At 51.9% G+C, this 70,715-nt stretch overlaps 1 protein-coding gene, 1 long non-coding RNA gene and 1 pseudogene across 3 annotated transcripts; 1 reads left to right on the top strand and 2 right to left on the bottom strand.

The window, feature by feature from the left end:
- Positions 1 to 1,959: 1,959 nt before the first annotated feature.
- On the bottom strand, positions 1,960 to 17,448 carry LOC106732076 (zinc finger protein RFP-like; annotated as a pseudogene).
- Positions 17,449 to 32,470: 15,022 nt separating this feature from the next.
- On the top strand, positions 32,471 to 56,830 carry LOC102459072 (uncharacterized). The gene is given in 9 exon segments (XM_075913344.1): positions 32,471 to 32,837; positions 34,711 to 34,798; positions 35,896 to 36,022; positions 36,586 to 36,702; positions 37,050 to 37,738; positions 44,840 to 44,968; positions 49,646 to 49,772; positions 50,757 to 50,876; positions 51,243 to 56,830. Coding segments are annotated over 8 exon segments (2,736 nt in total). The 5' UTR covers positions 32,471 to 32,837; positions 34,711 to 34,774; the 3' UTR covers positions 52,646 to 56,830.
- Positions 56,831 to 62,490: 5,660 nt separating this feature from the next.
- LOC142823272 (uncharacterized) lies at positions 62,491 to 69,626 on the bottom strand. Of its 2 annotated transcripts, none has more exons than XR_012898543.1 (3): positions 67,682 to 69,626; positions 64,522 to 64,677; positions 62,491 to 63,805 (listed from the first exon to the last, which is right to left on the bottom strand). It is a non-coding gene; the product is annotated as an uncharacterized LOC142823272 (long non-coding RNA). The 2 variants fall into 2 exon arrangements; XR_012898544.1 differs by having other exon boundaries at positions 62,491 to 63,791; positions 67,682 to 69,548.
- Positions 69,627 to 70,715: the final 1,089 nt, after the last annotated feature.

Here is a 70,715-nt window from a genome sequence, read left to right as displayed (position 1 = left end):
GGTGGAGCCAGGCCCCTGGGTCCAGCTCTCCCTGCAGCCCATGGACCCATGCAAGTGGCACCGAGGCTGGTGTCAGGGGTGGGACTTCTGCTCGGGATCGCCTCCCTGGCTGGGATGGTTGAGTTGGGGTTGATCCTGCTTTGGGCCAGGGACTGGACTCGATGACTCCTGAGGTCTCTGCCAGCCCTGGGATTCTATGATCCCCTGGGAGACTAATAGAAGGGGGAAAGGAGTCCAGGAGAGAGGGCAGTATTTTAAAAAGTCTTAGTGAGGGCACAGGAACAGACCCTCCCGATGTGCAGAAAGATTAGCAAAGACAGTAGGCAACCTGCTTGGCTTAACAGAGAAATCTCCTTGAGCTTCTTAAACACAAAGAGGAAGCTTCCAAGAAGTGGAAATTTGGACAGATGACTGGAGGGGGGGGGGGGGGGAGGATAAAAACATGGTCCCCGCATCAGGGGTGTATTTAGGAAAACCAAAGTGCAATTGGAGTTGCAGCAATTTGTCTGTTAGGGACAACAAGAAGAGTTTCTAGCAACAACAAGAGAGGCAAAGTGTGTGACCCTGTGACAGGGCGCCTGCCCTGCACTGGCCCTTTAAGACCAGGACTCAGGCCCGGAGCCGGGGCTAGAAAGAAAGAGGCCAGCTGGAGCTATTTGGGGCTGGGGAGAGCCCAGCTGGCAGCAACTATCTAGGGCAGCACAATTGGCTTGGGGAAACCAGCTGAACCCATTAGGGGAGTGAGAGCCCAGCTGGCAGGTATATATAGAGAAGCACAGGTTGCTTAAGGAAGGCCAGTGGAGGGCTGATTGCAGAGTGAGCAGGATCTCCTTGGAGGGAGACAGCCGAAGGAGAGGGACTGGAGCAGGGAGCTCTTACCCAGCGGTTGCCAGGGACTCCAGGAGGGTCTGGGTGGAGGCGAGTTGGTGCCACCCGGAGACTGCCGGCCGAGGGGATGCTGGCCTGGAGATTGCAGCCAGCTGGACAAGTCCAGGGGAAGGAAGCCCGGGGATCCAGGTAGGAAGTGGCCCAGGGCAGGAGTGGGAGCTGGCCCGAGAACCTCGGTGCGTTTCGGCTGGATGGCCCCGCCGAGGGAGCGACCCGTTACCTGGTTGCTCACAGGGCCCTGGGCTTGGACCCGGTGGAGTAGGGTGGGCCCGGGTCCCCCTACCTGGGGTGCGCCCCGTTACAACAGTTAGAAACTGCTTTGTGGACTCGGCCTTGCTTAAAGGGCCAGTTATATACTACTGTGTGCCTATGATGAGCAACCCATACAGACTGTAACTTACCCTGAGAGAGTCTATATGAGGACAGTCAAGGGGCACTGAGGCACACTGGGGGCGTCCACCCCTTACAGAAGGGAGAAGGCAACATAATGACAGGTGGAGTGGAAAAAGAGTAGGCAACTAGTCTACAGAAAAGGACCAGGGAAGTGATTTATTTTTCCCCGTTATTGGGCAACTAGTGAGCCCACATCTTTAGTATTGCATCCAGCTTTGGGGAAGGGGCGCATTGCAGAAAGGATTGGAAAGAATGCAGCGGAGAACAACAAAAATGACCTTGGCCCTGGGGCACGCGACCTATGAGGAGAGCCTGAGAGATTTGGGCTTAGTCAGTCTGCAGAAGAGTGAGGGGGGATTTGAGAGCCTCCTTCCACCGCCTGGAGGGGAAGTTCTAAAGAGGATGGAGAGAGGCTGTTCCCAGTGGCAGCAGATGGGAGAACGAGGAGCAATGGTCTCAAGCTGCATTCGGGGAGGTCTAGCAGAGGGCTCACGGCCAGCTTTAGGTTTTTTGCCACCCCAAGCAAAAAAATTTTTGGCCATCTCCCCCCCCCCCCCCCCTTTTTTTGTTGGCTTTTACACGTGTGCACTTTGCAATTTTGTTTTGACTATTTAAAATTTAAAAAAAATGAAAACAGAAAATTTGTAGTCAGTGAAATAAAACAAATTTCTACCGGTGCACTCATTTAATTTTAACAAAATCACCATTACAAACAACTTGGGTTCAACTATACACTGGAATGAAAAATGTTTACGTCTTCTGGTGTGCCCAGTTTCTCAAATTAAAATAATTTATATTAACTGAATTTTTTGGTTTTTATTCTTGCGTAGCCTTTTAATAATTCAGTAAAATCTAAACTTTCTGCAATGGTCCTTTCAACTGAAATTTATGCGAGTATTGACAAACGATTGAGAGATAGTGGACCGCAAATAATTTTTTAGTAATTTCAGTTTTGAGAAACTGCGCTCCCTAGAAGCCACTGATACTGCTAACGTTAAAAGAATGCATAATGCTATAGCAGTGTTTGGAGTGAAAAAATCCTTTCTTGCTATAAATTCGAATACTTTTAAAGAAGAAATTTTAGGACTTATTTGCTCAGATAAAGCTATGTATTCATCATACAATTCTACTCCATCAATGTCAGCAGCGTTATCAGTACTGAGCACTACATGTAGGTCCTGGAAGTGCTTTATGAGGTCTTCTTTAGAAAACTGATTTTTAATATTTCCAATATCGTATAAACTTTCACAAAGACCATGCAACTGACAAAATCTTTCATCAATGGAAGTTATAGCTACATCCAAAATACAATAGAAACATTCCACTTTAAACCTTTCTTTTGGATCAAGAATAGGATCATCATAAGTCTCATAACACACTTACTTCCTGCACTGGGGCCATCCCCCCCTTGAACCCGCCCCAGCCCCCCATGGGCAGGGCTGACATGAAAAAGGCGACGGAGCCGGGCAGCAGCAGAAGGCAGAGGGGGGCCAGCAGTCTCCGGGCGTGCACGGTGCCAGCGCTGCACAGCGGGTAGTGGTGTCTCCCGCGGCTCTTTAAAATCGGCGGGGCGGAGCCGGGCACTGCTGACAGTGGCTGCTTACTTGGAAATGCCGCTCCTGCAAATGGGCTGCCCCAAGCATGTGCTTGATTTGCTGGTGCCTCGAGCCAGCCCTGACTGCGATGGGTTCCCTAGGAGGAGGTGGAATTTCAAGACCAGGCTTGGCAAGGTCCTGGTTGGCTGGCCCTGCTGTGAGCCGGGGGTTGACTGGATGACCTGTTGAGCTCTCTTCCAACTCTAATCTTCTAAGACATTCCACCCTGATCTTCAGGGGCAGAGGTTGAGGCAGGATCCCAACCCCAGCCAGAACCAGGGTCGGATTCTCTCCCCAGGCAGGAGGGAGCCCGGCGGGAAAGTGAAGAACGGGGCCTTGGCACCAGCATCGATAAATGTCACCTGCCCCCGGTCACAGTCCAGAGAGACCCGGATCCTGCGGGGGTCCCGGCTTAGGAGCAGGGGGGTCACAGGGGAGGTGAGAGCCTGGAACTGATTGAAGTACTGCACAGCCCAGATCCCCCCCTCAGGACTAAGGCTGATCCGTCCCTTCCTGCTGACAGACTCTCTGGCCACCCCCACAGCCCAGAGCCCCCCATTCCCCACCTCCACCTCCCAGCAGTGTCTCCCCGAGGTGAATCCCTCACGGCCCAGCACACAGACGTAAGTATCAAAACTGCCTGGGCTGAGGCTGCTGTGGGTCTGCCCAGCTCACACGTTTCCGATCCTCAGACAGGAGGAGCAGGGGATGGGCCGTGTCTGGATCTAGAGTCACATTCGCTGGGGAGAGAGAATCAGAGTGTGAGGGGCAGAGCTCAGCCCTGGAGGCACCTGGGGCCATTTCTCACCCTCCCCAGCAGCCCTGCAACAAGAAAGGAGGCCCCCTGAACTCCGCACTGGCACAGCTCTCACCCAACCCCGCCTCCAAGCTACTGCTCGCGAAGTCCCTGCCCTCCGGGCCCCATGGAGCCCTACCTATGTGGGTCTGGTTCTGTTCGCTGCACAGGAGGCATTTTCTTGGGGTAAGGGGAAGAGTCCAACTTTCCCAGCCTGCCACTTCTAGGGGAGACGCATGAGTGCAGTGGGTGCGGGAGGGAAGACCTGGTCCGGAACATGGGTTGAGCCAGGTCCCTGGGTCCAGCTCTCCCAGGAGCGCAGGGGCCCACACAACTGGGGCACAGCACCGAGGCTAGCATCAGGGGTGTTTGTGGGACTTCTGCTCGGGATCGCCTCCGTACTTCATGGTTGGGGCTGAGGGTGTTGGTGGCCGGGATGCGTTTGGTTGGCCATGTCAGGTACAATGTTATGAAAATGTGTCCAGGGGAATTTCTCATAATGAAAGATCATCTTCACCTGTAATCTCATCCTGGCCGTATGCTCCTGGGGGTTCCCATCCTTTTATTTCCAGCTCATATGGTAGACTGTCTGGCAGGGAAAGAGAAAAGAGATGAGATTTCCTGCTCTCAGACTGATAACAGCATCTGAGCTGAGCTAACTTGGTTTGAATTGTGACAGGAAACTAGCAGAGATACAAAGGCTATGTTCCGAAAAAGCGGACATGTTTTCGGCATCTCTGTATTCCTCTTGGTGAGAGGAATAAGGGATGTTCCAAAAGAGGAGTTTTTTCCGAAATTTGACCTCAATGTAGACGGACCAAATTTTGGAAAAGCCTCTTTCAGAAAAAAAGCAGAAAAGTCTTTTTCCAGCTCTTCTGAGCAGTGTAGACATAAGACACGTTTAGGGCTGTTTAGTAAATCCATGGCTCTGAAACCATCGTTTTCCTCTTTCATTCAAGCCTCTCCCAGCAAAGGAGCCAAGAGGTCTCCAACCCCCTCGGACATACAACCTGTCAGAAATATTTACTTTTCCCTCAGCATCCCATTCACCTAGTCCTGGGTCAGTCCCCACATCCAGGATGTGTCTATACTGCACCATTATTTCGAGATGACTAGTGTTATTTCAAAATAACAATGCGAGCATCTACACAGCCATTCGAAAATAATTTCAAAATAACGGACGGTTTATTCCGAAATCTGTAAACCTCATTCTACAAAGAATAACACCTATTCTGAAATAGCTATTTCAAAATAAGGTGTGTGTGGATGCTCCACTGCTGCTATGTCGAAATAGCCCCTCATCAGGGCCATTCTACATTATTTCTCCCCAGTGCCTCCTGGGGCCCTAAATCGAGATAGCACATCTACATTAGGGAAGCCTGCCTCCAACTAATTTTGTGGCTTCCCTTCAGTGTAGACGTGTTATTTCGAAATAACTATTCTGGAATCTATACAATTCAGGGTCTAAAATGAGGTCTATAAAATCATGACTGGTACGGAAAAAGTGAATAAGGAAACATTATTTACTTATTCCCACAATATAAGAACTAGGGGTCACCAAATGAAATGAATAGACAGCAGGTTTAAAACAAACAAAAGGAAGTTTTTCTTCATTGAGCGCACTGTCAACCTCTGGAACTCCTTGCCAGAGGATGCAGTGAAGGCTAGAACTTTAACAGGATTAAAAAAAGAGCTAAATATATTCATGGAGGTTAGATCCATCAATGGCTATTAGCCAGGATGGGTAGGAATGGTATCCCTAGCCTCTGTTTGTCTGGAAGTGGGTGACATGGGGGGGATCATGTGAGGGATTCCCTGTTGTGATCCTTCCCTCTGGGGCATCTGGCATTGGCCGCTGTGGGCAGACAGGATACTGAGCTAGATGGACCTTTGGCCTAACCCAGTATGGGCCATTCTTATGAAATAGCCGGGCAGTGTAGACGCACCCCTACATGCTGCAAAGGCATTAGCATGCGCAGAACTATACACTCTTCCATCCCCTTTGGCATTAAAGGGGTGAGAGGTGTTTACCAGGCGAAGGCTCCTAATTGTGCCCCACATCTCTTTACGCAGCATCTCCTCGGAGCCCTTGTCCTCACAGACTGACATGCAACGAGCAAAATCACGTTCCAAGTCTGGCGATTCGAGCTGGCGTACTATTGGCTGAACGGCTCAGATCCCCTGAGCTGGCAAAGGGACACGGGGCAGTGTGTGACCCCCTCCCCCCCACATTCAGTGGCTGCCGAGCCCTAAGCAGACCTTGGCACAGGCAGGCGAAGGCCTAAGATCCAGCCATAGCAGGGCCTCTGTTCCTGCGTCACCCCTCCCCCACCTCTTCTCCATGCCCAGCGCTTGCTTCTTGCACCCGCAGCCGGCGGAGGACACTTCTCTGCCCCCATCACTGCCAGTTGGGAGAGAAAATGGGGGTCCCAAATTAGGCCATTTTGTTGAATTTGGGCCTTACTGTTCCTCAGAGATTAAAACTGGGCTGGTGCCAGCCGATATTAAAGCGACGGGGGAGGAACAAAAGGGGCAGCTGCCCTGAGGGTGGGTGATATCAAATAATAATTTTGAAAAGACCCTTCAAATCCTCGCCGAAGCCTGACCCCAACCCTGCCCCTTCTGAGGCCCAGAGCTGCCCCCCACAGCCCTGGGTGCCCCAGTTAAGTCCTCACATTCACTTCCACGCAGGCCTTTCCCAAACTGCGAATCCATGTGAGACGTATGGAGACCTGGGCCCCATCACAGCAGCTCATTTACACTGCTTTCCACCTCCCATTCAATAGACACGCCGTCTCATTGGATGCCATCGGCCACTGCCCGTCTCCTCCCAGGCCTAGAGGCCCAGCCCGGTTTCCCCTCCGAGCTCCTATTGCAGCACCTTTGAACTTCCGCAGAGTCTCCCTTAGAGCAGCAGTTTTCTGGGGAAAATCGAAGATCCTCTTCTCCATCGCAGGAGAAATCTCCGGCAGCGGCTGGGACCACCCCTTCTCATAGCTGCAGAGAGAGAGTGCCGGTTTAGATTATTTCTATGAGGCTACGTCTACACTGGAGGCTTCTTGAGCAAGAGCGCGTCCACACTGCAAAAGTGCCCGGAAAAAGCAGCCAGACTGCATGGACACAGTCGCAAGAAAGCTCTGCTTGCCATTAATAGTATGGCCACCAGTGCACCTGTGCTTCTTTTGATAGGCTGTTTTTGCACACACAAAAAAACCCCCGTTTGCCATCCATACCTACTTTTTGTGTAAAAAGAGTTATTCCTTGTAGAAAGAGGAATACCTACTGTTGGGATTTTGTGGTTCCCAGAGAGTCAGGTGCTGGGCAGAATCAAGGGTCTTCAATTCAATTCAACAAGACTTTATTCAATGTGCACAAAGGGAGAGCCCCCTGGTACTAAAATCAGCCAGAGCCCCTCGAGCAAGGAGCCCCTCCCCTTGCTGTTTTATAGCACATGGCAGTTACATAACAGGTTACATAACAAGTTATATATAATACATTTCTAAACCAATCATATTCAATCTTTCCATATATGGCTTTGTTTGTCACATGCTTGTACTTCTCCACTCCACATGTGTAGTTCTCCCCCTCTCCTCTTGGCCTTTTTTAGACTGTTCCTAGGGTGGTGAGCCACAGCATGCTTCTTTATGCATATCTACTTTCCAAACCACGTTTTGTTTAAAATGAACACATGCATACCCTTCCCCTACACTGCAAAACCCCTTGGCTGTGTCTAGACTGCACCCCTTTTCCGTAAAAGGGATGCAAATTAGATACAGCGCAATTGCAAATGAAGCGGGGATTTAAATCTCCCCCGCTTCATTTGCATAAACATGGCTGCCACTTTTTTCCGGCTCGGGGCTTTGCCGGCAAAAAGCGCCAGTCTAGACGGGGATCTTTCGGAAAATAAAGCCTTTTCCGAAAGATCCCTTATTCCTTTTTTTAAGAGACCCGAGCCGGAAAAAAGCGGCAGCTATGTTTATGCAAATGAAGCGGGAGAAATTAAATCCCCGCTTCATTTGCAATTGCCCTGTGTCTAATTTGCATCCCTTTTACGGAAAAGGGGTACGATCTAGACACAGCCCTTCTGTTCTGTTGATTCACTGTACATTTTCTTGCGCAAAAACACCCTTAAGGTGAGGACGCTGCATGAGTTTTGGCGCAAAAACAGCTGGTTTTGTGCCAAAACTCTGCAGTGTTGTGGGTGGAAGTCGCTGCTCTCATGGGCCTGGAGAGAGAATTCCTCTGTTTCTCCCAGCCTCCGGGCGGGTGCCACACGGGCCAAGACCAGGCAACCTTACCTCTGAAGGTCTCAGTCATAATTTTCAGCTGGCCTGCAGAGACCTGCTCTGGGGATAAAGGGGGAACTCAGTCTCCACAGCCAGTCCACATCTTGACCTCTGTGCTCCGAAGGATGGGAAGTTCCCAGGGCTGTAGAAATCTGCCCACTAGGAACTAGACTGAGACACCAGCTCCCCGCTCATCCCACACAGGTCTCCAAACAGCCCTCGGGCGGGAAAGTCTCTTGAGCTCTGCTGGCCCGAGCTGGAACCACAATGTTCCAGCAGTGACAGGCCCATGTCCCACGCCCACAGTCCTGAGGCAGCCTGTCCCCAGGGAGGTGGCAGCTCCAGGAAACCCTGGAGCTCGGTCTCTCCCGATGAATGGAGAATTCTGGAGTCTTCTCTATCAGGGTGAGAAGCCTTGGGAGTAAGCTAATCAGAGGGACCCTGCCCCCTTCGTTGTGCTGTGTAGCCCTGGGGGAGAGTGCAGCTAATGTGGTTTCCACGCTCTTTCCTGCCTGTGACGTGCGGAGGGAGGGAAGTGCGAAGGCCCACGTACCTGCTGAAGAGGCATCTCACATCCTAGAGGGGAGGAAAGAGAAGGAGAATCTCAGGACACGCGAGGTGCCAGGTTTATGCACAAACTAAGTAAGATGCAGCTGGGGGCTTCAAATGAGGGACCTCGAAATAATTACTAATAAATGACTATGGGGCGTCTTAAACTTGACATAGCTTAGGGCAGGGCTACTCAACACGCGGTTCATTTGCGGCCCACAGTGTGGTTTGGGTTTACGTGGGGCTCAACAGATGGGATCCTTTGAGAATGGCTGCTTTGGGAACATGCTCCACAACAGTGAGGCATCTTCCAGGCAGGGTGAGCATTGAAAGATGCAAGCAGACGGGGCTGGCTGGACTAGACAGGTACAGGGTGTCGGCGTTTCCAGCCCCCAGGGAGGAGGTGCTGGGAGTGCCGGGGCATTGTGGGAACATAAGAACGGCCGTACTGGGTCAGACCAAAGGTCCATCTAGCCCAGTAGCCTGTCTGCCGACAGTGGCCAGCACCAGGTGCCCCAGAGAGGGTGGACCGAAGACAATGATCAAGCGATTTGCCTCCTTCCATCCCTCTCCAGCTTCTGACAAACAGAGGCCAAGGACACCATTTTATCCCCTGGCTAATGGCCTTTTATGGACCTAACCTCCATGAAATTATCTAGCTTCTCTTTAAACTCTATTATAGTCCTAGCCTTCACAGCCTCCTCTGGCAAGGAGTTCCACAGGTTGACTACACGCTGTGTGAAGAAGAACTTTCTTTTATTAGTTTTAAACCTGCTACCCATTAATTTCATTTGGTGTCCTCTAGTTCTTCTATTTAGGGAACTAATGAAGAACTTTTCTTTATCGGCCCTCTCCACACCACTCATGATTTTATAGACCTCTATCCTATCCCCCCTCAGTCTCCTCTTTTCTAAACTGAAAAGTCCCAGTCTCTTTAACCTCTCCTCATATGGGACCTGTTCCAAACCCCTCATCATTTTAGTTGCCCTTTTCTGAACCCTTTCCAAGGACAAAATATCTTTTTTGAGGTGAGGAGACCACATCTGTACACAGTATTCCAGATGTGGGTGTACCATAGTTTTATACAGGGGCAGTAAGATATTCTGGGTCTTATTTTCTATCCCTTTCTTAATAATTCCTAGTATCCTATTTGCCTTTTTGACCGCCGCTGCACACTGCGTGGAAGTTTTCAGAGAACTGTCCACGATATGGCTTAGTATTCATGCCTGTCAGTGTGAAAGAAGCTGTTTGCATATATTTGCATATATATGGGCATGTCTATGCAATCACAGTTAAGTTGCAGCCCTCGGCATGTGCTGTGAGTATCACTGTGGCCCCCCGGGGCTTCCAAAGCTGAGTAGCCCTGACTTAGGGCCTCGGCATGTCTTAATCTGGCCCTGGACACACTGGGGATCCCAGGGAAGGGATTGTGCAACTCTTGGGAAAACTTGGCTCTCACCGGGCCCCAGGACCAAGGACTAGTTCAGCTAAGGGGGCTGTTCCACCTCTCCTAGCTATAGGTCTCCTAATTCTTCATAGAATTGCCTTGCACATTTCAGAAATTCACACACTGAGCTTTCCTGACTGCTAGACCCCCGAGCTGAACTGTCCCCGGGGTGGGGGCTGGGCTGTTTCTAAATCAGTCTCACCTGCAGGAATTCACTGGCTGGCTTGTGGCATGTCCCCTCCAGCTCCCCGATCTGCTCGCTGAGGCGGGAAATCTCCTCCGAGAGTCTGGTGACAGTTTCGTTTTGTATCTCCTGGTCCAGCTTCTGCAGCTGGGCCAGCAAGAGTCGCTCTTGTTCCTCCAGGAACTGCCGCAGCTGCTGAAACTCGGCCACAACCTTCTGCCGCTCAGCTTGTGTCTGTTTCTGTGTGAAAACAGGGAAAGGGCTGGTTGGGGGTGTAGCAGGGAGGGATCTTCGCACAGTTTAAGACATCTAACATTTGCCCCTTATCTGGGGTTATGAGAAAGAGAATTTTCTCGCACATCCCCACTTGATCCCTTAGGGTATGTCTATACTTGCTCCCTATCTCGAGATAGGTATGCAAATGTAGCCAACTGAAATTGCTAATGAAGCAGGGATTTAAATATCCTGCACTTCATTAACATAATCTTGCCCATGCACTATTCTGATCACCAGCTGATTTGAACCAGGAAGTGCGCTCCACTTAGTTAGTTCAAATCAATCTGCTAGGTTCAAACGAACGTTACTCAGGAAACGGACTAAAATGGTGGCCCAATGGGCTTGGGGCTAGGCTTCCCACAAAGCTGTCCTTTCAAAGGCCAAAAGATCGGCCTCCGCATCATCGTCTCCTGCATAGGCATGCGCAACACATTTCATTAGGGTGTGCACCCAGGGAATTTTTTTTTAAAGGCGAACATTTATTGAATACTCAATCATAAAGGACATTATTTCTATTCATCAAACAAACTAAAGAAACTAAAACTTAACTAAACTTTAATTTAAAAAAAATTAACAATGGAACTTTACTTAAAAAATATAAACTTAAAAAATGAGACACAAAAAACCAAATGTTTGCTGTAGTGATAACCAGGCGTATACAAAGATACAGTCAATTTTCATGATCTTTATCTTTAACCAGATAATGAGCTAACCCAAAGTGACCAAAACAGATTAAGGTTTCTTCATCTTCCTGTCCTAGAGAATGAGATGTCGCTCACCAGGTGTTATGGTCTTAAATTCCTCAATCACACCATTGTAAACTGACGAAGCCAATTCTTGTCCAGTGTACAAAATCATGAGTGAGTCGAGGTGCTCTTGGGACATTGTACTTCTTAGTTTGTTTTTTACATGTGCTAGTTTCAAAAAGCCTCTTTCACATGAACAGCTTGTAACAGGTAAGACTGCAAAGCATTGAATAGATTTGTAAAAGGCCTAGAACATGGAAGATCGATCCAATTCCTTTAGCCAATCAAGCCACTCTCTGTTGGTGGTGTTTGTAGTGCTACCTTTAGGAACAGATCCGTCATAACCCTGAAGCAATCTGACTTCAGCTTCCAACTCATCTAAGGATTCTTTAAATTTGTTGGCAGTGATTCTCATATTGTCCCTGCCAATGTCTAAGCTCAGCAGTTTTCCCATTGCAGTCACCATTTTACAAGGCTCCTGTTCAAATCGCTGGTCAATGCCGGTAATCATTGAGTCTAGGAGCGGGTAAAATGAAGTTATTCTCTCCTGCTCCTCTTTTGTATCAAAGTGATGCTGGGACTCAAACGCGTCATCAATACGAGTGGACATTTTTCTCTTCTTAACTGGGAGAATCGATATATCATTCTCTACGCACATTTTCACACTGTCATTGAAAATAGATTGAAAATATTCTGGGCCACTTCTCATCACAGCCAAAGAGTTACGCAAGCTTTTCACCCCTGTCATTGCAGTAAGTTGAGATCTGGAGCTTGAAGAGCCTTACTCACTTTTACCACCATCTGGAGAATAGGATGCATCATGTGAAGGGCAGAGATGAACTTGAATGAATTTAGTTCATGGATAAGGCCCCTGGCTTTTATTTTAGCGTCAGCAAGGCGAGTTGTTTCCATAATATCTTGTAAAGCTTGTAAAATGATGGAGTAGTTTTGTTTTACAGCAGCCACTGCTTCTGCTTTGTATGCCCATCTTGTGTTTGACAGTGACTTCAAAGTCTGCAACTGGGATCCTGCTTCTTGTGAAATCTTCTCCATTACTGCATGTTGCACAGGACTCCCTTCCACAAAGGCATAAAGAGTCTGAATAACACCAAAAAAATCAAAGACAGTTCTGTTTTGTTTACTTGAAGTGCATGCATCTACTAGGACGGGGTTCAAACAATGCGCATAGCAGTGTACATAGAGTATTTCACTGTTTCTTTCTTTACATTTCATTTGAACTCCCGCAGTACATCCAGACATAGTAGATGCGCCATCAAAACAGACAGACATCACTGATGACCAGTTAATTTTAAGAATGCCAAGGATGACATTTAACTGGTCAAAAATAGACTGAGCATCAACTGTTAATAGTCTCTGAACAGACAGACGCAAAATGTTCAACTGGACTATGTTTTTCATTGTCAAAATACTGCACCACAATGGATATCTGTTCATGGTGTCCACAGTCAGTAGTGTCGTCGGCAATTATAGAGACCATTTTTCCATTTAGTGAAGACACAATCTTGTGTTGCACAATCTTGTGCAAGGCCACAATTCAATCATTTTGGATGCGATTACTCAGCCAGGTAGCGTTTCAAGGAGATTGTTGCACATGCTTTACCATTACGGGATCATATTTTTGGAGCATATTGACAAGATTTAGAAATAAACCTGTCTCAAAACTGTCAGCTTTTTCACTGTGACCCCTGAATGGTCTCCACCTTTCGCCAAACACAGAACAATGTCAATCAGTCGCTCCATTACACTTTGGTTATGGCACCGTTCTTCTTGTTTAGACAGATAAGCCTGCTTGTCCTCATCCAACAATACATCAATAGGTTTCCCTTCATTAAAACTTGACCATGAAGAACAGCTCAACACATGAAATTTTGACAGTTGGTGGTTTTTAAAACATTTGTTAGCCAGTTTCTGAATCCCTTATCAATAAATGCTGGATCCGTGTGATCTTTGTTTGCTGCATCATTAGAGCAGAAGAAACAGCAGTAAAAGCAAAATGCTGCGTCCTTCGATGGGCTATATTCTAACCACCTATACTTTTCATACCAATTGGACTAAAAACGTCTTTGTTTATTCCCTATTTTATTTCTAGGAAACATGCTCGATCTAAGCTGATAAGGACCTCTAGATAAACGAGACAGTTCTAATCTATTTTTAGGAATATCACAGACCGGGTCATCAGATGGAATGTTTGATGGCTTTGAATAGGAACTATGCTGACCTGACGTAAGAGACAAAGTCTGTTTCTGTTGGTTATTACTCAGTTTATTGCACACACTGGAACTGGTGGCAGCATTATCTTCATGTAAGTTCTTAACCGATGAGTGCAAGGTATTTGCAGTACTATCGGCACATTCATTATAATTCAGTTTGTCTGCTCCTTTTCTTAACAAGGAACCGATCCATATTTTAAAATTAAAAAGGGGTATCATGTGATTGAATTAAAACGTAAAGTCATGGGCTTGTTATGCGAGTTCAGTAGAGTACACGCGACAAAGATTACAAACACTGTGGACACTGCTCTGGGCACACCTGAGGCAGTAGCTTATAAAGGTCAAAGAATTTTCTAGAATAGTAGTCGGAGGGGGAGGGGAGGACCGATGGTAATGTGGCGCCGCAGTAGTGGGGATGCGTGCTGCGAGGTAACGCAGGCTTTCTATACATTTCTACAACATCTGTATTATACAATTCGGCCCTTATTGCATAATACAGCAATCTGTACTTTAAAACGAAAACAGCGTATCAAGCAATTAAATTAAAATGCAAAGCTACTTTTTTTTGGTGATTATAGGGTTACCAGGTAGTCCTAAAAAAAATACTGGACACACTTCATGAGTGGGGCTGGCCAGGAGGAAGGGGGGGGACGTGAAGCAGAGTGGTGGTGTGGGGTCTGGGGCTGGCTGGGGGAGATCAGGGGGGGTGGCCGATGAGAAGCATAACTGGTCAGTGGGGGCCAGAGGTCGGGCGGAGTGAGGCTGGCTGAGGGAGATCTGGGGGAAGAAGGGATGGTCAGCAGGAGCGGGGCTGGCCAGGACAGCTCAGGAGGAGGAGAGAACTGGCCGCCGGAAGCAGTGCTGGTGGAGGGTGTAGCGGGTCTGGCCGGGGAAGATCCGGAGGAGAAGTGGGGGAGAAACAACCAGCTGGCCAGGGGAGAGAGGGAGGAGTGTATCAGCCAGTGAGGAGTGGGACTGACCCGGGCAGTGCCAATCCCAGGGCGCTCCCACCCCCCTGCACGGTCCAGGCGAAGCGCGAGTCAGTCCGGCTGCAGCTCCATCACGCACTTGACCAGCGCGCAGGAGCACGAACCGGGCTGCCCCTTCTCCTCACATGCAACCAGGGCTCCCAGCACTGATCGCGCCCGGCCTCCCAGTCACGCCCTCCGCCAGGCTTCTGGGCACCCAGTCAGAAAACCAGAAAATACCATTGCACATGTCCAGGATTTTCTGGATTTTTTTTACCGGACAGAGCCACAAAAAAAACGGACATCTGGCAACCCTAAGACATTAGGGTGTGCCTGGGCACACCCGGCACACCCCGTACGCATACCAGTGATCGCCTGTAAATATCAATTGGCCCATAATGGTCGGGTCCCATCTTGACTACACATCTGGATGACCAGGGCTTGCAGCTGGTTCACCACCTCCTGCAGGGTGGCTCGGTCTTGGGCTGCCTGGCTCATCAGCAGCTGGTTTGTTTCCTGTTGGAGCTGCACCGACTCCTGCTGGGCAGCCACTTGCACCCGGGTAGCCTCCTGCTGGGCAGCCGAGGCCTGCACCAGCACCTTCACCACAACCTCCATGTGTCCTTCTTAAGAGGGGTGAAGTTGGCCAGATTTAGGATCGCTGTAAGGACTCACAGCAACACCCCACTCCTGACAACATGTGTGGCAAGGGCCCCCTTTTACCCAGGCTGCCGCTGAGGCCAGCCTCTAGCTCCCAAGCCCGTGCTCTGGCAGGCAGCAAGATCTCCAACCCCAGTCGTGGCAGACGGAGATTTTTCCAGAGGTCCCAAATTAGCCTGGGCAGAAATCCATCTCCACCCAGACGCACAGCACGTCCGTGACAAAAGCCGACACTCCCCAAGGCTCCAAAGGAAGCTGCCTACAGACAGGCCTCACCCCCCACGTCAATGCAGGTGAATAACCACAGGCACCTACCAGATACTCCTGCCTGCTCTCCTCTCTGCTCAGCTTCAATCCCAACAGCTTCTCTCTCTCGTCCCTCAAAATCTTCAGATGGGCCTGAATTTTTTCCTGCATTAACAGAAACGATTTGGGTGGTTTCCGTTTTTGGGGGGGGGGGAAGAGTGAGGGAGAGGAGCATCTTTGCCAATCGAAAAGACAAAAGCAAACCTCACTGATGACCGGAGGAGCGTCGTGATGCCAGATACGAGGGAAGTGGACGCCTACGAATGGAGACTGGGAGTGGGTTGCATTCAGCCTCTGAAATTACTTGACCCCGTGACGCCGCTGATTTACGGCAGCATGAAGCTGGGGTCACACCCTTGGATTTTTCTTTCTCCGTGTGAAATAATCCCTCTCTGAAAAGGTTTAACTCCCAAACTGATTGAAATCCCAGAAGCCGTCCCAGGTTAGAAATCTGGGCTGGGATTCTCCGTGGGGCTCAACTTCCTCTGAATGTCAGCCCTGAAGCCCGGGGGACAGGACTGGCCTGAGCACTAGGACACACCCCCTTAAACATGCCAATGTTGGTTAAAAATCAAGCGCAGACCCGCATTTGGGTTTCAGCCCCCTCATGAAGCATCCTGGGAATTCAGAACCTGCCGCTCCTGGCTGAGCCTTTCTCAAGGAGACTTTCCCTTCTGACCAACTTTGTCACTGCAGCTAGGGCCACAACAGCACGGCCTCAGGGGCTGATCTAGGACACAGAGGCTTGGGTGCTCTTTCCTGCCCTGCCATGTCCCTCAAGGTCAGTGGTTCCCAAACTTTTCGGCATCTTGCCCCCCTTTTTGATTTTTGAGAAACCCTCACGCCCTCCATCCCAAAAAAATAGCAGCAAAACCGTGGGATTGCTGGGAGGTGTGTGTGGCTGGGTAGCCTCCCCCCCCCCCAGAATTTCTTCACATGCCTCCCCCAGTTTGGGAACCCATGCTCAAGGCAATCTCAGCCAATTAACTTCCTCTCTCTGGGCCTCAGTTTCCCTTCTCACCCTGCATTTTACTTGGCTGATGAGCCTTGCTCAGGGCTGGAACTGTCCCTCACACTATTTTGGGTAGGGTCCAGCCGAATCTAGGTCAGATCTCATCTGGGCATGGTAGCGGCTACTGAGATGCCGTGAACAACAGGCCGTGATACAATCAGCAATGCCCTCACCAGCTTTGGACCCCCGCGTTCTCCAGCTGGATGGTGACTGAGACACAGACTGGCCTGCTGGCGCTGTGATTTAATGTGTCATAGCACCTGCTCCGCAGAGTCCCCCCGTTTCGCCAGAGGGAACTGGGTTTCAAAAGGACTCAGCCTCTCGGGGAAAAGTTTCTCGTGTTAGAAAGCTTTCCAAGTCTCCATGGTCAGCCCTTCCTGCCACCCAGCCATGCCATGTTTCGCTGATCTTGCCACATCCGTAGCATTTACCTTGTGAGTCATTTTCCAGACCGCTCAGGCTTTTCAGAGCCGAACCAGGCAGGCCCGCCTGGCACAGGCAGCTTGCCCTGTCGTTAACTTCCAAAGCACCTGGAAGCAGTCCCCTACCTTGTACTCCTGAGCAGCTTCCTCTATGGGCACCGCCGTGTGCGCCCGGTGAGCCTGGGAGAGATGGCAGACCACACAGATGGGGCTTCGGTCCTCTTCGCAGAATAGTTTGAGAGGCTCCTGGTGTGCCCCGCACATCCCCTTCCCCCCTGCTGCCCGTGCTGCCTGCAGACTCAGCCGCTTGGCTATTTCTATGACATTTGCCAGCTGCTTGTTGGGCCGGAAGTTTCTCTGCTGCACAGGGTCTCTGCACTGCGGGCAGGAGGCGAGTGGATCGGGTGCCTCCCAGCACCGGCTGAGGCAGGCCTGGCAGAAATTGTGCCCGCACTCCAGAGTGACAGGTTCTCTGAAGTACTCCAGACAGATGGGACAGGTCGCTTCATTCTGGAGACTTTCTGCAGAGGTCCCTGAACCCATGGCTGCCTCCAGGCAGTGTCCCTGGATTGGTGTCACTTCCCTGAGCTCGGAAAAAAGCCCCACCTCTAGCAGCACCTGGGTGTTTCCCTTCCTGGGACTTTGGCTCATGCCGTTTGTTTGTTTGTTCACATCACAGCCCTGGGCTTCTGTGAAAACCGTACCACGAGGCTGAGCTCTGGCCCTGCAACCAGCCCCCAGTGCTACGTGGAGAGGCACTAGGGCAGGGGTCTCCCACCTTTTTAAGCATGAGATCACTTTTTGAATGTAAGGGCAATCCAGGATCCACTTCAAACCAAAACATGCTTGCCCCTGCTCACTCCATCCCCCATCCTCACTCACTTTTATCAGGCTGGGGGCAGAGGGCTGAGGTGCCGGGGAGGGGAATATAGACTTTGATCTTGAGCTAAAGGATCTGGAGTGTGGGAGGGGTTCTGAACTGCGCTAGCTGAGCAGCAAAGGAGTTCAGGGTGCAGGGGGACTCGGGGCTAGGGCAGGAGTTTGGGGTGCAGGAGGGGTTCAGGTCTGGGGCCAGGGTTTGGAATGCTGGCTCCAGCTGGGCACTGCTTCCCACCGGTGGCTTCTGGGTGGTGATGCAGGGGACTAAGGCAGGTTCACCCCTACTCCCTAAAGCAGCCAGAAAACTCCCTCCATCTCTGCCCCCTACCTGTGGAGATGGGGTACAAGGTGGGGGGAGGGGCACCCTGACATCAGCACCCCTCTTCCTCTTCTTCCCGTGCCCTGCACAGCAAACAGGAGCTCCCAGGGGTGAGTGTCAGCTCCAAGGCAGAGGGCAGGAGCAGCACAGAAGTGCTGAGAGGGGCAGATGAAGTGCCGGCACTTGACAGCTTCCAGGCCAAGCCTGTCAGGATCCCCTGTCAAAGGTGCCATGGTCTCCTCCATAGATCCCTATCTACTGGTCGGTGACCACTGCTCTAGGGCTTCCTAGATGCATCAGGATCTGCCGGGGGCCCATGAGCTTGCAGGAGCAGGAATCTAAGGTTTGGGGTGTTAAGAGAAGTACCAGCAGTTGAAATAGTCCAGGTTGACTCAGCAAGTTTGCCGAGACAGCCCCCGTGTGATTTTATTGCAGGTTTATAGCTTGTTGAACATCTAGTCGAGGGCTACTCAACACACGACCTATGGGCCACGTGCGGTCCGCGGCCCATTTGTTTGTGGCCCACAGGTGGGAGCTAAAACCAAAAAGTAGTCAATATAAAGGTCGTCTGTTGAGGCGCGTTTCAGTGGTTAAATACCTGGACTGTCATTGCTCCGTAAAAGTGCTGTCCTATGGGTGGAAATTGGGTAAATGTTGCATGTTATTAATATCAACAGAACTGACTTAAATGGGGCCTGTCTGTTGTGTAGTTTTGCCTTAATCTTTGTATTCATGCCCGACAGTGTGAAAGAAGCTATTTGCCTGCATATTTGCATGTCTATGCAACCACACTTAAGTTGCAGCCCTCGGCATGTGCTGTGAGTGTCATTGTGGCCTCCGGGGCTACCCAAGTTGAGTCACCCGGCTCTAGCCACTCACCTGGGACCAGCTGGGCTACTGGGCTCTCTGGATTAAGGTCAGAGGCAGTTCCTGCTGATAAGTCATAAAAACGTCAGGAACTCTCTAATCAGGAGCAAACCCTGGCACAGAAGGGCGACATTGTGATAAATATGCTAAACTTTATGACTTTGCAGTCTAAAGTTTACAGTCCGGCCCCATCCCTCAAAATGCCTGACCAACCCATTTTAAGTTTTCCATTTTGTAAAACTCCACATAGAGAGGGGACAGTAAAGGAACGTCTCCACGGCAGCGCTATTCCGGGGATACATCACCTAATAAACCATCTTGTTAGTCTTTAAAGTGCTACATAGTCCTGTTTTTTTTCTCGAGGAAAAGTTTCTCGTGTTAGAAAGCTTTCCAAGTCTCCATGGTCAGCCCTTCCTGCCACCCAGCCATGCCATGTTTCGCTGCTCTTGCCACATCCGTAGCATTTACCTTGTGTGTCATTTTCCAGACCGCTCAGGCTTTTCAGAGCTGAACCAGGCAGGCCCGCCTGGCACAGGCAGCTTGCCCTGTCGTTAACTTCCAAAGCACCTGGAAGCAGTCCCCTACCTTGTACTCCTGAGCAGCTTCCTCTATGGGCACCGCCGTGTGCGCCCGGTGAGCCTGGGAGAGATGGCAGACCACACAGATGGGGCTTCGGTCCTCTTCGCAGAATAGTTTGAGAGGCTCCTGGTGTGCCCCGCACATCCCCTTCCCCCCTGCTGCTCGCGCTGCCTGCAGACTCAGCCGCTTGGCTATTTCTATGACATTTGCCAGCTGCTTGTTGGGCCGGAGGTTTCTCTGCTGCACAGGGTCTCTGCACTGCGGGCAGGAGGCGAGTGGATCGGGTGTCCCGAAATCGCTGATCTGCCTCTTTGAAATAAACCCACTATTTCGAAACGTAACGGGCTCGCTCTTCCGACGTCCCTGTAAATCTCATTCCATGAGGATTAAGGGACGTCTTGGAATCGCGGTTTATTTCAAAATGTGGCGCTGTGTAGACACAGGCAGTGGCGCGGCATGGCAGGGGGCTCCTTGCAATTGGGGCCAGAGCACACTGGCTGCAGACCCCACCCCCGAGGCTACAGAATAGTCGGCTAATTGATAAGAATTCATGAGGTTACTTGACTATTCAAGTACCTGATAGTCAACATCCCTACCTGAATCCCAAGGCCCCACCCCCAAGTTCTGTGACCCAGGGGACTTGTGGGGGGCAGCCGGGTGCTGGCAGAGGAGGCTGGGTCCCCCCCCCCACACACACACACTCCCCAGCAGTGGCGAGTAGAAGCAGAGCAACCCAGCCCCAGCCCCTGACCATGTCACTCTGCTTCCTGCTGGCGAGGGTGGGGGGAGGGGGGCAGTCTCATCCCCTTCCCTGTGCAATGTGGCCAGGAGCCAGGGGAGTGGAGCAGGCTGGGGGATGGGTTGCTCTGTTCCCCCCTCCCCCTCACTGCGCATAAGTGCTGGGGCTGGGGCCCTCGTGCTCATGCCAGCCCCCCGACTAGTCCCCCTGGCTGCCCCAAAGACTCCGCCCTCATCAGCTGCTGGCCCGTTGCCCCTCTCGCCCATGGCATTTGGGGGGGCGTGTGCCCCCACTTCTCCCCCCACCACGCATTGCCCCAATGGCTGCATCCACAAACACAGCAAGCTAGCTGGAAAACCATCCTAAACTGGCCCGCGGGAGAGACCGTGAGGGGGGCAGGTGCTACCCCTCCCCCATGGAGTTAGGCACCGGCTTTGCCGCCGAGGGTTGCCAGACGGTTTCAACAAAAATACCGGTCACACTTGACATTCCACCCCGAGCTACATTATGTCTTCTTTAGAAAATACCGGACATTTCTCCTGTCTCCATTCGCTTCCCGGACAGAAAGTGCAAATACTGGACTGTCTGGTTCCAAACCGGACCCCTGGCCACCCTATTTGCTGCACACACCCTGGGTGGAGGAAGCGGTCGTCAGTGCCGTGTCCATACACGGACACACTGGTAAAAATGTGGAGGCCCAAAAGCACAGGGCTTCCCATTTCTTATCATGGGGCATGATCGCATCGGGGGGCAGCACTCACAAGTGGCTCCCTCCCCCATCCCCAGCATCCCTGCCATGCTGCAGAGTCTCAGTGAAGGCCCAGCAACTCTGCCTGCTGCCTCAGGGCTCCCCCTCCCCGCCCGTACTAACCCTGCCTGAACTGGGAGCCGTAGCGGGTGGCACCAGAGCTGTCTGGCATTACCTCTGGCAGGGATCATAGAATCAGAGAATCAACTTCCCGACGGGAGGATCCACAGAGGACGGAGAGAGGCTGTTCTCAATAGTGACGGGTGGCAGAACAAGGAGTAATGGTCTCAAGTTACAGGTCCAGGTTGGATGTTAGGAAAAACTATTTCCCTAGGAGGGTGGGGAAGCACTGGGCTGGGTTCCCTAGGGAGGGGGTGGAATCTCCATCCCTAGAGGTGTTTAAGTCTCGGCTTGACAAAGCCCTGGCCGGGTTGATTTAGTTGGGATTGGTCCTGCCTACAGCAGGGGGCTGGACTTGACGACCTTCTGAGGTCTCTTCCAGCTCTATAGTTCTATGATTCTAATCACAGAATCCCAGGGCTAGAAGAGACCTCAGGAGTCATCGAGTCCAGACCCCTATCCGAAGCAGGACCAATCCACAAAGCAGGACAGGGCAGGGAGCCACAGGTTGGTGGCAAGCCCCCCAGTCATCATCCATCCCTGGATGGTGCATCCCTTTCCAAACAGCGTGTAGTTTTCCCCGTGAGAAACCTTCCTGCCATGTTGCAGAGAAGTCCGTTTGCAGTTTTCCACTCGAGAAGGATCTTTTTGGGTTGCTCACAAGCCCACTTATTTTGTTCACTCAGGGTATGTCTACACTGCAAAGTTAATGCAAAATAATAGCTGTTATTTCAAATTAACTTCAATAGCGTCTACACAGCCAAACCACCAGGGCTCGCCGAACCGTTGCAGCGCTGTCCAGCGATCTGCACATGCGCAGATCATTCTGTGCATGCGCAGATCACCTGAACCCGGCTCTTCCAGGTTGCAATCTACTCGTCACGGGCAAGTAGATTGCATTATTTGTTGAGCCCTGCAAACCACTATTTTGAAATACATTCGAAATAGTGGAGCATTTATTTCGAATTTGGTAAACCTCATTCTACGAGGAATAACACCAAATTCGAAATAGCTAATTTGAAATAAGCGCTGTGTAGACACTTATTTCGAATTAGGGGGCCTCCAGCCCTTCCCAGTTTCCCTCGGTGGCCTCTCTGGGCACAACCAGGAAAACTCTTCTCCTCTTCCCCAGCCCCAGGGCCCTTAAAGGGGTAGAGTCTGGCCACTGGGCACGTGCAAGAGCCAGGCCTGCCAGCAGCTGCAAACCCTCACCCAGTGGCCGCACAATGCCAGCCAGTGGCAGCCAGCCATCTCCCGCCCAGTCCCCCAGCACCCAGGGGCCAGCCAGGGCCCATAGACGGCGCACGCCCTCGTGGACTAGTGCGGAGATCATGGACCTCCATGAGGTTTAGGGGGAGGCCCCCAGTGTCCACAATCTCCACACTAGGCGGAGGAATGCATAGTGGCCACCATGGCCAGAAAAGGCCACAGGCGCACCCAGGAGCAGTGCGCCTCAAAATTAAAGAGTTGTGGCAGACGTACGCCAGGGCCATCAGGGGCGCTTTAAGCACGGAGCTCAGTTAGCCTGAAGCAGCAGCCCCACGCACTAAGTCCTAACCTGATGCCCTGCCGGCACTGGTTCCAGCCAGCTTTAACTTCAGTTCAGGGTCCACTCAATGTGGACGTGCTATTTCGAATTAGAAGAACGCTATTTTGAATTAGTTTGTGTGTCCAGATGCGTCATTTTGAATTAGCTTAATTTGAATTAACTATTTCGAATTAAGTTAATTCAAAATAGCGCTGTAGTGTAGACATACCTCAGTTGCAAAAGCAATTTTAAAGGTTGCTCGGATTGTCCCTGTTTCTCCCATCGGTCCAGCGCATGGAAGATGTGTTGGAGAAAGCAATGGCGCCCCACACCCAGCCAGATTGCACAGAGGCTCCCGGAATCACTCATAAGACCATAAAGAACCAGGCTGGGTCAGACCAAAGACCCAGCCAGCCCAGTGGCCTGCCTGCCCACAGCGGCCAATGCAGGTGCCCCAGAGGGAATGAACCAAGCAATCTCTCCCCTGCCGCCCATTCCCAGCCTCTGACACAAACAGAGGCTCAGGGGTGTCCTCCCTGCCCACTCCAGCTAATCACATAGGCTGTGTCCAGACTCCATGCCTCCGTCGACGGAGGCATGTAGATTAGCCAGATCGGAAGAGGGAAATGAAGCCGCGATTAAAATAATCGCGGCTTCATTTAAATTTAAATGGCTGCCCCGATCTGCCGATCAGCTGTTTGTCGGCAGATCGGGAGAGTCTGGACGCGATGCCCCGACAAAGAAGCCTTTCTTCATCGACACAGGTAAACCTGGTTTCACGAGGCTTACCTGTGTCGATGAAGAAAGGCTTCTTTGTCGGGGCATCGCGTCCAGACTCTCCCGATCTGCCGACAAACAGCTGATCGGCAGATCGGGGCAGCCATTTAAATTTAAATGAAGCCGCGATTATTTTAATCGCGGCTTCATTTCCCTCTTCCGATCTGGCTAATCTACATGCCTCCGTCGACGGAGGCATGGAGTCTGGACACAGCCATATAGACAGATCCCAGCCAGATCCCCCCCGATTCCCAACACTGCATCTCAGAAATATACTGTCTCCTTCGTTAATTTGTTCACCACAGTATCCATAGAAAAAGGTTGTCCACCAGCCTCTGTGATACTGGAGTAGATTTGCCACATCCTGCTCGCAAACTCATGGGTAAAAATAAACTGTAAATGAAGTTTATTGACTGCCGAGATAGAATATCTGTGAGTGCGAGTGTTAGGCAAAAAGTCAGTTAGTTACCAAAGGAAAAAGAAAGCGCAGACCCGCAGTCGAACCTCTCCTTGCTCTTAGACTGGCCAACGACGTTTTTCTCCCTCCCCGGATGCTGCAGTCCAGAGTACATGGATTTCACCCTTGGGATCTGGGCCAGTCCCCTTGGCTGGAGTCTTCAGACTTAGGGTTGCAGGATGGTTTCAACAAAAATACCGGACACACTTGACATTCCATCCCAATCTACGTTACATCGTATTCAGAAAATACCGGACATTTCTATTGTCTCATTGATATTTTCTCAATTTGTTTCCCGAACGAAAAGCTCAAATACTGGACTGTCTGGTTCAAAACCAGGTAACCCTATACTGTCTGTGTTGCTTGCAGCACCTTGGGGCCGGAGTCAGGCCTGGCTGGGGCCCCTGTGTTTGGCATTTAGACCCAGTCCATGTGCTTGGGACAGCTCAAACCCCAGCATCACTGGGTTTCCAAGCCAGGCTGAGAAATTCCCCTGGTGCGGCCTTGTGCAGGAAAGTCCATTGCATTGTAGCGCCCTGGCTGGGCATTGGCTGTTAGCAGCTGTTTGACACCCTGCCTGGGTATTGGCGCTTGTCCCTGGGAAGCTAATTCCTCTGATTCCCCAACTTCCAGCACGTTTTAGTGACAGTCCTGCACCACAATCCCATCACTTCACTTGCACGGATGATGCACACAGCTGGAGCGAGAACTGACCCAGCACGGCAGCGGGAGCTGGAGTGGCTAGGTAGCCTGCTCCACAAAGCCGCACTCCCTCTGTCCTCCCAGGGTTCTCCACTTTCCACCGCCATGGCAAAGTGGGGCGCAGGGGGGCTGGGAGAGAGCGGCCGAGCCAAGCAGGATGCCAGGTCATTCTGGCTCCCGCTGCCGTCGTGAATAATAGTGAACAGTGACAAGCAGGCATCAGAGCCCATGGGTAGAAAGAGACGGGCTCCCCCACCTGCATCACCCCCTGCATCATCTCCGGCTTGAGAACCCAGAGATTCCCCAGAGCCGTCGGAGCCAGACGGGCTGCATGCTAGAATGTCAGCAGCAAGCAGGCGCTCCGGAGTCCTGCAGGGTCGCAGAGACTGGGATGCCGGAGGCTGGAGATGCTCATTTAATTGTCCTAATTGGGAGGTTTAGCTCCGGGTCTCAGGGGCACAGGCTGAGCCGGAATCCTCCCACCCAGAGCCAGGGTCGGATTCTCTCCCCAGGGAGGGAGCCCGGCGGGAAAGTGAAGATCAAGGCCTCGACTGCAGCATTGATAAATGTCACCTGCTCCTGGTCACGGTCTAGACAAACCTGGATCCTGCTGGGGGGCCTGGCTCAGAGGCAGGGGGGTCACCGGGTCAGTGAGAGCCTGGAACTGATCCCAGAACTACTGCACAGCCCAGATCCCCCCCTTGGGATCACAGCTGATCCATCCCTTCCTGCTCAGACTCTCTGGCTACCCCCACAGCCCAGCATCGCTCACCCCCCGACATCCACCTCCCAGCAATATGTCCCTGTGGTGAACCCCTCGCAACCCAGCACACAGAGCACAGTGTCAAATCTCTCCGGGGTGCCGGGCAGTGGCTGCCGCGTGTAGCCATGTCTCACACGTTTCCCATCCTCCGACAAGAGGAGAACAGGATGAGCCGTGTCTGGGTCCAGAGTCACCGTCGCAGGGGAGAGGGAGCCGAAGTGTGAGAGGCAGAGCTCAGCCCTGGGGACGGTTGGGGCCAATTCTCACCCTCCCCAGCAGCTCTGTTCTGGCTGGCACAGGCCTGGGTCCCAGGGAGCTGCCTCTGCCCCTCAGGGACTGGGAATACAGTCCCTCAGCCTGGGCAGTAAGTGCTACTTCTGCAGTGTGCACAGGCACCTGCTCCTGGGTGATGGGTATTCTAGGCAGGGGAAGGCATTGCCTTTCCAAACTGCTGGATGAGGTTTCACCGTGCGCTGCCTCTAGTCGGCCCCCAGTGGCTGGGGCAGGAAGGGGGCCCCACGGTGCACTCCTGGGGCCACTCCAGCAACCCAGCAATGGGGCTGGGTGAGAGGCTCAGCTGTGTGTGTGTGGGGGGGGGGGGTGGCTTCAGCAGGTCCCAGAGCTGGCTGAGGCTGGGGCTGTGCCACCCATAGGGTTATTGCATGCTCTGGCAACCACTGGCCATGTTGCCCAGCAACCCTAGGCCCAGGGCCAGTGGTTGGGTCTGGGGCCGGTGGGCACAGAAGGGGTGGGGCTGGGGGGCTAGCCATAGGCTGCCTCCCCAAACCAGGGGTTCACCCAGACTCTATGCACCTGCTGCACCTCACAGGGATGAGCATTTCCCCCCCACACCCCGGCTGTGAGGGACCTGGAGTAAATCAGTCCCACACCAGGCCAATTCGTTTTCCTCACTCGGGTTCTGTTTTGGAATAGCCACGAGGTGGCTGCAGGCGCAGTCCAAGCAGCACTCTCCAGCCACCCACAAAAAGAAACCAGCCCGTAACACAAAAAGGGGGCTTGTCTTCCCTGCCCCCGCTCTGCTGCATTATTTTGCTACGCTGACCATGGCTTGCCAGCCCTTCCCAGAGACCTTTTTTGAGTCCCTGATGCCCCAGCCCTGGTGCAGCTTGTGTCTCGTTTCTCCTCTCTCCTTCCCTCCCACCAGAGGAGGGATCTGAGAACGTCCTCACTAGGACTCCCCTGGATTTCATACAGGAGATCTGCTTAAAGCCCATGCCCTGGCTGCAGAGGCAGTTAGTTCTTAACTGCAACAGAGTTTGAGCTGCCTGCAGCCTTGTCTGTGGGACAAGGAGCTCTCCTAAACAGAGGGAGACAAGGTGATTAAGATAACAAAAGGCTTAGCATCAAGTCACTGAAGGATCATTAGATCATCATGGAAACATTGCCGGGTACTCCACTTAAAAGTCAGAGGGAAAAAAGAGAAGGAATGAGGGTTGTGCTGCTGGGATGTACATTTGGACCAGTACTGTTAAACTTATCAATGTTCTTTGAAAGGGAGTAAACAGTGAGGTGGAAAAATGTGCACATAATACAAATTAATTTGTAACATAAATAAGTCTAGAGCCGAATGCAAAGAGTTTCAAAGGGATCTCACAAAAAATCCCGCATGATTGGGCAGCACTAGGGCAGATGGAATTCTGTGCTGATAAATGCAAAATGATGCACATGGAAAAATTATACACACAAAAAGGATGGGGTCTAAAAGAGCTGTTACCACTCAAGGAAGTGATCTTGGAATCCTTGTGGATTGTTCCCTGAAAACATCTTTTCACTGTGCAATGGCAGTCTAAAAACTAAAAAACTAACAGAATCATTAGGGGTCTGTCTAGACTACAGGGTTTTGTCGACAAAAGTGGACTTTTGTTGACAAAACTATGCCTGCGTCTACACTACCGCCAAGTTCTGTCGACACAACGTCGACAGAACTCAGCAGTTTTGTCGATGGCTGTAAACCTCATTCTACGAGGAATAACGCCTTTTGTCGACAGAGTTCTGTATCTACTCTGCATCTACTCTGTCCTTTGTGCCTACACTGTCATGTAGCTTGCTTTGTCGACAGAACTGGATGTAGTCTAGCTGCTCTTTGTCGACAGAAGCTTTGTTGACAGTATCTGTCGACAAAACTTCTGTTGACAAAAGCCTGTAGTCTAGACATATCCTTGGAAAGGAATAGATAAGAAGAAAGAAAATACCATATTGCCTCTACATAAAGTCATTGTACACCCCCACTTCTTGAATACTGTGTGCAGATCTCTTTGCCCCATCTAAAAAAGTTATATTGGATTTGGAAAAGGTACTGAAAGAGCAATAGAAATGATCAGGGGTAAGGAACAGCTTCCCTGTGAGGAGAGATTAACAAGACTAGGACTTTTCAGCTTGGAAAATAAATGACTAAAGGGTAGGGGGAAATTTTAGAGGTCTAGAAAATCATGAATGGTGTGAATAAATAGAATAAGGAAATGGTATTCATTCCTTCACTAATATAAAATGTAGCCTGAGTGAAGATTATGTTAAATTCTAATTACCCACCTTTAGGGCTAACAGGTTCTCTGCCCAGGATCAGGCCCAGTATTCAATTATACAATGATTGGGAACCCTGATGTGCACAGTTGCAACGCGCACAATATAGAAACCCTCGTATATTTACAATATTTACAGTTTATTCATAAGGTTAGCACAGTCACAAACACCTCAATTTCATAAGACAGGGAATGTCCATTCATATTTCCTTACCATCATTCCTTCTAGAACAATCTTAGGTGTTAGCCCATCATCTTTCTCATTACCTTCACCTTCCCCATCGTCACAAGGCCCTTCCAAGGACTACATCTTCTCCTCCCCATCATCCCTGGGGCTGGGGTCCCACTTTTATACTAAGTGACGCTGACAATAACATGTTTTATGCATATTCAATAGGAGGTGTTTCTAATGCTGAAGTGTTCTTTTCCTATTGGTCAATATATCATTGCTCTTAACTTATTATCATATACGTCAATTCGTTGCCATGGGTCTTTGTAGATCTCTATCGCAATCTGTGTCCTAATTGCTCAACTCAGCCTGAACCAATTATTTGGGACTTATATTTAATAATACATTTGCTGAGTCGGAGGGTATTTACCCCGCATCCTGTGTGGGTGAGAGGTCCAGACCTAAGTTCCCCTTTCTCAGGCCCGGGAAACTGTAAATAAGATATGACCGGTATCTGGGTGAGACGGTGTCCCAACCGCAGAAGTCTGCAAACCTCAGCTTCTGTTGATCTGGCAAACGGTTTGTTACAGCATGGACAAAAGATAAAACATAACCCCATATTACTTGACCCGGATTGTGAGTTTATGTATGTTCCCTCATTCAAGCGCAACCCTGTCCTTTAATTGATTGTAGTGCAGACATGGCACTCACTGGAAAGCGCATTCAAAGGCTGAATCATCTTGTTATACCCTAGAGCAGGAACCACTGCACTACAGGGGAACCCAACTCACCAGACAGCCTACGGCTGGGCTGTACTGCACCCGTGCTGCTCCTACGCCTAATGGCAAATAGATTGGCGCAACCGATTAAAAGAGTTTAAACAAGGAACTCCTCGGAGATAGTTGTAAGATACTCGTGCAATCTCCATGCATGAGTCGAATATAGACTGGGAAGAAAATCAAGAGAGAATACAGCAATGGAGAAAGGCACATTAGTGAGTAGGAGGATGGACACCAGTGGAGCTAACAGTCAGGTAGGTGATACTGGTAATAGAATACCCAGATCTAACTGGGTGAGGAATCCAGGTGAAGCCAAACAGAATCAGCTAAGATGTTTGTACACCAGTGCAAGTTCCCTGGAGCAGCACTAGCCAGGGCTCCCTGCACCTTTCTGGAGAAAGGGCCCTGCAAGGGAGAGACCTAGGCAGAACCAGAAATCAAGGGAGAACATCTGGGGGAATGGGAGATTTTATAGATTTGAAAGACTGAGTGTGAACAGGGAAGGATGGAATTAACCTGGATCTAGAGTGTGTCCTACCTTGTGTGTCTGGCTAGCCTCATCCAGGAGCAGCACCGGGTGAGATCTGTGCTTGGGATCTCCAGCAAACCATACACCCGGCTTCCCCGTCCTCCTCACAGAACAGATCCAGGGCTTTGCCATGTCTCTCACACAGTGTCACTGTTCCTGGTTTGAAATCCAGTTGTTTGAGTTTTTCCACAATATTTGCCAACTGATAGTTGGGCCAGAGAGTCCCCTTCCAGATCAGGGCTCTGCAGCTGGGGCAGCACAAGGGGTCATAGTCCCCCTCTGCCCACATCTCACAGTACTGAGTGATGCAGCCTCGACAGAAGTTATGCCCAGAGTCTATGGACACTGGGTCTGTCAGATGTTCCAAGCAGATGAGGCACTTAGTTTCCTCTTGCATTTCCAGTACAGGAGGTGCTGAGGCCATGGCTGCTGGGAACTTTCTGGGCTTTGTTCTCCGTTCCTCCTGCTCTGCATCAGAAATAGTTTTCCTGATCATGGGAACTTCCTGTCCCACCTGATACCAATTGCACTCAGGAACAGATGAGGTGAAGTAAACAGAGAGCCTGGGAGGAGGAGCAAGAGAAGATAAGGGAAGAAGTATGCAGAAACCACATAGGTAAAGAACTGGAGCAGAGGGGTTGGAAGAAGCAGAAAGGAAAAGAAAGATAAAGGGGAGGAAACAAACACACGCTCAGCGTTACATCACTCAGGGTTGTGAAAAATGTCCTGCCCTGTGCAGTGTCATTAGGACAATCTAATTGCTAATATGCACCAGCTACCCCAGTCTTTTCATACCTGTCAGGGTGGTTAAACACTGGAATAAATTACCTAGAGCAGTTGTGGAATCTCCAGCACTAAAGATATTTAATAGCAGGTTAGACAGACACTTGTCAGGGATGAGCTAGATGGTGTTTGGTCCTGCTGTGAGGATAAGGGACTGGACTTGATGACCTCTTGAGGTCCCTTCCTGTTTTAAGGGTGCATCTGCAAAATAAGATATGCAATTTGCGCTATTTCAATTCTTTTTATAAATAAGCTATTTCAAAATTTGGTGTGTCTACACAGCATCACATTTTGAAATAAAACACCATTTCTAGACACCCCTTATCTCTCGTGCAACAAGGTTTACAAGGATGCCGAAATAGCGTGTCCGCTACATTTTGCAATAGCAGACGTGTTCAACAGACATGGGGTAGCTATTTTGGGATACCTCTGGTATCCCGAAATAGCTTTGTGGTGTGACCTCCCCTAGTGTGCTATGATTATAGTGTATGATTCTATGAAAAATGTCATCTAAGGGTGCGTCTTCACAGTACACATGCAGGGCACCAGGAGGGATTGCATTTAGCTAGCTAGTCCAAGACTCTATTTTTGCTGGCTCCCACGTCTTACTCATTCACATCTCATTCATTCAACAGGGCAATTGATTACAGAGTGGGGGGGAAGAGAGTAGCGGGAAGATCTTATTCTACTCCTAGCAAAAGACATTTTTACCACTTTAACTATATACTCAGTTTTCTACAAGTTTTCTAAATAGAAAACAAAGTTACAAGGTTATATGGATTCAGCTTCTAACACAAAGTTACACGGTTATATGGAGAGGCACAATGTCAAGTCATATGAAATAATATATTTAATACATAGATTTATCTACACCCTGATAGACAGATAAAGCAAAGGGTAATTGAAGAAGAATGAAGAAGCCTCTTTGGCATGGTGGATCATAGGAGCATAACATAAGAGGGTCATAGAACCATAGAGCTGGAAGAGACCTCAGAAGGTCATCAAGTCCAGCCCCCTGCTCTAGGCAGGACTGATCCCAACTAAATCAACCCGGCCAGGGCTTTGTCAAGAGGAGACTTAAACACCTCTAGGGATGGAGACTCCACTACTTCCCTAGGTAACCCATTCCAGTGCTTCACTACTCTCCTAGTAAAATAGTTTTTCCTAATATCCAACCTAGACCTCTTCCACCACAACCTGAGACCATTGCTCCTCGTTCTGCCATCTGTCACTACTGAGAACAGCCTCTCTCCATCCTCTTTGGAACCTCCCTTCGGGAAGTTGAAGGCTGCTATCAAATCCCTCCCCACTCTTCGCTTCTGCAGACTAAACAGACCCAACTCCCTCAGCCTCTCCTCATACGTCATATGCTCCAGCCCCCTAATCATTTTGGTTGCCCTTCGCTGGACCCTCTCCAATGCGTCCGCATCCTTTTTGTAGTGAGGGGCCCAAAACTGGACACAATACTCCAGATGTCACCTCTCTCAGAGCTTGAGCACCTGCACTTCCCTTCTATGTCCAACCATAGCTCCCTCACCCACAGGAATGTTGGATGCTCTTACTCCATAGGCTGGTGTGTTTGCCTGGGCCAGAGGGAAGCCGCTGCAGCCCCAGGGTTTGCAGGGTGTGGGACAGCCACGTGTGGGGAGCAGAGCAGGGAGCTAGCAGGGGACTGAAGAGGGCAGGGCTGTGAGAGCCAGAGGGCAGTGAAGGGGGAGCAGGGGATGGGAGGGGCTGTGGGGTGCTAGAGGGAAGCGGGAACACACAAGAATCGGGGCTGGGGGAGCAGAACTGGGATAGGGGAAAACTGACACACACACACACACATGAATGACATTAGTTCCTTCTCACCTTTGGTATTTCAAGTTCCCAGATGTGGTATCCCCTGTAAAGAGGGTCTGCACTTAGCTACCCCACCCCCCCAACCACCTTGTGTCAAAGCATCCTTTATGTAACTGTATTAAAGGTCTCGACCTTATATGGACCTTAGACTCATCACCCCCTTTCCGGGTGTAAGACCCCAAACGTCTGCATGCAAACTTTGCCTTAGCTCAGGGTACAGAATGTGGCCAACATGTCCCTGGCATTACAGCCAGAACTGCTCTAATACACATTTACAAACCTTTTAGAACCTATTGCAACAAAACAAACAGTGAAACATAAAGAAATAGCCCTACTATGGGCTACGGTCCCCTGTATCCGGCACAGCTATCTATCTACCCCACACACCACTACTTGTCAGCCCTGGAGCAAAGGCTGAGGTGGGGAAACAACAGAAGAACCCTCTCCCCCCCCCAGCCTGGTAGCCCTGGGCCAGACAATCCGGGGAGAGGTGCCAAACCGGGATAGGACTGTCCCAGCCCGCCCAGATCACTGCCCTGGGGAGGCAGCCAAGGAGGAGGCAGGTGTGAGAGCAGCTCCCAGCAGCAAACGGCAGAAGGGTGAAGGGGGGAGAACTGGAGGGTTTTCCCTACAGCCCCCACAAATATCCAGAGGAGCTGGAGCCATCGCCCTGGCAGCTGCGTGGCCCGCAGGAGGGGAGCAGCCCGCGCAGCTCAGGGCGGGGCTCGCAGCAGGGACACGCGTGGGGGGCAAAGAGCCCCAGATACGACGCAGGCGCTAGGACCCAGGGGGCGCCGGGCGGAGCAGCCCTGTTCCCGCAGCCTGGCCGCAGGGCTCCGCCCCCAGGCAGCCCCGGAGCTGGTGAGCCCCGCCCCCAAGGCGCTGCTCCCTGCAGCCGGTGCGCGGGGCAGAGGGGAGCTGCAGCCCCAGGATCTGCAGGGGGCGGGGCAGCCACGTGGTGAGCCAGAGCGGGGGGAGAATTCTGGGGCTGGGGGGGGCAGAGCTGGGACACTGAGGGGGGGGAGAAGCGGAGGGGCTGTGGGGAGGCTGGAGGGGTAACATGGGACAAGGGCAACCTGGCTGGGGAGAGGAGGCAGGGGAAGGGGGAGGGATCCAGTGGCAGGAGGAGACGGGGAGGGGGCTGCTCCACCCAATCTTCCCTACAACTGGCCAAACAAGCATGGGGGTGGGGGGGACAGTGTCAGGGGAATTCTGCCCTGGGGCTCAGAAATTACAAGGCAAATTCCACCCCCCTCCCTCCCCGTTCCCCCTCCCACTCCCTTATAGCCTCTGCCCTCCCCCTCCCCCCAAACACTGCCCAGCCCTCACAATTCACTCTGTGATTTACAGTCTCCTGCTTTTAGGCTCTGACCCCTCTGTTCAGTGCATGGGGCTGAACAGGGGCCTGCCCTGGTTCCTGGGCAGGATTCGGTGTCACACCAGAGTCACTGGGAGCAGCAGCAGGGAAGGAATCGAGCGGGCCCGTGTGTATTATTCATTGGTTCCGTTCAGTTCGGCTTTGGTCAGTTAAACAACGTTATGAAACGGGTCCAGCTCCACACCGAGTGCAGAGGGCCAATGAGCTCAGCATGGGCTGGGCTGACTGAGGGCTGGAGGGGCAGCACAGGGGGGGTGGGTGACTGGCTGCCCCCGGCAGAGGGCTCTGGTCATTGCTAAGGCCGAGGGGGCCGGTGTCAGTCTCTGTGCTCAGGACACTGGCACCTTAGAGCCAACACGCAAGGCCCCTTTGTGATCAGGGGGCCTGGGCTGAGCATCTGCTGCCCAGCAGGGTTTGTGTTGGGAGCCACTCTGGGCAAGCCCCAGCTCTGCCATGGACTCCCAAGTGAGGAGAGAGAGCTGGGGGTAAGTGCTGGGGCAGGGCAGGGAAGGCACTCTGCACAAACCTCCTTGCCCCGGCTCTTTTCCCAGATGTCTGCGAGTCCCAGAGCTACTGGCCTGGGTGCATCCTGTCTCTCACTCCTGTGAGCTGGGACAGTTGCTAGAGGAGGGGAAATGCCCCAGGAATGACAGGGCAGTAACCAGATCTTCCCTGCAGGAGTGAGAAGGGGAGAGCCTGGCAAGGGCAGGACTTGAGAACAGCCAGACCAAAGGTCCATCTCGCCCAGTATCCTGTCTGCTGGATAATCATCACCTGTTCCCTCTCCTGTCATCCATTTCCAGAGAAACAGAGGCTAGGGACACCTTTTCTACCCATCCTGGCTAATAGGCACTGATGGACCTCCATAAATCTATCTAGCTCTTTTGAACCCTGTTAAAGTTTTAGTCTTCACCACATCCTTTGGCAAGGAGTTCCACAGGTTGACGGTGCACTGAGTGAAGAAAATCTTCATTTTGTTTGTTTTAAACCTGTTGCCTATTCATTTCATATGGTGACCTGCCAAATTTCATTTGGCAGCAGGCATAAGAAGTAGGAAGAGAGGTTCCCAGTTCTACCCACTCCACCCAGCTCCATTCCCTGCAGCCCCTTTCCTCGAGCAGATTGACTGTCCTGGGAAGAAGAAGAGAGGAAAATCCAGTTCCTGTTGCGCTGGGGAATGGGGTGCTCTGGCAAGGAACTGTCAGGGGATCCCCCAAAGTGGCTCCATTGGTTCTGCCCCTTTCTAGGGTGTGGTTCAGAGATTGTTCCTGGCAGGGTTTGAAAACGTCTCCTGAGAGTATTCCCAGCAGGAGGAGACCGGTCTTGGTTGTTCTGAATAACTGAGGGTTTCCCAGCATGGCGGAGGCTAGAGTGTCTGTCTTCAGGGAAAGCGCCTGGGGGGACCTGGAGTGTGACATGGACTCAGGCTAATTACGACCCCATTTTACTCCAGAAGAATAACGACCAGAAGAATAACGACCCCATTTTATTCCAGATCTTCCCATCTCCCCAGGGAAATGGCTGTGCTGGAGCTGACTCAGGTAGGGGGGTTCTGGAGGGATCTTCTGGGGAGGGTTGCTGTAGAGGGGGAGGGGCAGAAAATACCCAGGGAGGGGACAGGGAGTGATAAACCTGCGGAGACATGCTCAGCCTAGGGCTGTGGTTCTCAACTGGTGGTCCATGGTGACTTTTTCGGTGGTCCCCAGGAACATTGTCCAAAGTCACACGGCGTGAGCAGGCGCCACCATTAATCTGCTTTACGCCGTGTTCACAAGCACGTGGCACGTCCTCCTTAGCGTCACCTGCAAGAAGAATTCTTAGACCTGAAAAATGATTTTGTGGCTCAAGACGTGTACCAGCAGTCTACCATAGAGAAATTTTGGGTCAGCATGACCGAGCGGGAGTTACCCAAATCTGTCAGCACACGCAGACAGATTTCTTTTGCCATTTGCATCAGCTTATGCAAACACTGGATTTCCGTGTCTGTTGCACATTCAGTCCAAAGAGAGGAATCGGCTTGCAGTGGAAAGCGGTACCACTCCAAACACTGAAAAGCTTGTCAGCGAGAAGAGAATCCAAAAATCTCTTAGTAAGAAATAAATTTCAAACCAAAATGTTTATTGTCTGCTCTTTTTTATCATGTCTCAAAAAGAAGGTGGTCCACGAACATTTTTTGATTGGCCTGGTGATCCGTGGACTGAAACAAGTTGAGAACCACTGGCCCAGGGCCTGATTTATGAACAGATCCAAAGGGGGAGGGGAGGGAGGAGTGAACATCCTCCCCCCCCCCCATTTCCCAATCGAGAAACACCGACACTGGGTAGAGCAGGGAAAACGGACCAGAGCACTGGAGCTTGAACCCACTACCTGGAATGAGGAGATGCTGGGATCCCTCTCCCCTGCCCAGAGCTCTGCTTCCCACAGCTAGTATTGGTGGCAAATAGGATTAGCTCCGGCTGCTGGGTGGGACAAGGAGCTCTCCCTTTTCTTTGTTCCCTGCAGTCCCCTGGGCTCTCTGAGCAAGGTGGGGCTGGCTCTTCTGACCTCCTAGAGCTGCCCTATCTTTGTGCTGCTTCCCCCATGACTGGGGGTTGTGGCTGGGGGGACAGGTACTGAGTGGGGGTCCTTGTTGTTTCAGATGCGGGTGACCTTCGAGGAGGTGGCTGTGTATTTCACCGTGGGGCAGGGGGCTCTGCTGGACCCCGCTCAGAGAGCCCTCTACAGGGACGTCATGCAGGAGAACTACGAGACTGTGGCCTCACTGGGTAAGGATTCCTGTCCCCTCAGCTAGCAAAGCCCTGGGGCCGGCATTTCTGTATCTGGTCAGGTTCTTTCCTGGTCAGTTACATGAGAGGGAGGGTGGGTCACAGTCTACAGCCCCAGTGTGTGAGAGCCATTCACCTCCATGCCTCCTTCAGCAGGATAGGAGAGTCATGGACCTAATAGACATGTTAATTCATCCCCTTCCCTCCCCTCCATCTGTTCCTGGGGCAGGAGCAGTATATGACCCTCTCTGCTGTTAATTGTCATGCGCACACACACAAGATCTTGGTGCATCTTCCTTCCTGGGACTGGCTCCATCTGTGGGGAGAGCTCTGGGGGTTCTGGCATAGGCAGAGTTTTAACTGAAGAGTTGTGCGTACCTCAGCCAGTCCCCTGCACATGCAGATCCTGACAATTCCCCCCCCCCCCCCCCCCCACAGACATCCCCTCTCCCACAACCCTCAGGAAAGTCACGGGGTGAGTTTAAACTCCAGCTATGCCCTTTGAGAAATAGAGCCCCAGGCTTCAGTCCCCTCAGCTCAGGCCTGATTTCATCCCCGAGCAGGACTCCCCGTTCCCAAACCTGCCCTGATCGCCCGGCTGGAAGCAGGGGAAGAGCTGTGGGTCCCGGATCTCCAGACCTCCGAGGAAAGGAAGATCCCAAGAGGCTCCAGTGAGGCAGGTGAGGGGTCAGTGACACTGACACAAAAAGTATCCGACAAATGGAGGAAAAAGCTGAAATTCCCCCACGCGTGGTGTGAATCCCCTGAGCTCTGACCTCCTCTTGCCCAGGTCAGGTTGTGAGCAGCAGGGGCCAATCCTTGCTTCCTAGCCCCCTGTTTACTGTCAGGAGTTTTCTCCTTGTCTTCACTTTCTTGGGAGGGTTTGGATGGGATGTGAAGGCAGAATTGAATATCTCAGTTTCCCCTACAGTGACTGTTGTGCTTCCCCCTTTGCTATTCCCCTTTCTGTCCTTTGTACCAACCCAGACAATGACACCTTGCTTGGATTAATTCTTTCCCCCAGCAGGTGATGAGACCATGAGTGAGAATAAGGAGAATAATCCACAGCAGGAAGGTGCTAAAAAACACAGGTCAGAGAGGAAACTGGGAAAGTGTGCATGGAAGAAAGTGGCCCAATCAACTGAATGTAGTGGAAGAGGCAAGGATCCCAAAGAATCCACAGCTCAGCAGGCAAATCCCAAGGAAAAGAAATCTTATAAATGCTTTGACTGTGGCAGTCTCTTCAGTTACCCCTCAGTCCTCAATAATCATAGGAGAATCCATACAGGGGAGAGACCTTTTAAATGCCTTGAGTGCGGGAAAAGCTTCAATCACAACTCAAATCTTATTACCCACCAGAAAGTGCACACAGGGGAGAGACCCTATAAATGTTTGGACTGTGGGATTAGCTTCAGTTACCGTTCAGTCTTTCTTAAGCACAGGAGAATCCATACAGGGGAGAGACCTTATAAATGCCTAGAGTGTGGGAAAAGTTACAGACGAAGTTCATATCTTTCTACACATCAGAGAGTGCACACGGGAGAGAGACCCTATAAATGCTTGGAGTGTGGGAAAACCTTCAGTGTGAGCACAAATCTTAACAGGCATCAGAGAGAGCACACGGGAAAGAGACCGTATACATGCCTTGACTGTGGGAAAAGCTTCAGTCGGCGCTCAAGTCTTAATAGACATCGGATATTGCACATGGAAGAGAGAGCCTAGAAATGCTGAGCGTGTGAGATGAAAGCTCACTACACCTCAAAGAATCTAGACACTAGAGAAATAAAAGTATACATTTATGGATTTTTAAATGCCTTGAGACTGGAACAAGTTCCATGCAATGATCAAATCTTGGTTCAGAAGAGACAAGCTACAGACTGGAGAGAGCCCAGACCTGCTTGGATTGTGGGAAAGACTTCAGTAACTGCTGGAAGAGACACAGTCAGAGATCCCGATGGGTACGTCTACACTGCACGCTTAATTCAAAATAAGCTATTCCAGAAGAAATACTCTGAAATAGCATATTTCGAAATAGCACATCTACACTACAGGGAAGCCTCGAAATTAGTGCAAGGCTGGCTCCCCTCATGTGGACTTGCTACCTCGATGTAGAGCCCCAGGAAGCATTAGAGAGTAATTACTGTGAATGGCCCTTAGGAAGAGCTATTCTGAAATAGCAGTAGTATGGATGCTCCACTGCTTCTATTTCAAAATAGCTATTTCAGAAGAGGTCTTACTCCTCGGGGAATGAGGTGTCCAGAAGTTGGAATAAGCCATCCGTTATTTTGGATCTGTTTTGAAATAACAGAAGTGCTGTGTAGTTGTTGGCTGCCTGGGGGCGAAGGGAGCCCAGTTGGTCTGCGGGCTAGCGCCCCCCCACCCTCACCCTTTTCTTCAAGATGGATTGTGCTGACTGGTCCTAGTTCCTGTAACAAGAAATCTGGGCTACGCTGTGTCCCTGTGAACCAATAAACGTCTGTTCTACCTGCCGGCTGAGAATCACGTGTGACTGTGGATGTGGGTGCGGGGCCCGGTGACTCCCCTGCACTCCGTGACAGCTAGGGACACCCTCCCAGGGCCAGGGTGCGGGTGGGAAACTTACTCCCAGGGCCAGGCAGAACAGGGGAGCTGGGGAACACTCTCCTAGAGCCGGGTGGGGGTGGGGAGGGGACTGGGGAACACACTCCAAGGGCCTGGCTGGATGAGGAGCTAGGGAACACACTCCAAAGGCCGGGTGGAGTGTGTGGCTGGGGAACCCACTCCCAGAGCCGGTGGGGGAGGAGCACACTCCTGCAACACTCCCAGGGCCAGGTGGGTGGTGGAAATGCACTCAGGGCCCGGGTGGGAAGGGCAGCTCAGGAACATAGTCCGTCCCAGGGCCAGATGCAGGGGGGAGGGTGGAGAACCACTCCCAGGGCCAGGATGGGGGGGGAGGGGCTGGAAACACACTCCCATGGTCAGGCTGTGGGGGAGGGGCCAGTAGGGGGCTAGGGAACACACTCCAGGCCTGGGGGGAGGGAGGAGGGGAGAGCTGGGAACACTCTTAAAGCTAGGGAAGAGACTTCCACAGCCAGGGGACTTAGGAACACATTCCCAGGGCCAGGCAGGTGGTGTACTTAAAAGTCCTACACGGGATCTTTTCAGGGGCAAAAGGCAAAACGCCACATTTATTGGTAATACCTATATTAATCAGCGCTTATCATACGCATATGATCAGGGCTCGACAATAATGTAATCTACTTGCCCATGGTGAGTAGATTACAAGCTGGCACAGTGTGGTCTGCATGCGCAGCGTGCAGAACCGCGTGGCTGGCGAGCGGGGCTCGCTGCCGCTTGGCGAGCCCTGCATGTGATAGATCACGTACACGCACGCTCCATCTTGTTACCAATAGTTGCTCCCCCTAACTGCATTGGCCAGGTGAGTTAGGTAGGGGAGTGGTAGAGTCGGGCTTCTGCTGATCCGGATCAATGCTCCCATGTTGAGAAGACGAAACCCGGGGTCCCCCTGCAAAATGCCTTAGATTTATAGTCCCTTCCCTCTCATGCAGAGCTGCACCAGTTAGTCATCACATGCATCATCTGTGAGAGCCATTTTCTGCATATGCAGTTAGACATCTGTGGCGCCTTCTTCTGGGGGTGTCTCAATGCTGCCACATTCACCTTCAAAGAGGGGGCTTCCAAAAGCAGGCACTTGCTGCTGAGCCCCAAGGCGTCCATACGCCCAGTCTTCTTTCAATGAGCCCACTTCACAGGTCCCACTGTTCTTGGATCTGGCTTCCATCCCTGGAGGTGCTTGTTTTCCATGCCTTACCCATTTACATACACCTCATTCATTCAGCAAGCAAAAAGGGGGTACAAAGACATTCTCTTTACCTTATTTAGTTTTAGGAACTATTCAAGATACAAAGTTTCTATGTAAAAAGGCATATATATATATATATATATATATATATATGACACATAAAAGGACTTGATACAAAATTAAAAACTTCAATTAAAAATGATTAATGCAGAGATTTATGATTAATATAGAGCTGTATACAGGGGCTACATCTAGACAGGCATGATTTTCTGCAAATGATTTTAACGGAAAAGTTTTCCGTTAAAAGCATTTGCGGAAAAGAGCGTCTAGATTAGCACGGATGCTTTTCCGCAAAAGCACTTTGCGGAAAAGCGTCCGTGCCAATCTAGACGCGCTTTTGCGCAAAACAAATCTGAGCTGTCTACACTGGCCCTTTTGCGCAAAAAGACTTTTGCCCGGAGCAGCATAGTATTTCCGCAAGAAGCACTGATTTCTTTCATGAGATCATCAGTGTTCTTGCGGAAATTCAAGTGGCCAGTGTAGACAGCTGGCAAGTTTTTCCGTTGCAGAAAAACTTGCCAGTCTAGACACAGCCAGAGAGGGCCTGGGGAACACACTCCCAGGGCCAGGTGTGTGTGTGGCAGGGGGCTAGGAACACACTCCAAGGGTCGGGCGGGAGACTGGGAACATACCCCCCAGGGCCAGGTGGGGCTAGGGGGGAAGGGGAGCTGGGCTGGGAAACACACAACCAGGGCCAGGTGGGGGCTAGGGAACACACTCCCAGGGCCAGGCTAGGTGGGAGAGAGGGCGGGGAGGGCTGGGGACATACTCCCAGGGCCAGGTTAGGGCAGGAAACTGGGAAGACACTCCCAGGGTCAGACTGGGGGGGTGTATGTGTGAGGAAGTGGGGAGTTTTGGGGGGCTCAAAGGGGGGGCACTCAGTGCCCCAGGATGTTACTGGTTTAATGTGACAAGGGGAGAGAGAGTTTGTTATTGCAGGGAACAGCAGAGAACTGACGCCCCGGCATCTGGTGCCCTGGTGACCGGCAGACCCGCTCAGAGAACACAACTGGTTCTGGTCGGAGGACGGAGAGGAGAGCCCCGTGCCCTGCCCAGCTGGTTCCAGCCAGCAGGGAACACTGGATGGAAGAGCCGAGAGGCGGAGAAGAGAGGGGCCCAGGCGACCTGGTTACCTGGAGAGAAGACAATGGACGGTGATGGGCTGTTGCTGGTGATATTGGAAGTGCTGCTGGAAGACAGAGCTTCTGATCTGGAGCAGAGCAGGCAAAGCCCATTGGGCTGCAGGGGAAACTCAGACGTGAGGGCCCAGGCCTGAGAGATCCTTTGCTGCGTTCAAAGCGGAAACCCTCCTGTTTGGAACCAGCTGATAGTCTAGACCGGCTCTGGTCTAGAGAACAGGGAGGCACTTTTCCCTCCAGGGCTACATCTACACTGGCCCCTTTTCCGGAAGGGGCATGTTAATTTCAGAAGCCGTAATAGGGAAATCCGCGGGGGATTTAAATATCCCCCGCGGCATTTAAATAAAAATGTCCGCCGCTTTTTTCCGGCTTTTAAAAAAGCCGGAAAAGAGCGTCTACACTGGCCCCGATCCTCCAGAAAAAAAGCCCTTCAAAGTAGGAATAAGATCCTCCGGAAAAGGGCTTTTTTTCCGGAGGATCGGGGCCAGTGTAGACGCTCTTTTCCGGCTTTTTTAAAAGCCGGAAAAAAGCGGCGGACATTTTTATTTAAATGCCGCGGAGGATATTTAAATCCCCCGCGGATTTCCCTATTACGGCTTCTGAAATTAACATGCCCCTTCCGGAAAAGGGGCCAGTGTAGACGTAGCCCAGGAGCGGAGGCCCCGAGGGTCAAGAGGGAGTGGACCCCCGAAGGGGCTCACAGCGGAGGCGGAAGGGCAAACTCCCCCAGGTGAGAGAAGGCACCCCAAGAGAGGGTGGGCCCTCCGAGAAAGGGCTGTCTCACTGCCGCTGGACTGGAGTGGGCTACCCAGGAAGGGGCTGCTGCAACGGAGAGGGGGATCCTGCCCAGGGACCCACGGGGCACGTGGGGGCACGGCCTGTAAGTCATGACACACCCTCCCACGGGGTTCTTGCTGGGAGATACTGATTGTTTTCATTAGTCGAACACAGGCTCATGACCGAGGGAAAGGAGATTTGGGGATAGGCAGCTCCAGCTCCCCCCACCCCACCCCTCCGCCATTGGGTAGGGTTGAGGCCAGGTCAACCCAGGCTTCCCCCCCCCCGCCCACACATACTTGTACTTCGATTTGAAGGAAGGGCCAGATCAGAGCCCTAGGCAGGCTGTGCCACTTCCCAGCAGCTGGTAGGATTGAACTAATTCCCCCGCTGGATGGGCGCGGGTCCTAGGGGCTGCTCTGCTCCCCCCAAAGTGTCACTGGCAGCTGGTTAGGCCTCCCTAACTGCTTGCGGGTACAGCCAGTGCTAGGCTGGGGAATTCACAGCAACATCCTGCAAAGTGTGGGGCCCAAGGCCACCGCCTCGCCCTAAGGCCAGGCCTGGCGGAGCGCCTGGGGCAAGGCGTAGGGTTGCCAGGGGTCCGGTTTTGAACAGGACAGTCCAGGAGTCCAGCTTTCTGTTGGGGAAACAAAGGGAGACAATGGAAACCAGACAATGGAAATGTTCTGAACGTTCTAAATAGGCTGTAAGGGAGATTGTGATGTCACGGCGAGTGTGTCCCCTATTTGTGTTGAAATCCGCTGGCAACCCCAGGCCAGGGGCTGCAGCCCGCGAGTGTTTATTTCACGGACCCCCCCGCAGGAAGGCAGAGCGAACGCTCAGGCGGGGGCCCGGCCGGGGCGCGCAGCTTCGCGCGGCGGCCACAGCGAGGGGCGCGGAGCCCGGCAGGCGGGCCTGGAACGGGACAGCAGCAGCAGGCGCCGGGCGGGCGGACCCGGGCCAGGCGCGGCCCGCGCTAGGACCCAGCGGAGCCAGCCCCGCTCCCGCAGCCCGGCTGCAGGAAGTGAGTGAAACGCGAGCGCTGCAGGGACACGGGCCGGGGCGCCCCTCGCTGCCCCCCGGGCTCCGCTGCGCTCCGAGCGGGACAGGCTCCCAGCGCGGGGCCCTTCCCGCTGCGCCCCAGAGACGCCCCCCGCCCCCGCGGGGAGAAGGTGAGACCCGGCCCCAGGGAGCCCCCCGGCTGCTCCCCGCGGGGCTGCGGCCAGCCCCTGCCCGGGGCGGAGGGAAGCGGCTGCAGCCCCAGGACTTGCAGGGGGTGGGGCAGCCACGTGTGGGGAGACCGTAGGGGGCGGGGCTGTGGGAGCCAGGGGGCAGGTAGTGGGGATCGGGGCTGTGGGGAACACGCTGGGGGACACTCTGAGTGGGAGGGATGAAGAGAAGCAAAGAGGCTGGGGGGGGGGGAGAGTCTGGAAGAGGAACATGGGACAAGTGCAGCCTGTGGGGGAGGGGGAACCAGGGGGCAGGCGAGGGAGATGGGGAGAGAGACACTGGCCCCTCCCCCAGGCTGTGGGGTAAGAGAGGAGGGTGCTGCCGATGGTGGCCATTGGCAGGGGACTTCTGAGGGCTCTGAATTTACAAGGCAAAAATCTCCCCCCCCCCCCACACACCCACTCTCACACATACATCCTGTTCCGTGCTCACAATTCAGTCTTTATCAGAGGGGTAGCCGTGTTAGTCTGAATCTGCAAAAGCGGCGAGGAGTCCTGTGGCACCTTATAGACTAACTGAAGTGTGGGAGCATACGCTTTCGTGGGCAAAGACCCACTTCATCAGATGCATGTAGTCATCTAAGTTATCTTCAGTTAGTCTATAAGGTGCCACAGGACTTAATTCAGTCTGTGACTTACTTAAGACAGACCCAGGGATGTTCAGTGTCTGGGGCTGAGGAGGGTCCTGCCTTATTCTTGTGCGGGGGATTCTGCATCCAGCCAGGGCCATGGAGAGCAGCAGGGAAGGGGTACAACCGATGTTTAGTTTGAGGGGGCATTTTTCCCTGTGTGGGCTCAGCTGGCGCGGATTTACGGCTCAGGTTTGGTTCTGGTTCAAGTACAAAACCCTGTGTGAACTGGGTCTCTAGGTCCACACCGAGTGCAGCGAGTAAGTGAGCTCAGCATGGGCCAGGGGCTGCACAGGGCAGCTGGGTCACTGGCTGCTCCCGGCAGAGGGCTCTGGTCATTGCTAAGGCTGAGGGGACCAGTGTCAGTCTCTGTGCTCAGGGCACTGAAGCCCAAGAGCCAGCTGGGCGCCTGGGGCAGAGGCTGCTGCCTCCATTGTGGTCTGGGGGCCACGGCTGAGCAGCTGCTGCCCAGCTGGGTCTGTGCTGGGACAAACCATCACTAATTCTGTCCCCAGCTGGGGGAGGGAGGTGGCTTTCTGTTGTGTCTGGAGTCAGGATGCTGGGTCAGCCGCAGGCAGGCTGCCGGTGATGAGAGCTAGAACTTGGGGAAAGTGCTGGGGCCAGACCCCATCTCTGCTCCCAGGAGTCTTAGAGCTGCTCCCTCCCCCATAGGCAGGCTCCCACAATGGGGAGGAAATGCCTCCAGGACAGTAACCAGTTCGTTCAGGCAGAAGCAGACAGGGGAGGCTGCTTGGAGCAGCAGGAGCAGTCAGTGGTGAGGGAGGTTCCCAGCTGGCTGTCCTCCCTGCAGCTCCATTCCCTGCAGTCTCCAGGGCACAGTGCCGGCAGATTGAGGGTCCTGGGGAGAAGGGGAGGGGCAGGGAGAGGAAAAGCCAGTTTCTGTCTCTGCCTTGTCCCCTGCATCACTGGGGGAATGTGCGGCCCTGGGAGCAAGGGTGGTCCAGAAAAGCGACTCCTTCAGTTGTGCTCCTTTCTGGCATTCGGCTCAGAGGCTCTGTTGCTGGGAGGGATTGTCTTGTGTGTTTAGTCCCAAAGCCAGGGGGCAAGTCTGTGATGTATAATGGTCCCTGAGGGTTTCCCAGCATGGGGGAGGCTAGAGCACCTGTCTGCAGGGAAAGAGCCTGTGGGGAATCGGGTATGACATGGACGACCGCTAAATCAGAAACTTCCCCAATTGCCCTTCTCACCCGTTTTGTTCCAGATCACCAACGTGCAGACCGTTGTGTTCCAGATCAGCCCATCTCCCCAGGGGGCCGGGCAGGGAAATGGCTGTGCTGGAGCCAGCTCAGGTAGGGTTGTTTGGGGAGCTTCTGGGGAAGGCTGTGGGAGAGGCTGCAGCCCTTTTTATATGTAAAGTAAATTGTGTAAAGGAGTGTTACATCACTGTGGGCTCTACACCGTGGGAAGCGACAGGTTCAAGCAGAGTGAAAGTTTTGTTACTTGCTTCCAATTTAGAGTATCTCAGAGGGGTAGCTGTGTTACTCTGTAACTTAAAAAAAAAAAAAGAGTAGTTAGTCTCTAGGGTGCTACAGAACTACTCATTTTTTTAGAGTCTCTAGGAAGACATAAAGAGCAAAGGGAGTGGCCACGCAGAGGTTCACCAGTGCAAGGGTTAGTCTATTTTATGTTTCATTAAAGTCCTGATTATCCAAGCCTGTAAAAATTCCCTAGGCCCAGGTTACAAATGTAGTTGTACTCACATTCCTGATGTTTGTGTCAGCAGCTGATGGGTCTCTCCTGGGCTGATCATCAGCGCTTCTCACTGGAGTCTCACAGAGGGAACCCAGTTTTCCCACACTGGGCACCCCCTTTTCATACCAAGTATCAGAGGGGTAGCCGTGTTAGTCTGGATCTACAAAAACGACAAGGAGTTCCGTGGCACCTTATAGACTAACAGATTTATTGGAGCATAAGCTTTCGTGGGCAAAGACCCACTGGCAAAGACCCACTGCCACAGGACTCCTCGCCCCTTTTCATACCTTAATTCTGTCTATACCTACATTCTACACTAGGGATGGGAGATCCCAGTTAATTAAATGGGAGTGGGAGAGGGGCTGAAGATCTCCCTGCCCATGGTACAGTGGGCCCTGCAAGGCTACAGCAGCCCCCTACCCGTGGCTGGTTAACCATAACCATCACCCAGTAAGAGTATAATACTTGTGGTTAACCATTCTCATCCCTACTCTGCATGTGTCCATAAAAATATCCGCGACTTTTCTCTTACTGGATTGTGTCCCTGGAAACTTAAGGGACCCCAATTTTTTATAGGGTGAGTACGTCCCCTTATTAGCATTGATATCATGATTGAGACTCCTGTGTGAAGCTTTGTTTACATGTGCAAGGTCAGAGCGGTCCTGTGAAGGGTGTCGCTAACCGTGCATTGGCACTTCAGGATGCTGAAACCTGTATCACTCAGGTGTTTTTTCACACCCCCGAACAAGAAAGTTTCAGCTCTGTAAAAAGCCAGTGTACACAAGGCCTGAGACATACTGTTAAAGTGCCTCTTTTTATAACTTAATATTAACTTTCTGGATAATATTTTGCAATATTATTACTTTGTACTTCTTGTCCCATAATTTTAGGGCACTGGGTAATTTCCAGTCACTTATGTCATTATTTCTTGTCTTCAAGACCTAAAAATAACTAAGCTAGTCTTGAGGTCTTAACCTGGGGGTTCTTATGTTTCAGCTTTTGTTACTTACAACTAATGCATGTGTGGTATTTAGAGGAACTACTTTATACTTTTTTAATCCCACAAATTAACTCGTTTTACATAGTGACAGAAAACTTTTCCGTTAAAAGCATTTTCGGAAAATCATGCCAGTGTAGACGTAGCCACAGTGTATATACAGATTGGACTTCCCTGGGCTGGCACCCTTGGGACCTGGTCGGTCCTGGATGGGGAATTTTGCCAGACCAGGGCTGGTAATTTCTGGCCCCCCTGCCACCACCCCCTCCCCAGCCCTAGCCCAGCCTGCCTGCTGGGCAACTGCTACACACCTGGGCTCTCGACCCCAGTGGACCTCTGCTGCTGTGGCTCCCAGCCCTGCTGGGCAGCACAGCTACTGCATGCTCAGCAGCCCTGCCAGCAGCTCCCTGCTGCTGGCGCTCCACCAGGACTTCCTGGTCCTGCAACATCCATGGATTTTTCCAGACCAGAGAGTCCTGGTTTAGAGTGTTAAGCTGTATATTATAACCATCACACATAATATAAACATCAGAAAATGAAAAATAACAAAAAATAATTGTCTAGAAGTGGCAGGTGCAAGAATCATAGACCACTAGAACTGGAAGGGACCTTGAGAGGTCATCGAGTCCAGACCCCTGCCTTCACGGCAGGACTCAGTACTGTCTAGATCATCCCTGATGGATGTCTGTCTAACCTATTCTTAAATATCTCCAGAGATGGAGATTCCACAACCTCCCTAGGCAATTTATTCCAGTGTTTAACCACTCAGACAGTTAGGAAGTTTTTCCTAATGTCCAACCTAAACTTACCTTGCTGCAGTTTAAGGCCCTTGCTTCTTGTTCTATCCTCAGAGACCAAGGAGAACAATTTTTTTCCTCCTTCTTGTGACACCCTTTTAGATACCTGAAAACTGCTATCATGTCCCCTCTCAGTCTTCCCTTTTCCAAACTAAACAAGCCCAATTCTTTCAGTTTTCCTTCGTAGGTCATGTTCTTTAGACCTTCAATGATTCTTGTTGCTCTTCTCTAGACCTCCAATTTCTCCACATCTTTCTTGAAATGCGGTGCCCAGGACTGGATACAATACTCCAATTGAGGCCTAATCAGCACAGAGTAGAGTGGAAGAACGATTTCTCGTGTCTTGCTGTCAGCCGACGGTCAGGGCTCCCTATATCTGTCCCTTAAGACCGGCTGAAGTTCTTTTAAATTGTGCTTGGTTCTATTACAGCAACTGAAGGAGTCAGGTTAAAACTTAAACCGTTACAGGTTTATTAAAGAAGCTTATAAATCATATGGTTGCAATGTCTATTGTTCTATTTCTTAATTATTAGCAAAATATAGATCTTAAAAACGGTTACAAAGAAGATAAAGCTAGAAAAATAGAAATAATGGTACCAAGTAACAGCTTACTCTTTCTATGTGTACACTTAAGACAGAGGACCACATCCAGGTACAATTTTTACCCCCTTCTGTGCCTCTCGACTCCAGCATGTCAGGCCAGGGCCGGTCCTTCAATTCCTAGGAAAGACGAAAATACGAGGTGGGCGTCCCCATAGAACCTCGGGAGGTCAAACACCTAACCCGACCAGCAGGTACAGGGTAGAATGACAGTCAAAGTGAGTGTGTGCTGGGCCCATCTTTTATACTCATGGGGTCATGTATTTCTCTTTCTTATCTGTAATGCCAATTGATGCTGGTCTGTCTGCTGTGAGACCAGTTCTTACAAGGGAGTTGTGAACTTAATTTACTCTTGTAAGAGAGATAACTAAATTGGAATTACTGGGGATTCTTTTCTCAGTGGGAAATTCCTCTTCCAGGGACTGTGTGTGTGTTCGAATCAACATAGGTGCCAGCCGGTGGCAGTCTCGCATATCCTGATCTCTCCTCATATCTATGTTTCAGTTCTCAGGATCAGATGAGCCAGCATAGACTATGCTGATTTTATTGCTCCTTCTCTGTCCTGTATGCTTCAGAGAGGCAAATAAGATGGATGTGATGGAGGCGGGCTGTCTGGCCACACTTGCTCACAACACTCCTGTTAATGCATCCCGGAATCATGTTTGCTTTTTTTCCTACAGCATCACACTGTTGGCTCATATTTAGCTTGTGGTCCACTACAAACCTTAGATCCCTTTCTGCATTACAGGCAGTCCCCGGGTTACGTACAAGATAGGGACTGTAGGTTTGTTTTTAAGTTGAATTTGTATGTAAGTTGGAACTGGTACATATTGTAGGGGAAACTCTAGCCAAACATTTCTCCAGAGCTCAGTTTTATTCTCCCACACCTCACTTCCCTCAGTCCTTTATTCTCAAGCTGAGGTGTCTGCTGAGAAAAGCCGCTCCGTGTTTCCCTGGTCTGCTGGGAGGGGGGGAGGGGGCGCTAGCTTCACGTCTCCCTGGTCTGCTGGGGGGAAGCAGCTAGTGCGGGGCTGCCTCACCCCGTTTGTAAGTAGGGATTCGATGTAAGTCGGATCCATGTAACCCGGGGACTGCCCGTACTCCTTCCTAGACAGTTACTTCCCATTCTGTATGTGTGACATGGATTGTTCCTTTCTAAGTGGAGTACTTTTTATTTGTCCTTATTAAACTTCATCCTGTTACCTCAGACCATTTCTCCAGTTTGTCCAGATCATTTTGAATTATGACCCAGAGCAGTTGCAACCTCTCTCAGCTTGGTATCATCTGCAAACTTAATAAGTGCCCTCTCTATGCCGAGATCTAAATCGTTGAAGAAGATATCAGACAGAGCTGGTCCCAAAAAGAAATACACGAGGATGAGCCAGGGATGGGTTGTGTTAAACCTTCTGGGGTACGCTCAGCCTAGGGGCTGTTTTATGAACAGGTACATTGGTGCAGGTGTATGAAGGGGGTGTGGTGAACATTCCCTTGTTTCTGAAACTGGAAACAGCCCCCTGGGCAAACAGACCAGAATGCAGGGGCCTGAACCTCCCACCAGAGGCTGGGCTGAGATACAAAGGGGAGGTGCTGGGATGCCTGTCCCTGTTGCCTGCCCAGAGCTCTGCTTCCCATATCAGCCTGTGGCTGGCAGGTGGGTGACTGAGAAGACCCTGCCCGGCTCTGTCTGCTGGGAGGCACGAGGAGCTCTCCCCTTCCCTCTGCTCCCTGGAGCCTTCTGGCCGCTCTGAGGAGGGTGGGGGGTGGGATTCTGCTCCTCCGCTCCTCCCAGAGCTGCCCTGTTTTTATGGTGCTTCCCCCATGACTAGGGGGGGTTGTGGCTGGGGCGGCAGGCACTGAATGGGGGACCCCTGTTGTTTCAGATGCGGGTGACCTTCGAGGAGGTAGCTGTGTATTTCACCGCGGGGCAGGGGGCGATGCTGGACCCCGCTCAGAGAGCCCTCTACAGGGACGTCATGCAGGAGAACTACGAGACTGTGGCCTCGCTGGGTAAGGATTCCTGTCCCCTCAGCTAACAAAGCCCTGGGGCCAGCATTTCTGTATTGGATCAGGTTTTTCCCTGGTCACTGAGATAACAGGAGAGTGGATCTCACAGCCCACAGCTCCAGTGTTTGAGCCGCTAACCTCCATACCGTCTTCAGCAGGCGAGGGGGGCTATGAACATGATGGATGTGCTAATTCAACCCAGTCCCTCCAGCTGTTACTGGGGCAGGGGCAGCGTGTGACCCTCTCTGCATTAATACTCATGCACACACACAAGAGCTCTGTGCACCTCCCTTCCTTGGACTAGCTCCATCTGTGGGGAGGGCTCGGGGCTCTTGAGGCTTAGACATAGGGAAGGGTTGAACCCCAGACCTGTGTGCGCCTAAAAACCCCCAGAGCCTACAGATGGGGGTGGGCAAAAGGGCCCGGGAGCCTTGCAAAGTCTCCTCCCACCCTGCCAGGAGTGCATGGCACTTCTAAGCACCGTGTGCTCCTTGCAGGGCAAAGGAAACTTTGTGCCCTCCCCCTGCCCCCAGATTCTGATTGGCCCGGGGGTGAAGGGGGAGCATGCAAAGTCTCCTCCCACCCCAGGGGCATGGGCGCCTAGGGGGAACCTCAGTGGGGGGCAAAGACTTAACATGCTCCCGCACCCCCAGACTAATCATGGTCTGTGGATGGGAAAGCAGGGAAGCATCCTGGGCCCGCCCCTTTCCAGTGCGGCCCGGGGCCACTTCAAACATTTTTGAAGTGCCTCCTGGCAAAAAATGATTGCCTACCCCTGCTATAGATCCTGGACGCGCCTAGTGATCATGTGACAGGTTTCCCTTCCCCAGACACCAGCCTCTCCCGAGAGGGCTCAGTGACCATATTCTCATTTGTTCATATCTGAGGAAAGTCACAAGAGTGAGTTTAAACTGCAGCTGTGCCCTTTGTGAGAAATAGAGCCCCCAGCCTCAGTGCCCTCAGCTCAGGCCTGATTTCACCTTCCAGCAGGACTCCCCATTCCCAAACCTGCCCTGATCGTCCGGCTGGATGCAGGGGAAGAGCCGTGGGTCACGGATCTCCAGTCCTCCGAGGAAAGGAAGATCCCAAGAGGCTCCAGTGAAGCAGGTGAGGGGTCAGTGACACTGACACAGAAAGTATCCAGCAAACGGAGGAAAAAAGTTTAAAATCCCCGACGTGTGGTGTGAGACCCCTGAGCTCTGCCTCCTCTCACCCTGGACAGACTGTGGGCAGCAGGTGCCATGTCATCATGGCAGGGATCACTTACGGCTTCTCACCCTCCTTGTTTGCTGTCAGGATTTTTCTCCCCAACTTCACTTCCCAGGGAGTGTCTGGGTGGAATGTGGGGACAGAATTCACTTTCTCAGTCTCCCCAAAGTGTCTGTGTTGTGTTTTCCCTCTTTGCGATTCCCCTTTCGGTCCTTTGTACCAGTCCAGACCATGATTCCTGCCTGGATTCTCTCCCTCCTCCAGCAGGTCAGGACACCACGCACGAGAGCGAGGAGATTAATCTACGGAAGGGAGGTGCTGAACAAGTGGAACTGCAGGGGGCTTGTTTGAGAAGAGCTGAATTGTTTTATCGCCATTGCTTGGAACAGGAAAAAACCTGGAGTGATGGGCATAGGTCAGAGATGAAGCTGGGAAACCGCACAAGGAAGAAAGCAGATGAATCAATTGAATGTAGTGGAGGAGACAAGGATCCTAAAGAAACCAAAGCCCAGCAGGCAAATCATAATAAAAAGAAACCCTACAAATGCTTGGACTGTGGGAAGAGCTTCAGGTACCCCTCAGCCCTCGTTAACCATGGGAGAATCCACACAGGAGACAAGCCATATAAATGCCTTGAGTGTGGGAAAAGCTACCGTCAGAGCTCCCATCTTATTACACATCGAACTGTGCACACAGGAGAGAAACCATATAAATGTTTGGACTGCGGGAAAAGCTTCACTCAGCGCTCAGCCCTTATTACCCATGAGAAAATCCACACAGGGGAGAGACCTTATAAATGCCTTGACTGTGGGAAAAGCTACCATCGGAGCTCACACCTTATTGCACATCAGAGAGTGCACACAGGAGTGAGACCCTATAAATGTTTGGACTGTGGAAAGAGCTTCACTCAGCGCTCAGCTCTTGTTACCCATGAGAAAATCCACACGGGGGAGAGACCTTATAAATGCCTTGACTGTGGGAAAAGCTACCATCGGAGCTCACACCTTATTGCACATCAGAGTGTGCACACAGGAGAGAGACCATATAAATGTTTGGACTGTGGAAAAAGCTTCAGTCAGCGTTCAGCCCTTATTACCCATAGGAGAATCCACACGGGGGAGAGACCCTACAAATGCCTTGAGTGTGGGAAGAACTTTAGTGTGAGCTCACATCTTACTACGCACCGGAGAGTGCACACAGGAGAGAGACCGTATAAATGCTTGGACTGTGGGAAAATCTTTAGTCGAAGCTCACATCTTACTACACATCGGAGACAGCACACAGGGGAGAGACCCTACAAATGCTTGGACTGTGGGAAAAGCTTCAGTCAGCAGTCAGTCCTTATTAACCATGGGAGAATCCACACAGGGGAGAGACCCTATAAATGCCTGGATTGTGGAAAAAGCTTTAGCGTGAGCTCACAACTTATTACCCATCGGAGAGTGCACACAGGAGAGAGACCATATAAATGCTTGGACTGTGGGAAAAGCTTCAATCATAGCTCACATCTTACTAAACACCGGAGAGTGCACACGGGAGAGAGACCATATAAATGCCTTCAGTGTGGGAAAAGCTTCAGTCAAAGCTCAAGTCTGAATAAACATTGGAGACTGCACAAGGGAGAGAGAGCCTAGAAGTGTCTTGTATGTGGGGAAAAACTTCAGTGATGGATCAAACCCATAACTACCTGGATGATGGGAAAAACTTAAGTTCCAGCTCACATCTTTCTAAACGTCGGACAGTATCTGTAGATGCTTTCACGGTGGAAAAAGTTTCATTCAAAGATCAAAACTTGATTTGCATCAGGCAAACTATACAAAGTAGAGAGCCCGTAAATGCTTGAGTTGCGGGAAAAGCTTCAATCACCGCAGGAAGAGATACAGTCTGAGCTCACACATGACTCCCAGTCCAGTGATTCACACAAGAAAGAGCTTGAACGTGGGGGGTATCTCCATTTGCTGCTCGTGTGGCATCAAGCACCAGCAAATCCACACGTCCTCAGCATGGAAAATGCTTCAGTTGGTGCTAACACCACATTTTCCATTGGAGATTACTCCATGCAGGAGAGTAAAGCTCTCGGTGCCCTGGCTAGGGCTGGCCGTAGCAAAAACTCAGTTTCTCAATTCCCACACACACTGGTAGCATTTCGCTCCTAGATCTCCCGCTGTCTATGGCTGGAGCAGGATTCCAGCAGTAGGAGTTCCCAAAGAGATTCACCATGACCCCATGTTAATGGAATTCCAGGGCTGGCGTTAGACCTACTGGAGCCCGTGGCCAAAGGTGGCAGAGCCACTTCAGCCCTTGTTGACAGAGCTCAGGTTACAGGCCCCCTGCCTGGGGCTGATGTCCTTGGGCTTTGGCCCCCAGACCTGCGGCAGTGGGTTCAAGCGGGCATCAGAAGGGGTTTGAGAACCCTTGGCCTAAGCAAACCCCTTGCAGAGGAGAAGTTCCCATCAGCCCCTCCCTCTCCTGCAGCCCTGGCTGCTGAACTGATGGGCTGCCAGCCCTCTCTTCACCTGCTGGAGGAGGGAGAGAGAAATTGCTGCAGAAACCCCCCCTGCCTGGATGTAGTTCTCCCATCGCCCTTCCCTTCCCAGGTGGGATCCTCCTGCCATGGGACCAGAAGAGGGATCCTTGGGCCAGGCACCCCATTCACTTTGGACACCTGAACCGGTCCTCCATGTTCCAGCTGCCCATGGGCTGGGATCTCCCCCCTGCTCCCCTCGCCCCCGTGCTAGGCCCTTCAGGCTGAGTGTCGCTGGAGCTAGCAGCTCCTCCATTCTCCAAATCCATGAGCTGCCAGGCTTGGGGGAGTGAGTGTGAGGGGCCCAGGAGGGGTGGGTTTAAGGAGGACACTGGGGGATTGACTGGCTGGGTATGGTGGAAGCAGGAGGTGCTGCTGTGGAAATCAAGTGCTAATGGCCATGGGATGAGGGAGGGAAGCACAGAGAGAGAGGTGCTGCCTCTTATCGCTCACTTCCTCTGCATCCAGACAGCACACGCTGCTGGGCGTCATGTGGGAGGCCCAAAGACCTCGGCTCCCATCTCTGCCCCTGCAGCATCAGCCTCCAGGGGCCGTGTATGGTGGGAAAAGTGGCTGAGATTAGCCAGCAAATCTCCTCTCACCCTCGCCCACTTTTCCTAGTCTAGACTGACCCCAACCATCTTATCGATGCTGCTCCATCCCCCCGCCCGCCTCCCCTGTAGCAGAGTGATTGTGAGAGTCCCTGAGTTCCCCTTTGGGGAGAGATTCTCTCATTCCCACAGAGTCTCACCTGCTCCGGGTTATGCCACAATCATTTATTTGTTGTGCATTGACGCCCTTAGAGACGGGAATTACATAGATTCTAAACATGCTGGAGCAGGCCTATGAAAATGTGGGGTTTGGGGCCTGTGTGATTTGAGGGTGAAGGGGTGAGTTGGAGGGATTCCCTCCTGTCCTTTCACTGTCACACTCCACCCCCACATAGCAGCCTCTGCCAGAGCGTAGGAGAGTTTATCCTCTCTCCCTTCTTCCCCTCCCCACAACACCTGGGTCTTGCCACAATGTTCCTTGCTCTCCATGCTTAGGAATCTCTCTGATCCTGATTCAAACTCCTGAGGGCTAGAGATAAATGTGTCCCAGAGCAGGAGAGGGAATTGAAATGAAGCCCAAACCTCTGAGTTGTGTGAGCCTAAATCTCTATTCCCATCTGTTGATAAAACGGCTTTAGAATTTTTTCCAGCCAAATCCAGATCATTTGTAACTTGGTAGATGTTACCTTTGGTTTGTTTTTTTTTCTTTTTTGCAGTAGGACAATGAGGGCAGGTTTTCTTTGTTGGTTTGTTTTTTGTATATGACCCAACCAAGTAACGAGGAGGTGCTGAGTACATCAGGTTTAGCCGGTTCAGAAGCAAATGGTCCATGAGTTTTCTTTCTTTTTGAAGTTATGATTCTGTGGGGTTTCACTATGAACCTGGAAGCGGTTTATAGCTCATCTTGTAGTTAGTGTTGCCTTTTCTCTCTGAAGAGTATAAGAATCCTTTTTTAAATTTCATTTTAACTGTAATTGTGGATAATAGCTTTTTCTGTGGCCATCATCTGCTTCTCCGCTACATGGCAGCTGCTCTTTCAAACTGGATGCAGAAAGTCTCATCCTTTCCTCACATTTTATCTAAATTACATTAATGTAGTGTTATATCAGGCTGTAATATCCTAGTGGCACCTGCTATCACCATATGAAGAAATAGATCTTAAGATGGTTAAGAAAACTTGGTTGGTCAGCATTTTGTCTGGCAAGAAACTACTTATCAAGAATTGGGATTGTGAAATCCTCATTTCTTTACTGTTTTATCATTATGGTCACCACTTCCTTATTTTGTCTGTATGATCGCTGTCTGATTCTTTAATTGCTTGTCTGCAGTTTGATTAATTTTTGTTAGGTTTAAATCAATTAAGGTGGTGGGGTTTGATTGGCTAGATAATTCTGTTACGGTATGTTAGGATTTGTTAGTAAAATACTTGGCAAAGGTAGAGCTAAAGCAGGACTTCCGTTTCACTATATAAACTGGGGCCCAAAAGGAAGTGCTTTGGGAACCCATTCCAGGATACAGCTCCAGGATCAGAGCTGCCAGACTTCAAGCTTGTGCCAATGACACTGTGCTGAAACTGGAGACCCCCAGAGGGACCTGATCCTGACAGGCCAGCAAGACAAGTTCAGCTGTCTCATTGGGAGTGGTGAACACCCTGGCGTGGGTGCTCTGCTTTGGGTGATTGTTAATAAATAGAAGGCAAGAAAGACATTGCCACAAAAGGTTTTTTTGACTGGTAAAACACCCCACAGACTTGCAGAGCGTAAGCTTACGCCTGGGCCCTAGGAACGGGTAAGGTTGGGTGCCACTAAAGCAGTGTTACTTAAACTTTTTAAGACCAAGGAACACCAAACAATAATTTTTTTTATGAGGAACACCAAGGATTTTTGAGTGCAAAAAAAAAAGTCACCTGCCCCTTTAAGGGTCGCCATTTTGAACTCTGTTCTCCACGGCACACCGGTGTTCCTGGGAACACAGTTTAAGAAACACTGCACTAAAGTATGCGAGTGACACAGGATATTGTGCAGGTAACATCTTTCTTTATCCCTTCATCATGAGATTTTTTTTTTTGGTATGTTTGCACAATGACAAATTATCAGTATCTCTCTGTATGAACACAGAGGGTGGGAGCTAGATTTGTGCACTGAGACGACGTGGGACATGGAATTCCTGCCTGGTCCTTGCAGAGATGTCAGATGAGGGAGAGGATGGGGAATCAGAGCGGGGAAACCACAGGGCTTTCTCTTGAGAGCTGGGGCTGAGAGCTGTGAACTTGCTGCCCCAGAGCCGGAGAGAGGCAGGAATTTCCCTGTGAGTGCTGGGGGAAGCCACCCCTGGAGTCTGAACGGCTACAAATGATGCTCTGAGAGGAATGCAGAAGGGAGCTGACAGCAGAGATGAGGGAAACAGAGGAAGTCAACCGGCCTGCCTTGAAACCAGTCTGACCCCATCATAAACGTGAGAGGGAGATGAAGAGCCTGACAGCCCAGCTGGCCACCCCTCCCCATGGATCCGTGTTGTCTTTGGGGGATGACAGAGACTGCCCTGTTCACCCCACCCTGTCCCCCTCTGGTCTCAGCTCCTTGGATTCCCTGCCCTCTGGGTTTGCTTTGTGCCTGGCCTCAGCATCTCCCACAGGCACTCTCCATTTCCCTACCAGTGGGTAAATGTTGCTCTGTGGCTGGTGCTTGGGGAATTTGGGTCCAGCCTTGGGCTGGGGGTGGGGGGGCAGAGTCTGTGTTCGTGCTTTGGAACAATAAAGTAGAATTTAGTTTCTCACACGCCAGGTGTGGTTTGTTTTGCATTAAATACCCGGCAGATACAGAGTGGCCGCTGCCAAGTCTGAGATGTAATCTCTTGCGTCTCAGTCATCTGCCTCTCAGCTCTCATCAAAAGCTTCATGCAGATGCTCTGCCACCTTTCTCCTCAGATGATCTGGCAGCGCAAACGTGGTATTTGGCCCCTGAAGATGGACATTCCCTCCCCTTTGTGCCATCCTAGGGGTGGTGGGGGGACCATGGCTGCACAAAGACAAGCTGGCTACGTCTACACTGGCATGATTTTCTGGAAATGCTTTTAACAGAAAAGTTTTCCGTTAAAAGCATTTTCGGAAAAGCTCGTCTAGATTGGCAGGACGCTTTTCCGCAAAAGCACTTTTTGCGGAAAAGCGCCCATGGCCAATCTAGACGCACTTTTCCACAAAAAAGCCCCGATCGCCATTTTCGCGATCGGGGCTTTTTTGCGGAAAACAAATCTCTGCTGTCTACACTGGCCCTTTTGCGCAAAAGTTTTTCGGAAAAAGACTTTTGCCCGAATGAGAGCAGCATAGTATTTCCGCAAAAGCACTGACAATCTTACATGAGATCGTCAGTGATTTTGCAGAAATTCAAGCGGCCAGTGTAGACAGCTGGCAAGTTTTTCTGCAGAAGCAGATGATTTTGCGGAAAAACTTGCCAGTCTAGACACAGCCGCTGTGTATAGTCCCAGGTGGAATCTGCAGTCTAGTAAAAGACCCTTCTTGGCTTCCCTGCTCACCCGAAGCAGTGAAATGTCTCCCAGGGAGCACTTAGCCTGTGGAAGTGAGTGGCCATCAATAGCACTTTGGCTTCCCTTCCCAGTTCTCCCCTGCCCAGAACGCAGTATGGCCATGCACAAATGATAATCCCTGCTCTCCGGCATGGTTCTGCAGCAAGGGGTTCCCCTGCCGGACTGCACAAAGGGGCACCCCCCAAACATGCCACCACACCAAGTGTTTTCTCACCTTTTCCCCCGGGCCGCTGCATCTAGGGTTTCCCTGAGTGGTGAACTCACCATTGTGGGGTTCACGTATGTTTGCTCACCAGACAGTACCAGGTGCATGGAGGACCTCCAAGGATCACAATGGGCGCTTCCATTTCCCTCCCTGGGGGTGAGCTTTTAGTCCTGGAAGAAAGTCCCCACTCACAGTTCCCTGAACAGGCCAGGCATCGTGCACCTCTCCAGAGCAGCCTGTGTTAATGGCCATGAAACGCCCATGGGGTACGTCTAAACTACATGCCTCCGTCGACGGAGGCATGTAGATTAGACAGATCGGCAGAGGGAAATGAAGCCGCGATTAAAATAATCGCGGCTTCATTTAAATTTAAATGGCTGCCCCGCTCTGCCGATCAGCTGTTTGTCGGCAGATCGGGGCAGTCTGGACGCGCCGCGTCGACAAAGAAGCCTTTCTTGATCGGCACAGGTAAACCGGCATGTAGTCTAGACACACCCATGGTGATCTCCAAGCGCCGGCAGCCCCTTGGAGAAATACCCCTGGCTGTTAATGTTCTCAGAGGCTGGGTGGTCTGTGTAGTCAGGAGGATTTACTGCCGTGGTGTCCTCACAGGTCTCTGGCTCCGTCAGTGATGATAAGCAGAAAGCTGCTTGCGTGTGTGCTCAGTGATGTGGGCCCAATGACCACCACAGACCCTGAGAGGGCCTCCAAAGACCACATGTCAGATGAGAATCGAAGGCGCCCAGCCAGGTTTATTGTTACATGAAGTACAGTCATAGACTCTGTTGAACCACTATGCACATGTATTTACAACAATGGCCTCAGCTCAACCAGTGGGAAACCCCCACTGCCCCCCCAAGACATCACTTTATATACAGGTACAAACAAGTTACACAGGTTACCACCCTCTTACACTTCCTGGACAGCACCCATCGCCCTGTACCTCGTGAGCTGATTAGATCCTTTCCTGAATCTGGGTCAGTATCTGTGGGGGAGTGAGTACCAAGGTCATCTTTAATGCCCTGGTGGTGTCATGTGCTTTCCACTTATGACCAGTAGCAATGATTGTTCCACAGCTGGGTCTATTACCAAGTGAGTGAACACTCCCAGGCTACGTGTACACTAGCGGCCGTTCTTCCACAGAGTGTCCACACTCCCCACCCGCTCTTGCGCAAGAAGGTTTACAGTAGGGCGTAGGAAGAGAGGACTTCTTGCGCAAGAGCAATGCTCTTTTGACAGGTGTAAGCCCTCTTGCACAGGAGCTCTTGCGCAAGAAGGCAATGTGGATGCGTGGCTCTCAGAACTAAAATGGCCATCAGAACTTTCTTGCACAAGCGAGCGTCCACACTGCCATGGGCGCTCTTGTGTAAAAGCACATGGCAAGTGTGGATGTGTTCTTGCGCAAGAGTTTTTGCACAAGAACCCTTGTGCAAGATGTTCTTGCGCAAGAACCTGCGGCTATGTCTACACTGGCCACTTATTCCGGAAAATCAGCCGCTTTTCCGGAATAACTTGCCAGCTGTCTACACTGGCCGCTTGATTTTCCGGAAAAGCACTGACGATCTCCTGTACGAAATCAGCCGCTTTTCCGGAAAAGCTTTGCCGCTCCCGTTCGGGCAAAAGTCCTTTTTCCAGAAAAACTGTTCTGGAAAAGGGCCAGTGTAGACAGCTAGCTAACGCTTTTCCACAAAAGCAGAAGAAATGGAAAAAAGCAGTTTGGACGCCTGGGCTGTGTCTACACTGGCCACTTATTCTGGAAAATCAGCCGCTTTTCCGGAATAACTTGCCAGCTGTCTACACTGGCTGCTTGATTTTCCGGAAAAGCAATGACGATCTACTGTACGAAATCAGCCGCTTTTCCGGAAAAGCTTTGCCGCTCCCATTCGGGCAAAAGTCCTTTTTCCGGAAAAACTCCACGGGGCCAGGACACAGACCAGTGCTTACAATACTGGAGGGGGGACCCTACTCCAGGGGCAGTCCTCCTTGCAAACATACAACACGGGGGGCAGGGCGGGAACCGAGTGGGCCCAAGCCACACAACTGTGGGGTCACCTGGGCTCAGGGGTGGAGGGCATGAGGTGTGGGGACAGTGGACGGCCTGCCTGACTGACCCGTCCTTTCTTCTCTTCCCTGCAGCGGGACCGAGCACCAGACCCCCCACTCCGGCAGCAGCGGCACCCCCAGCTGGCCAACCCCGGAGGCGCAGGCTGCGACAGAGGGACCAGCTTCTGCGCCGCCATGTCAACGCCGTGGAGGCAATCCAGGCCTCCATTGCCAAGCGGGTGCAGGGGGACCTACAGTGGCGGCAGGAGGGCTGGGCTGCCTTCCTCACAGAGTGCCGAGGGATGCGCAGCTCAATGGACATCCTCACGGCACATTTAGTGCACGCCATCCATTATGGCATGGCCGGACCCCATGTCCCCGCCATCCCTCCTGTAGCACAGCCCAGGCCCCCTCCTATCCCAGCTCCTGCCCCTGCTCCTGCCGCCCCTGCTGCTATGCCCCCAGCTCCTGCCCCTGCCGCCCCTGCTCCTATGCCCCCAGCTCCTGCCCCTGCTCCTGCCACCCCTGCTCCTGTGCCCCCAGCTCCTGCCCACCTCCCCGTGCGGCCTGCCCTGATGCGGCCTGCCCCGCATGTGCAGGTCCGCCCCCAAAGGAGCACTTGCAGGGGCCACCCATCCCAGTAGCTCCCCCCACTCCCTGTCCCAGTTGAAGGTCTCCCCCCCCCTCTCCCCGTCCCAGTTGAAGGTCTCCCCTGCCCTCCCCGTCCCAGTTGAAGGTCTCCTCCCCCTCCCCCTTGTAAATAAAAAGTCTATTTTTCAGTTGATTCTTGTGTTGGTTATTGTGTTACTCGAGGAAACTGTAAGAAATGATTTGAGATGCCAATTAGCCACCTAAATTTAAAAGGGTTACAAACTGTGGACACCAAATTCTGTATTCTTATCACCGGGGGTCCCTTTTTAAGTGGTCATTGGTTTGTGGCGCATAAATAAATACTGAGACTTTTCAGTAAAATTGAAACCACAAACTATATTTAACATAGCTAACAAACAAGCAAGAACGGTTAAAAGACACACACTAAAGATTATGTAACATAGTCTAGGCGCAGGGAGGACGATTGTTAGTGTTGCTGGCAACCTCAATCCTTTGGTCCTTCCGGGCCTCGGGAGAGGAACAGCCAGGAGATCCCTCGACGGAAGATGACGGCGAAGCTGGCAACCTCAATCCTTTGGTCCTTCCGGGCCTTGGGAGAGGAACAGCCAGGAGATCCCTCGACTGGAATCAGGTACGCTGACTTGAGCCTTCCACACGAACCCCGAATCCTCTTCCCTGTTCTTCGGGACAGGTGATGGTGGCCTAAACCCTAGCCTAAACTAAAAAGAAAACCCTAACTACATCCGACGCACCCGATGAACAGTCACGATGACGGCCGATGTGCTTTACAATTGGGGGGAGGTAAGGGTAGGGGGTGGGGAAGGGTAGGGGATGGGAGGGAGTAGTCTGGGGAGACCCAGGTGACCCTACTACGGGGCTTGGGCAAACATGTCCACCAGGGCCTCTCTGATGCGCACCCCATCCTGGCACGCCTGGCAGAAGGCAGCTGTGTGGGGCTGGTCGAACGTCTGTGCCTCGGCTGCCATCCATGCAGGGAGGAGGGCCACCATGGCCTCCCTGGTGAGGGAGTCCAATGCGATCTCTGCCTCCTGGTCCATGAACAGCAGGCCACTGGCCTGCAGCACGAGCTGCAGGCACTTGCACATCTCCAACAGGGGCCCGAGCAGGCACATGGCCACCCACGGCTCCATGGCAGACAGGGCAGGGCAGAAGAAACAAAACGCAGGAAAAAGCAGTTGGGGGCCAAAGGGCAGTGTCCCCAAAAGTCAGAGGGCAACCACCAAACCTGCTAAGGGTGTCAGTCCCTGCCAGAGGTCCCAACACACGGGAGCACGAGACAAATGGCTGTCCAGCGAAACCCCTTTAAGCACGTGTCTGAACGGGCCCCCGCCCCCGCCCCCGGAAAAGTTTGGTGGCCTTTGCCCTGCTTCAAAATGGTTCCGGGCTTCTGCTTTTCCGAAAAAGCGTGCTGCCAATCTAGACGTGCTTTTCCAGCTCCTGACTCAGAGCTGCCCTCCCTGTTGAACCCCAGAAAGAAACTTTGAAGTCATGCGTGCCTTTCCCAGGGCCCATCAGCGTCTCTCACACCCACAGCCGCTCACTAAGGAGAGTCTGCACCATAAGGCCCCAGCAGGAAAAGCCCAGGACCAAATGGCTGCCCGGCCTACCTAGGAAGGCATGGCTGGTAACACTCTACAGCTGCGTCTAGACTACATCCCTTTTTCAGAAAAGGGATGTAAATTAGACGTATCGCAATTGCTAATGAAGCGGGGATTTAAATCTCCCCCGCTTCATTAGCATAAAAATGGCTGCCGCTTTTTTTCAGCATGGAGCTTTGCCGGAGAAAAGTGCCAGTCTAGACGCTGATCTTTCGAAAAATAAAGCCTTTTCCGAAAGATCCCTTATCCCTCTTGATATAAGGGATAAGGGATCTTTCTGAAAAGGCTTTATTTTTCGAAAGATCAGCATTTAGATTGGCGCTTTTCTCCGGCAAAGCTCCGTGCCGAAAAAAAGCGGCAGCCATTTTTATGCTAATGAGATTTAAATCCCCGCTTCATTAGCAATTGCGATACGTCTAATTTACATCCCTTTTCCGGAAAAGGGATGTAGTCTAGACGTAGCCTAGGAAGCTGGAGGGAAATCATCCACTGTAGGTGTTTCGGCTCCCTTGCACTTCTAACTGGAACTTTTTGGCAGCGATATTCCCCAAGGGTACTGACACACACACGTGGCACCACTCACGATGTAGCGAGTGTGCTGACGCATGCACGCTGTCAACCATCACCTCAGTTCCTTCTCACCTGCTCCTGGTTCGGTCAGAACAGAGCAGCGCTCCGTGATAGAACAGCTAGAGTTGATAGATTTGTGTTGGCTGTTAGTTATTAGCGTAGTTTATTCACGTTCCCCCTCCCCACTAGTGTTAGTTTAAAAAAAAAAACCTTTTTTATTCAATCGTTCTAAGAGTTTAGATATGCCAGGTTCACCAGGCTTCAACAGATGCCTCAGCTGCAGGATGTCCATTCCTATTATCTCGGATGGACAGGCCCAGTGCATCGGATGCCTGGGTAATGACCATTCACCAAAATCCTGCCACCACTAGCCAAGTTGCTTCAAAGCAAGAGAGCTCCGGCTTAAGCTGCTTTCTGTGGAAAAGACTGGAAGACCAATGTCAGAACCGCCTTCAACTACATCGCCGCTTTGTACATCTGCAACGGCGGAATCAGACCAGGATCCGGCACGGAGGGACAAGCCCTCCAAAAAGACGGCATTTAGAACATTCTGGCCATGCCAGTAGCACCCCTAAGAAAATCAGGAATAGTAATCGTCCCTTACCTGGATGATTGCCTGAGAGTAGCTCCAATGGAACAGCAGGCCAAACAGTCCACAGAGGCCACAATCAGACTTTTTATGGAGCTGGAGCTACACCTCAGGTGAAGGGACCTCTTGGGGGTTGGATGTGTCTGGGGCAGGCAGGAGGGGCACTGAAGCAGGGTCATAGTTAGCAGAGGGGACAGGAGGAGGGGCCATGGGCATCACTTGGGGAGGGGGCAGAGGCATAGCAGGGTGGGTGGACAAATGGGCAATGGCCATAGGAGTGGGGGCAGGAGGGTGGAAGGCAGGACCAGTGGCATCAGGCGAATGTTCCCCCACAAGGGACAGGATGTTGCACATGGTAGCACACCGCACCATCATGTCGGTCCAGGCACATTCCCGCTATTTCAGGGCGATATTCAGCCTGTGCGACAGGGTCTCGTGGATGTTGCGCAGGATGCTGATGTGTTGCCACATGAGGTCCTCCGGCACGCTGGCTCGTCTGCGGGTCCCCCAGACTCTGGCAGGTGGTGTGGCTGGACCCTTCCTCCTGGCTGTTCCGGCTGTGGACAACACACTAGAGGGAGAGGCCATCAGTCATCTCTGCACACACATTCCCTGAGGCCATGCCATCGTCTGTGAGTGGAGACTGCACCAATCCGCGGTCCACAGGAGGGGGATGTCCCAGGTGCAAGGCCATGTGTGGCCTGTACTTCACACCCTCTGTCACAGGGGCCCTGATGTGGCCAGAGGACTGTGGTGCCCTCTTTTCCCTCCTTTTCCCCCCATACACACACCACAGCCAAGCAGGCAAGAGAAGTGTGCCGCCACAGTGGGATCCCCTCATGGGCGGCAGAGGAGCCATGAGCAGCCTGGCCCTCCCTGGGATCTGCACACACAGCTGCGGCTCACTGGGCTATCTGTGGGAGTGGCTGCTGCCTCACACATGCAGGCAGGCCCGTGTGCTGTGCGCAGTGCCCCAGTGTGTGTGTGGGGGAGGGTGGGGGGATTGTGCCTGCACCCTTGCAGTTAGCCTGCTTACAGCTGGATGCGCCCCCTTCTCCCCTGGGGGCAGAACGTGTGTGCCCAGGCATGAGGCTGGCAGCAGGATCCTGGCCATGTTCAGGGGCTCCCTGCTGTGCCCGTGTGCCGCACCCTCCCGCTGCACGTGGTTGCATGTGCACAGACTGCAGCATCATGTGCTGGCCGAGGTGTCCAAGCTACAATGTGCCCCCTGCTCCCTGTGCGCCTGACTCCCCTGCCCTGTGTGTGTGAGAAAGCAAGACCACTCACCTGGAGATCCCTCGCAGGCCTCCGAGGAGGCCTGGGAGATTTCCTGGATGGCGGGGAATGGCTCAAGGGACAGGGTGATGGTCCCTGGATCCTGCTCCTCCTTCTCCTCTGTCTGGGGCTGGACCTGTCCCTCCAGCTCCTCCTCAGGGGTGACCTCTGGGCAGACGACCACCGGAGTTTCTAGCCCTTAGTCCACCACGACGGGGGGGGGGGGGGAATTTTCCCCACCCCGCAAGATGTGGTGGAACTTGCTGTAGTAAGGCCAGGTGTGGGGTCCTGCCTCTGAGCACGCACTGTGCTCGGTGGCCCTGTCATACCCCTGACGGAGTTCCTTCCCCTTTGCCCAGACTTGCCCCATGGTCTAGGCAGGGTGACCTTGCTCCGCCAGGGACACGGCCATGTGAGAGAAGATCTCCACATTGTGGTGCTTGGCCCGGGGACCCTGCAGCGACTCCTCCACGCACCACAACTCGAAAAGGGTCATGATTCCAGGGCCACTCCAGGTGGGGGGACACATTTTTATCCCCCTGCAATGGTCCTGGGACCCCTGGGGCTGCTCCCTGGAAGGGTCAGGGGGGGTCTCAGGTAGCTCGCTGGGATGCCATTTGTGGCAGAAGCAGAACCACAAGGTGAAGGCACCTGCTCCCTGCCAACTTCCTGCCATGAGGCTTATCATAGAACCATAGAACCACAGAGCTGGAAGAGACCTCAGAAGGTCATCAAGTCCAGCCCCCTGACCTAAGCAGGACCAATCCCATCTAAATCAACCCAGCCAGGGCTTTGTCAAGCCGAGACTTAAACACCTCTAGGGATGGAGACTCCACCACTTCCCTAGGTAACCCATTCCAGTGCTTCACCACCCTCCTAGTGAAATAGTTTTCCCCTAATCATTTTGGTTGCCCTCTGCTGGACCCTCTCCAATGCATCCACCTCCCTTTTGTAGTGGGGGGCCCAGAACTGGACACAATACTCCAGATATGGCCTCACCAGAGCTGAATAAAGGGGAATAATCACTTCTCTGGATCTGCTGGCAATGGTCCTCTTAATGCAACCTAATAGGCCATTAGTTGGCTACAAGGGCACACTGTTGACTCATATCCAGCTTCTCATCCACTGTAACCCCCAGGTCCTTTTCTACAGAACTACTACTTAGCTGGTTGGTCCCCAGCCTGTAACAATGCTTGGGATTCTTCCGTCCCAAGTGCAGGACTCTGCATTTTTCCTTGTTGAACCTCATCAGATTTCTTGTGGCCCAATCCTCCAATTTGTCTAAGTCACTCTGGAGCCTATCTCTGCCCTCAAGCATATCTACCTCTCCCCCTAGCTTAGTGCCATCTGCAAACTTGCTGAGGGTGCAATCCATCCCCTCATCCAGGTCCTTAATAAAGATATTGAACAAAACCGGTCCTAGAACCGAACCTTGGGGCACTTCGCTAGAAACCAACCGCCATCCTAACATTGAGCCGTTGATCACTACCCGCTGGGCTTGGCCTTCTAGCCAGCTTTCTATCCATCTTACCATCCATTTATCCAATCCATATTCCCTTAACTTGCTGGCAAGAATATTGTGGGAGATAGAATCAAAAGCCTTGCTAAAGTCAAGGTATATCACATCCACCGACTTTCCCATGTCCACTCAGGGCCTTGGTGCTTTCTGTAAATTGCCAGATGAAAATAATTCACCCCTCACTCCTCTGGAACCTCTGCTTCTCATGGGATGTCCATTCTCATGCTCGGCTTTGCCTCCAGACAGATCCTGCTCTGTCCTAGCCGCCTCACTCGCTCTGTCTGATGCCCTCCTGGGCCTTCTGGAGCAAATGCTGCCCTGCACGTTCAGCCTAAACCTTACTAGGGTACACAAGAGCCAGCCCAGACACAGAAATTCCTTCTTCCAAATGCACATTCTTCACCTTTTCGGTGCCATTCAAAAGTTGTGGGTTCACATTCCACCAGAGTCACTTTAGCTAATCACCAATTACCAGGGCAGCTTTTACAAAAGAGGCAACCCTTTGATTGTGGCCACATGGGCTCAACATAAGGGAAGAAAGACAGAGCTGGCCACCAGGAGCTACAAGTCTCTGCACAACAGGAAGGTTCGCCAAGGCCCTTGGCCTGACGTTCAAACTCACCATGGCTACGTCTAGACTGGCATGATTTTCCGAAAATGCTTTTAACGGAAAAGTTTTCCATTAAAAGCATTTTTGGAAAAGCACGTCTAGATTGGCAGGATGCTTTTCCGCAAAAGCACTTTTTGTGGAAAAGCGTCCGTGGCCAATCTAGACGCACTTTTCCGCAAAAAAGCCCCGATTGCCATTTTCGCGATTGGGGCTTTTTTGCAGAAAACTGTACTATGCTGTCTACACTGGCCCTTTTGCGCAAAAGTCTTTCGGAAAAAAACTTTTGCCCGAACGGGAGCAGCATAGTATTTCCGGAAAAGCACTGATGATTTTACAGGAGATCGTCAGTGCTTTTCCGGAAATTCAAGCAGCCAGTGTAGACAGCTGGCAAGTTATTCCGGAAAAGCAGATGATTTTGCGGAAAAACTTGCCAGTCTAGACACAGCCCATCAGTCTGGAGTTTCACAACCTCACTGATCAGAATAAAGTGTCTCAAATGAGCTACAGACCCACAGCCCTGCCTAGGGATTGCTCAGCCAGTAGTTTAGAAGCACTAGAGCAGTAGAGAGACTCAGGGACTGCTCAGAGACAACCAATGGCGAGAAGCAGAACAATTCCCCAAGCAGACATTTGATTCTGGCTCATTTGCTGGGCCTTAAAGAGAACAACAAAGTCCTGAGTCTCCTCCCTGTGATTGGCCCCTAAGTTCAGCCAATCAGCACTCTGAGGAGCAGGCTGCTGTAGGTTCCCCCCCCCCCCCCCATACACAAATATGGCCCAAGGATGGTTCAGGTCACCACTGGGGGTCACTCTCAGAGCATCTGCCTGTCCCATCTCCTTGTGCAGCCTTCTCTCCTCTAGTGTGAAGCATGAAAAAGGGAAACCAAAGAGACAAATCCCAATGTCCCTAATGAGAATAAGGGACAAAGGTCTAGGTGGGAAAATAAAACTCCCAATCTAGTTTAGTGTTTCCCAGGCCTTGCATTTGGCCTGCCCCAGGTGGGTCAGTCTTTGTTGGCACCAAAGCTCTTGGAGGCTCCTACCTTCTCCCCAAGGACAACTATCTTCTAGCTCAATTAGTCATGGGAAAGGAGAAAGCTCCACCTCATGCTCACGTACATGCCCCTGAATTCTCTCTCTCTGGCCTCAAGGGCAGATTTCAAGAAGGAAACTCCCTGTGACAAAGCCACAGGGGCTCTGAGACGGCCTCTGCTCTGCCACCTGGCCATTGTCATGGACTCTCTATGAGGTCACTGTCTCTCATCCTCCATTAGCCAATAAGCTGAGGCACTGCAAAAGGCTTTGTGATGTCACTGCTACACACACCCCTGCCCTGCCCCTGGCAGCCCCTTTTGAATGGTTGCTGCTCCCAGGGGTGAAAATAACACATTTCTTACAGGTACTGTCATATTGGGCACCACTCCTTGGGCAGGGGAGAGGCTCAAAGCAGGAGTTTGGGCATGGAGGGGGATTGTGATAGGACAGTACTTGTAAGAAATTAAAGTGTGGAGTGGTGTGTGGGAGGCTCAGGGTAGGGGGTCAGGATGTGGGTGGGTACAGAAGTCAGGGCATGGGATTCTGGAGGGTGGGGGCATGGCCCTGGGGTTGTATGTGTGTTGTGGGGTCAATGGCTCTAGAATCCGAGCCTCCTCTGCTCTGGGCTCCCTGAGGCCTTTAACAAACAGGGGCTTTCTCTGCAGGGCACCAAAGAAAGAAACCTCTGAGTCAGTGACACGGACTAACCTGGGTGCAAGCAAATGAGAGGGTTAACAAAGCTAGATATACATAGATCTATCTAGCAATGACAGCCAACTAGAGAGAGGCGGACTTTAGCCAAGGAAGCAGTAACTCTGAGGAAGAGCTGGTGGTTAATCTGATGTAACCCTTCTGCCGGGTAGGCCTGGCAGTAACCAGGGCTGGGTTCAATATCTTGGGGTCCATCTCACATAGAACTGGCTTGAGCCCCCACCCAGTAATCTGGGAAATTCATGCACCCCTGGGCGCCTCTGAGAGGCAATGCTTCCCCACTCGCAAGCACTGAGTCTGAGTGTAGGAAAGAAACATTTAATGAAACAGAGAGAGAAGTCATACGGCATTAACTTGGGGAAAATACCACAAACAGAGTTCATAACCCAAACATGAGCCAAGCCCCCCCCAGCCAAGAATCGCCTGAAGTCCAAAGAGTCTGACACCCCAAAAGTCTCTGTCCCTGGTCTGTGCCACCCAGAGTCCCAAAGTTCACCTGAAGGGTTTCGCCTCCCAACCTGGGTAGAAATGGGGGGATAGATAGGGGGCACCTTATACAAAACTCTGCCACGCTCCACCAGCTGTCTCGTCCCATGCCACTGGACGCTCCTTGTCTGCTGCCACCTCTGGTCACCACTCCCCACCTGCCACCGCTCCACGCCACGCTGCCGATGGCCGTTCCTCGCCTGCCACCACTCCACGCCACACTGTGGCACCACCTCTTCACTGGCTGCAATAGGCCTGGCTCTCAGCCAAACCAGTGATTTCAGCTCTCAGTGATTTCAACTCTTTAGCCACCAACTGGACTGGCAAATGAATCCAGCTTTCACTGGACTAGCAAAAGAAAAGACTCCTCAGGGAGTCTACTTTAGGGCTGTCCTTAAAACAAAGGGGAAAAGGTGCAAGCCAAGCCAAGCCAAGCCAATCTTAGAGCTCACACCTGGCAGGTGTGAAGCAGGCTGACTCAAGCCCTTTAGCCCTTCCCCCCAGCTCAGTTCACTCAACTCTGGAAGGGGGGAGGCTTGTTCTTCCGAGACCTCTTCCCATGATGGTGGTGTCTTTCCTGCAAGCACTGGTGGCCTGTTTTACAGTTCCCACATTTAGGGGTAGCATGATTAGTGACCCCCACAACAGTCCCAAATTATATACAATTCTCCACATTCCATTCCAACACTGACCCTCCATCAGCCCTGGCTGAATGGGATTTACATAGCCACACCTTGGATTCTCTCCCACCCCTCCTTTTAGCTGGCTGATAGCAAGCAACAGTTCAGCCCCTGCTTACACTGGCATTCACAGTGTCTAAGGAAGACAAACATCTCAAGGGGAGCAGGCAGGAGCCTGCTTTACCTAGTCACATACCAAAGCCTGGGCTTGAACCAGGAACCTTTAGAGCATCAGTCCCATCATCTTCCAACCAAGCTACTCCTGCTGCACCAAAGAGCTTTTCTTGTCCTATAATTCTTTGCCCGAGAATGTTGGCAGCTGTGCCACAAAAAGGATGTTGTTGTGCACTGCCTAGGAAGGCAAAACTAGTGTTTCCTGCCAGTCACATTTTGGCTTGCTTCCTCCCCCCATTCCTGCCTTAGCTCATGGGTTGACTTAGTGGCTGAACTAGATGGAGGCCCAGCATCATGGGGAGGAAGCTGGACAGCAAGGCTACATCTACACTGGCCCCTTTTCCGAAAGGGGCATGCTAATTTTAAACTTCGGAATAGGGAAATCCGTGGGGGATTTAAATATCCCCCGCAGGATTTAAATAAAGATGTCCGTCGCTTTTTTCCGGCTTGGGGAAAAGCCGGAAAAAAGCGTCTAGACTGGCCCGATCCTCCAGAATAAAGCCCTTTTCCGGAGGATCTCTTATTCCTACTTCAAAGGAATTCCCTATTCTGAAGTTTAAAATTAGCATGCCCCCCTTTCAAAAAAGGGGCCAGTGTAGATGTAGCCCAAGACCCTGGTGGCAAGAGTCATGGTGCTGCTTGCTTCTCTGCCATCCAAGCCCCTTGGAGCCCCTCACTCCCCACCTGCAGCCCCCTGCTTCATGTCTAGGCACCTCTCAGGTCAATGGTGCTCTGACTCCTGCTGTGCAGCTCCTGCCAGCTTGGCCCTGTGGTGCCCCTTACTTCCAGGTTACAGCACCTGCTACCTGTCTGTGTATCTCCCAGCACCACAGTGCCCCTCACTCCCAACCCAGAGCCCAAGTTCTTTCTAACTGTGTGGCAGCCCCACCCAGCCAGGGACTCCGGACTGTGAACTACCTGGTTGGAGGAGGGACTTTTCTCCCTCAGCTACGGCAGCAAAACTCTCCCAGACAGCTGGACTCTCTTGCCA

This window comes from Pelodiscus sinensis, chromosome 32, assembly GCF_049634645.1.
Source record: "Pelodiscus sinensis isolate JC-2024 chromosome 32, ASM4963464v1, whole genome shotgun sequence".
Taxonomy (NCBI): Eukaryota; Metazoa; Chordata; order Testudines; family Trionychidae; genus Pelodiscus; species Pelodiscus sinensis.
This window is presented reverse-complemented; position numbering and strand designations above follow the sequence as displayed.